The 64,719-nt window shown below is 42.8% G+C and overlaps 1 protein-coding gene across 1 annotated transcript; it reads left to right on the forward strand.

The window, feature by feature from the left end:
• The first annotated feature begins 19,995 nt into the window (after positions 1 to 19,995).
• On the forward strand, positions 19,996 to 59,276 carry REEP5 (receptor accessory protein 5). The gene is made up of 5 exons (XM_047778415.1): positions 19,996 to 20,205; positions 20,877 to 20,970; positions 43,876 to 44,014; positions 51,219 to 51,387; positions 56,630 to 59,276. The coding sequence occupies exons 1-5, from the start codon at positions 20,088 to 20,090 to the stop codon at positions 56,677 to 56,679; spliced, it is 570 nt and encodes a 189-aa protein (XP_047634371.1). The 5' UTR covers positions 19,996 to 20,087; the 3' UTR covers positions 56,680 to 59,276.
• Positions 59,277 to 64,719: the final 5,443 nt, after the last annotated feature.

Below are 64,719 nucleotides of genomic sequence, written 5' to 3' on the forward strand. Positions count from 1 at the left end.
AAGATGAGGCTCGGATCCCTTGCTGCTGTGGCTGTGGTGTGGGCCAGCAGCTACAGCTCTGATTGGACCCCTAGCCTGGGAACCTCCATATGCCATGCGAGCAGCCCAAGAAATAGCAAAAAGACGAAAAAAAAAAAAAAAGAAAAGAAAAGAAAACCCAACGAAAGAAAGGGATGGGCGAGACAGGGAGGAGAGCTCAAAGCCTAACTGTGCAATTCGCAGGCGCTTTGAACCCGAGTGTTCATGTCTACAGCACCTCAGTGTGTCGTCAATAAGCTCTTGTTTTTACTTTTGCATATTTAAGGGGGTTTCTGCCCCTTGCCATAAGTTACACCAGACATGGAGGGAGACAGAAAGAGACATAGCGTGATTCCATTGATTGTTTTCATTTCAGTGTCCAGCCCAGGAAAGAGTCGAGGCAGGAAAAGAGGTGAGCACTGAGTTATGCAAGCAGAATTTACCCCCTGGAGCCACGTTTATGAGTTGAGCTGTTTTTAAACCCAGTGCCAGAGTTCAGAGGAAATGAATCTGACTAGAATCCCTGAGGACACAGGTTGGATCCCTGGCCCTGTTGAGTGGGTGTGTTAAGGATCCAGCATTGCCGTGAGCTGTGGTGTAGGTCACAGTCGTGGCTCAGATCTGGGGTTGCTGTGGCTGTGGCGTAGGCAGGCAGCTACAGCTCCAATTCGACCCCTAGCCTGGGAACCTCCATGTGCCACAGGTTTATTGTGCCACAAACAATAAAAAATAAATAAAATAAATCCAGTGTCAATGGTTAATAGAATGAATTTGCCTCAGATCTGGAAAAAGAGGACAGCCAAAGAAAAGTCTTGTTTTTCCATCTCTGCACAAGAGTACATTTTTCTCATTTTAAAAATCTCACCTCAGATTTCACTTACTTTGTGACACTTCATCAATTGCTATCACACCTTATCCAGTTTCCAACTCTTCAAAATTCTCTTAACACGTGATAAACAAGTTAGCCCACATATGCCTCGGGTGCGGCCCTAAAAAAAAAGCAAAATAAACAAATAAATATTTTTAAAAAAAAGTTTTTCTAAACATCTTTTTTCCCTCTTTTGTTAATTTTGAAGCTATGCAAATGTAAACCTATTTCTATTTTTTTAACTTAATTTTTTATTTTACATTGGTGTATTTCTTTCTTTCTTTTTTTTTTTTTTTTAGGGCTGTACCTTCAGCATATGGAATTTCCCAGGCTAGTGGTTGAATTGGAGCTGCAGCTGAGGCTTACGCCACAGCCACAGCAACGCCAGATCTAAGCCACATCAACAACCTATGCCAGAGCTTGTGGCAATGCCAGATCCTTAGCCCACTGAGCAAGGCCAGGGATGGAACCCACATCCTCACGGATACTAGACAGGTTCTTAACCCACTGAGCCATAATGGGAACTTCTGTATTTCTTTTTTTTTTTTTTTCTTTTTAGGGCCACAACTGCAGCATATGGAGGTTCCCAGGCTATGGGTCAAATCGGAGCTACAGCTGCCGGCTTACACCACAGCCACAGCAACACCAGATTCAAGCCGAGTCTGCAAACTGTGCCATACCTCACAGCAACCCTGGATCTGAGTGAGGCCAGGGATCGAAACTGCAACCTCATGGTTCCCAGTCAGATTCATTTCCACTGCCCCAGGACGAGAACTCCCTATATTTCTAGTTTTTTTTTTTTCTTATATTTCTAGTTTTAACATGCATCTTTATCTATATTTTTCCTACAAAGTAACGTATTCAAAGTTTTTTTCTTTCTCCTGAATAAAACAGATGCTTTAACAACCTCTTAAACACTCACATATTGCTTTTAAACCTTCAGATTTTTAAATAAAGAGTTAATTATACTTACTAATTAATGTGTTAATTTCTGTACTCACTAGCCCCGGCACACCCCAGGCCCTAGCCCCATCCACCAGCAGGCTGAAACCAGCTCTAAGACACCCTTACCCAGCTGCTCTGGGATCCAGCCTCACTCACCTGTGGGTCAGCACCAACTTTGGGACACCCCAGAAGGCACAGCAAGGAACCAGCCCTACTAGTTAACCACCGGGCCAACACCAGATCCGGGAACAATGGCCGGGCAAACACCCACCCACCCCAGAACCTAGCTTTGGTCACCCGTGGACCAGAATAAGTCCTGGCACCACTCAGGATTCCACAGCCAGCTGCCTCATGATTAGGCCCCACTAACCAGCATACAGCAGCCTCCATACAAGGCAGGGCAACCCACCCAAATCAAGGACAAGCCACACCTACCAGACCACCTGCCACCACAGAAGGACTCACGCAGCCCACATAAGGGACACCCCTAGAACATATAGCTCTGGTGGCCAGAGGGGAATGCACTGCTAGGATGCATAGGACATCTCCTACAACAGGCCACTTCTCCAAGCTCAGGAAACATAACCAACCTACCAGATATATAGAAATAAAAACAGAAACTTAGGCAAAATGAGGGGAGAGAGGAATGTGTTATAAACAGTGGAACAGGATAAGCCCCCAAAAGAACTAAGTGAAGTGGAGATAGGCAATCTACCTGATAAAGAATACAAGGTAATGATTACAGAGATAGTCAAAGAACTCAAGAGAACAATGGATGAACATAGTCAGAAGTTTAACAGAGTTAGGAGACATTAAAAAAAGAGCCAGAGGTGAAGAATACAATAGCGGAAATAAAAAATACATTAGAAAGAATCAACAGTAGATTAGATGATACGGAGGAAGAGCACAGTGATACAGTAATGAAAATCATGGAAGCTGAACAGAAAAAAGAAAAAAAAATAACAAGAAATAGGTACAGTTTAGCAGCAACATGGATGGAACTAAGACTCTCACACTAAGTGAAGTCAGAAAGAAAAAGACAAATACAATATGATATCACTTATATCTGAAATCTAATACATGCACAAATAAACCTTTCCACAGAAAAGAAACTCAGGGACTTGGAGAACAGACTTGTGGTTGCCAACTGGGAGGCTGAGGCTAATAGATGCAAACTATTGCATCTGGAGTGGATCAGCAATGAGATCCTGCTGTGTAGCACAGGGAATGATATCTAGTCACTTGTGATGGAACATGATGGAGGATAATGTGAGAAAAGGAATATATATATATATATATAGCTGGGTCATTTTCCTGTACAGTAGAAATTGACAAAACACTGTAAATCAACTATAATGGAAAAAATAAAAATCATATAAACTTTAAAAAAAGATAAATGAAAATAAAAGTCAGACAGTGAAAGCATGTAGTGTTGATGGCTGTCATTATTTTGGGACCTTAGTTTTGTTGTTTTACTAGCTCTGCATCAGTACCTTTCAATAGACTACCAAATACATTGAGCTTATGTGCCACATGTTATATGGATTTAAGGATGCTTAAATTATTATTTTCATTTAAAGAAAGGTGTACATTTTCTTTTTTTGTCTCTTTAGCGCCACACCCTCAGTATATGGAGGCCAGGGGTCAAATCAGAGCTGTAGCTGTCGGCCTACACCACAGCCACAGCAATGTGGGATCTGAGCCATGTCTGTGACCTACACCACAGCTTATGCTAATGCCAGATCCTTAACCCACTGAGTGAAGCCAGGGGTCAAAGCTGTGTCTTCATGGATACTAGTCAGATTCATTTCTGCTGAGCCACAATGGGAACCCATGAAAGCTGTACATTTTAATTGCAGGATAGCTTCTTTTGTTTACAGTGTTTTGTGTTTATGTTTTGCTTCAACATTGTGCCCATGCAGTCATCTAGGATGCTCTTATTTATTACCATAATTGAAGAATAAGGCAAAAGGCAAATTAAGAATTAGGGAGTATTGGGCTTATCAGACACAACTTAGAATAGATTTACAAGGAGATCCTGCTGAGTAGCATTGAGAACTTTGTCTAGATACTCATGTTGCAACAGAACAAAGGTTGGGGGGAAAATGTAACTGTAATGTATACATGTAAGGATAACTTGATCCCCTTGCTGTACAGCGGGAAAATATGAAGAATAAAAATTAAAAAAGAATTAGGGAGTAAAAAATCATGAAAGATTTAACAGGCCCCACTAAAAGTCTTCTTCCTCCACACCCAGTTTAGTAAATTGCAAAATGAGAGGTGCAGAATACAGATGGGTCCTGCACACCAATGAAAGATGAACAATAAAAGAGGTTGACCCATGAATGCTGTTGGAACACACATGGGGAAACCTGTCCCTGCCCCACTGCTGACCTTCCGACAGTGACTCATTCCTACAGATGTCTCAACCCCATCCTCATAACTACATTCCCTCAACTTGAATGAGTTATGGAGGATCCTGGCCCTGGTTTGCCATGACCTCTCTCAGCTAAAAATCTTGGCCATTTGCTATTTCAAACTTTTGCCTTAACTTTAGCTGACTGCATCTTTTCAGACTATTGTTGTGTAAAGTTTTGCAGATCTTAAACTTCCTTTGTACAAGCTTATCTGTCATGTTCTACCACCTTACAAAATTCCAACAACCTTTTCCTGTGATTTACTCATGGGCATTGAACAGTAGTATAAATAGTTGAAACCCAAAGGAGTCCAGTTCTAATAATGCTCATTGTGCATTACTATAAAAATGCATTTGTTGTTAAAAAAAAAGAAATAAGTAAAGTTTAAGGGACCTTTGGTTCAACATCAAACATACTAACATTTGTATTATAGGTATCCTAGAAAAAGAAGAGAGACAGAGAGAGAAAGGGGAATAGAACATATTTGAAGGCATAACTGCTAAAAACCTCCCTAACTTGGGAAAGGAAACAAACATCCAGGTCCAGGAAGCACAGAGAGTGACAAACAGGATCAACCCAAAGAAGAACACACCAAGATAAACTGTAATTAAAATTGCAAAAATTAAAGATAAAGAGAGAATACTAAAAGCAGTAAGAAAAAAATCAAGTTACCTACAAGGGAAATCCCATTAAGCTATTGGCTGGCTTTTAAGCAGAAACTCTGCAGGCCAAAAAGATCAGCACAATATATTCAAAGTGATGAAATGGGAAAACCTATAGCCCAAAATACTCTACTTGGCATGGCTTTTACTAAGATTTGATGGAAAGATTAAAGACAAGCAAAAGTGAAAAGAGTTCAGCACCACTGAACTAGCCTTGTAAAGAATGTTAAAGGGACTTCTCTAAGGGAAAAAGCCACAACTAAAAACCAAAAAAATATGAAAGGAAAAACTCATAGGTAAAAGTAAATATACAGTAAAGGTAGTAACTCAACCATGTATAAAACTAGTGAGAAAGTTAAAGTCAAAAGTAGTAAAATCATCTACATCTGCAGCAATAAGAACTTAATAAAACAAAAAGATGTAAAGTATGTTGTCAGAACCATAAAACATAGGGGGGGGAAAGGAAAAATGCAAGGTTGTTAAAATGTGTGTAAAATTAAGAGATCAGCAACTTTAAATAATCACATATATATAATCTTTATATATATATAGAGAGGTTGCTGTACACACACACACACACACTACAGGCTAATATCACTGATGAACATAAACACAAAAATCCTAAACAAACTATTAGCAAACTGGAGTTCCTGTCGTGGCACAGTGGTTAACAAATCCGACTAGGAACCATGAGGTTGCGGGTTTGATCCCTGGCCTTGCCCAGTGGGTTAAGGATCCAGCGTTGCTGTGAGCTGTGGTGTAGGTCGCAGACACCGCTTGGATCCCATGTTGCTGTGGCTCTGGCATAGGCCAGAGGCTACAGCTCCGATTAGACCCCTAGCCTGGGAACCTCCCTATGCCATGGGAAGCAGCCTTAGAAAAGGCAAAAAAAAAAAAAAAAGGCAAAATATAAGCAAACTGAACCAACCAATGCATTAAAAGTTCATATACCATGATCAGGTGGGATTTATCCCAGGGATACAAGGCTTATTCAATATCTGCAAATGAATCAATATGATACACAACATTAACAAAGAGAAGACTAAAAATCATATGACCATCTTGATAGATGAAGAAAAAGCTTTTCACAAAATTCAACATATATTTATGATAGAAACTCTCATTAATGTAGGTATACAGGGAACTTACCTCAACATAATAAAGGCCGCATAGGATAAGACCACAGCTAACCTACTCAATGGTGAAAAGCTGAAAGCATTTCCTCTAAGAGGAGGAACAAGATAGGAATGCCTATTCTTGGAGATCCCATCGTGGCTCAGTTGTTAACGAACCTGAATAATATTCATGAGGACATGGGTTTGATCCATCCCTGGCCTCACTCAGTGGGTGAAGGATCTGGCGTTGCTGTGAGCTGTGGTGTGGGTTGCAGATGTGTCTTGGATCCTGCGTTGCTGTGGCTGTCGTGTAGGCCGGCAGCTATAGCTCTGATTCGACCCCTAGCCTGGGAATCTCCATATGCCGCGGGTGCAGCCCAAAAAGACAACAGTGATGACAACAACAAAAAACAAATATAACTTTTCTTTGATTATAAGTTCTGTCATGTGCTTGAGAGAATGACTTGACCATGTAGCCTTTTGCTTATTAGCCAGATGGTCTCTCTATAATGGACGCTGATATAGATTTATAACTAGATAGTATCGAAGGATTTGGCATCGAAGGATTTGGGAGTACAGGCTCTAGTTTTTTGGTCACCCTTATTTCCAATAACTCCTTACCTATTGGCCAACATAACAAAAACTCTCTGCTGAAAGTTTCAGCAGAGAACTTGTGGCACAGTGGATTAAGAATCCAGCATTTTCACTGCAGTGCCTCAAGTAGCTGCTTTGATGGGGGTTTGCCTGGGAATTTCCACAAGCTGTGGGTGTAGCAAAAACAAACAAACAGAACCCCACAGACCTCTCTGCTGAAACTGAGCATGTGTTAGTATGAAAAATTATGATGTATGTGTACAGCCTCCAAAAAGCACAGGCTGTTTTATGTATCATCTTAACCAGCTTTGTATAATTTACTGACAGTCACAGTGTTGAGACTTTTGATGATCATTCTTATGCAAACAGTTTGAGCTTGGAAACATTAATCATTACAACGGTGACATCTAATTTTGTACAATCGTTGTTAAATTTATGTTTACCCCAGTGTACCATGTCTTCAGCCTGTGTATACTTGGTATGTTCATAACTTCATACAGTGGCCTATGAAGTGGATTAAAGAAGGAATTTCTGGGTTTTGGGGAATGTGATTAATTTACAGAAAATGTCTTTAACATGTAAGAGAACGTTTATGCTTAAATTGCTTCATACCAGTTTCACAATTTTTATTTCATGTTAAACAATGCCATAATTTAGATTAGATGCAAATATCCTAACCACAAAAGACTTGAGTGCAAAACTAAGTGGAGGATAGGCACTTATCTTGAAAAATTAAAACAGAAAAAACAACATTGGCTCAATTTCAGAGTAATCTTTTTAAAATAAGTTTTTGTAGTTCCCTCAAATTACTTTTTCTAATGTGTATTAATTCAGAGGACAATAAAGAAAAAAATCAGGGAGTTCCCGTCGTGGTGCAGAGGTTAACGAATCTGAGGTTGCGGTTAACGAATCATGAGGTTGTGGTTCAATCCCTGCCCTTGCTCAGTGTGTTAAGGATCCGGTGTTGCCGTCAGCTGTGGTGTAGGTTGCAGACGCAGCTCAGATCCTGTGTTGCTGTGGCTCTGGCGTAGGCCGGAGGCTACAGCTCCGATTAGACCCCTAGCCTGGGAACCTCCATATGCCACGGGAGCGGCCCAAGAAACGGCAAAAAGACAAAAAAAAAAAAAAGAAAGAAAAAAAAAAGAAAAAGAAAAAGAAAAAAAATCAACTTAGGGTGAAGACCTGCCTCAGTTTATGGAGTAAGATTTCTTTACATTTGCCTTAGATTACATCCACACTGACAGAGGAAAAGTGCAGAGTTAAGCAATAATCTTTAGATTTTACCAGTAAATATTATTTGAATAATAACTGGGTGTAGACAGCCCCACACTATGACCTTTTAACAGAGAACAATTGGACGTGGGTAGAGTTTTCAGGATGGCTTAGTACGAGACCAAAGAATGGTCAGAGCTGTTTTGCCAAGAATAAAATAGATTCCAGAATATACTCCTCCACCCCTCAAGTCACTTTCCATTAGTATTAGACCTAGCTATTTAGATTTAATATGCTACAGGTTGTACACTCATTTTCAGAAGGGTATGAATCATCAGTACTTAAGATTCATTCATTTAACAGTTATTTACTGAACACTGAATATCTTTGCTAAGCACTGATTATACACCAGGAACCAAGATAGATGAGGTCCAAGCTTTGCAGACCTCACAATATTGGATGTCTATCAGGGAGAATTGAAAGGAAACTTACTTTTTCTTTCTTTCTTTCTTTCTTTCTTTCTTTCTTTCTTTCTTTCTTTCTTTCTTTCTTTCTTATTCTTTCTCTACTTCATTCATTCCTTCTTCCTTCCTTCTTACTTTTCTCATTTCTTTCCTTTTCTTTCCTTTCTTTCATTCTTACTTTCCTTTCTTTTCTCTTTCTCCTTCCTTTCCTTCCTTCCTTTCTTTCCCTCTTCTTTCCTTCCTTCTTTTTCTTTCTTTCTTTTTTTTTTTGTCTCTTTAGGGTGGAGCCCGTGGCACATGGAGGTTCCCAGGTGAGGGGTTGAATCAGAGCTGTAGCCACTGTCCTACACCACAGCCACACAAGACCAGATCCAAGACTCATCTGCAACCTACACCAAAGCTCAGGGCAACGCCGGATCCTTCATCCACTGAGTGAGGCCAAGGATGGAACCTGAGTCCTCATGGATACTAGTTGGATTTGTTTCCGCTGAGCCACAATGGGAACTCCAAAGAGGAACCTTCTTAACCTAATGCTTACATTCTTTCTTAACCCAGTACTTATATTTTTTCATCACTAAAGAGAAAACTATGATCAGTTTTAAAAACTTCTCAAATTGACTATCATATATATTTTGTTCTCTCTTTACCAGTCACCCTCTCCTCTGCCAGCAGCAAATCCTTTTCAACTCCATCAACTTTTCTCCTCACCTTTCCCCAGATCCAGTAGGAGTTGGGGGAGTGGTGACTTCATGGCTGAGTCATCATTAGACCACATTATATAGTAAATTCACAAGTACTACAGTGGAAAAAAACTAAACAATGGGGAAAGGTCCATTGTCTATTCCTCAGCTTCCCATCGCCCAGTACTTCCCTAGTGGGGTCAGTTGTGAAATGATCAGGCCCTTGAGGACTGGGAGGGAGAACTAATCCTTGACCTGACCTGGCAACTGATACAAATAATCTCTTTTTATTCTTTAGGGAGACATTTTAAACTGTATAAACAGACATACTATTGTTTTACCTTAATGCAAAATGTGTTAGCAATTGTTTGCTACACTACTGAACTAACATCTGTTAAAAATGAGATTTTGGCGTCCTGTCCCACATGAATTCTGAGGAAAAGGAAGCCAGAATAGCAGAGTGGCGGTCACTGCAAAAGAGCCTGAGACTGCAGCTTTGGGCAGAACAACCCAAAGCCAAAGTTCTGAGGCCAGCAGAGTTGTTTATTCACTGACTCATCTGCTTTTACTATCTATTTATGCAGTGGCTGTGAGGCACTAAGCATTATGCTTAAAGATGAACAAGATGCACTTCCTGCCCAAAGACGTTTGTAACTTTTAGCTTCCTTCTGACTTTTTTTTTAAACCATACAGTTCCCCCATATATATATATATACATACATACACACACACATCCAGGATCCTAGTACTCCTTGTTCTTTGCTCTCTTTATTCTGTCCTCTTGTCAAAAACTCCTCTTAATTAGCTAGGTGGGAAGAACTTGATCACTAATTCATACTACTGTGCAAAAGATTGCAATGGCTTAAGTCATTGTATTCTATATTTCTTAGAGCTGTTTGCATTTTCAGAGAAAGGAATTCCTTAATCTGAAGCAGTGAAATTAATGATAAAGCTCTAGATGTCAGTGAAGCAACAACAGAGACTTTTTCTCCCAAATGCATAAAATTTTTCAAAGTCCACCACATGTGGATAAGACTGGGGCTGACTGTGAGTCCTCAACACTTAGTTCACTTTTAGATGTGAGTCCTACTAAACCAAGCTGGCTACATTGTGTGTGTGTATTAACATAATTAAACTAAAATCTTTTAGATATTAGAGTCCATGTCTCCTTTAGTCCATAATCAAAATTTTCACGACTTTCAAAAGTGGTTTTCTCAGAAGATCCCTTGTGGTGCAGCAGGTTAAGGATCCAGCATTGCCACAGCTGTGGCATAGGTCACAACTACAGCATGGGTTCCATTCCTGTCCAGGGAACTTCCACTTGCTATGGGTATAGTCCCCCAACCAAAACAGTAGTTTTCTCTATTATTCACATAAGCAGACCAAAAGATGCTTGTTGAGTGCCTAAAAAATGCCAGTCACGGGAGCTTCTGCTGTGGCACAGCAATCCAAGAATCCTACTGCATCAGCTCTGGTTGCAGTGGAGGTACAGATTCCATCCCTAGCCCAGTGCAATGGGGTAAAAGATCCAGTGTTGCCACAGTATGTTGCAGCTGAGACTCAGATTCAGTCCCTGGCCCAGGAACTTCCATATGCCACAGGTGTGGCCAAAAAACCCTAAAAACCCAGCAATAGGAGGACAAACTGAAGCTGCCATAACAGGAAGAAATGAAAAACCACAATCATTTTGTTGCCATTTTTGTTATTGCTATAGGCAGTGAGATTGATTTCCTTTCTGCATCCAGGGAAGTAAGCTATAAATGAACTTTTCAAGGTGAATAGAGGAGAACTTCTTTCCACGGCGCAGCCTTCTGCATTCTCAGGCCTCCGTTCCATTGCCTGCAAGGAGGAGGGCCCGCTATGTTCTTCTGAAACTGGCTACACAGGGGAGTTTGCTAAAGCACCTCCACAGCCCTTTCATGCTCTTTCTCCCCTGGGGTTGGATACCTTTCCACTCTCGCCCTCATTTTCCTTAGAAAAATCTGTTTTCAGAAACTGGAGCTCCTGTTGTGGCTCAGTGGAAACAAATCTGACAGGTGTCCATGAGGACGCAGGTTTGAACCCTGGCCTCCCTCAGTGGGTTAAGGATCCGGCATTTCTGTGAGCCATGGTGTAGGTCACAGATTCGGCTCAGTTTTGGTGTTGCTGTGGTTGTGGCTGTTGCTGGTGGCTACAGGTCTGATTCAGCCTCTAGCCTGGGAACCTTCAGATGCCATGGGCCATTCGGAGCTCTGCAGCCAGCAGGGATCAGATCTGAACTGCAGATTCCCATGGCCCTAAAAAGACAAAAAAAAAAGATGTGTTCATAAAGTGTCATTTCAGCCCTGAGGATTTGTATCCATATTGGGAACAAACCTTAAGGCAAAGAAGCAAGACAAGAATGATGAAGTCTGAAGTGATTTCTAGACCTTGACTTAACCAGCTAAAGGGGAAAACTCTGAAATAATATATCCCTATGTCTATATAGAGTGCTGAATTTGTAGCAGTAGTAAAAGGTGTTATGCCATAAAAATACTGGCCCAATGGATGTGGGTGTTTCTTTATGCCTTTGTGGGTATCTCTGTTTCCTATGTATCAGTTTTTGGTTTTGCTTTTTTTTCTTTTTCGGCCCCCCCGAGCCATATGGAGCTCCCCGGCCAGCAGGGATCAGATCCGAACTACAGCTGAGGCAACAATGGATCCTTAACCCACTATTCCCAACTAGGAAGATGCGAAAATTCACAGGGAGAAGCCAGCCATTTACAAGCCAAGGAGAGAGGCCTGGAATGGATCCTCCCCTCACAGCCCTCAAATGGAACCACCCCTGCTCACACCTTGAGCTTGGACATCTGGCTTGCAGAACCATAAGACAATTCATTTCTTTTCTTTTTTGTCTTTTTGCCATTTTTTGGGCTGCTCTAGTGGCATATGGACTTTCCCAGGCTAGGGGTCTAATCGGAGCTGTAGCTACCTGGCCTATGCCAGAGCCACAGCAACATGGAATCAGAGTCGCATCTGGGACCTACACCACAGCTCACGGCAATGCCAGATCGTTAACCCACTGAGCAAGGGCAGAGATCGAACCCGCAACCTCCTGGTTCCTAGTCAGATTCGCTAACCACTGCGCCACGATGGGAACTCCTCATTTCTTTTATTTAAGGCAGACAGTTTGTGGTGCTTTGTTACTGCAGCCCTAGCTAATACAACTGGCTACCAGAAAAACTGGATTTTGAACTTTTTAACCAGTTGTAAGTTTGTATAACTTCCTACTGAGCACAGTAATTATTCATTTGTCTGAAGTCAGGGTCAAGTTTTCAAGAACTTAAAATGATTCACAGTTTGATAGTGTTATTTTTTAATTTTATTATTATTATTATTATTGCTTTTTAGGGCCACACCTGAGGCATACTAGACATTCCCAGTCTAGAGGGTGAATCAGATCTGCAGCTGCTGGCCTGCACCGCAGCCACACCAATACCGGATTCTAGCCTGTATTGGCGATCTTCACTGAGTTTGTGGCAATGCCAGATCTTTTTTTTTTTTTTTTTGGTCTTTTTGCCTTTTCTAGGGTCACTCCCACAGCATATGGAGGGAGGTTCCCAGGCTAGGGGTCCAATTGGAGCTGTAGCCACCGGCCTATGTCAGAGCCACAGCAACTCGGGATCCGAGCCGCATCTGCAACCCACACCACAGCTCACAGCAATGCCGGATCCTTAACCCACTGAGCAAGGGCAGGGATCTGAACCAGCAACCTCATGGTTCCTAGCTTGGATTTGTTAACCACTGAGCCATGACGGGAACTCCGCAATGCCAGATCTTAACCCACTGAACGAGGCCAGAAATCAAATCCACATCTTCATGGATGCTAGTCAGGTTCTTAACCCACTGAGCCACAACAGGAACTCTAAGTGTTATTTTTTTAAGTGAAGGGGGAAAATCCTTTTAAGTATTCAAATCAGCCTAGATTTTAATCACTATTTTTCCTATAATGTCAATATTGTACTATATAAAACTACACATGAGGTATCTGGAAACATACTACTCATTTGCAAATCTTTGTACAAATATTACTCCCTTCCCAGTTTTCTCCAGAATTAGGTTCCAATTTTTTTCTTTCCTCAATCATTTTAGCACTGTCAAGATGAGGCAGCACTTGTAAGGCATATGTGGAGCACAGCCCCTGGATCCAGCTTGTATGGGTGAAATCCCAGCTCTACCATTTAGCTGTGTGATTGGGGGCAAATTACATAAGCTCTCTGTGCCTCTGTTTCCTTTCATTTGCAAAATAGGAGGTGACAAGAGAACCAGTTTCACAGGTATCACAATGACTGAATGAGTTGCTATTTGTAATATTTTTGGAAGAATGCCTGAGGTAAAATAAGCATTCCTTAAATAATTTAGGAAAGAAGGAATTCCTTCATGGCTCAGCAGGTTAAAGACCCAGCATTGTCACTGCTGCAGCTTGAGTCACTGCTGTGGTTCGTGTTCTATTCCTGGCCTGAGAATTTCTACAAACCTCAGGTGTGGCCAAAAAAGAAAAAAATTACAAAATAAAATTTTTAAAAAAAGAAAGAAAGAAGAAGGAGGAGTTCCCGTCGTGGTGCAGTGGTTAACGAATCCAACTAGGAATCATGAGGTTGCTGGTTCGATCCCTGGCCTAGCTCAGTGGGTTAAGGATCCGGCGTTGCCGTGAGCTGTGGGTTGCAGACGCGGCTCGGATCCCATGTTGCTGTGGCTCTGGCGTAGGCCGGTGGCTACAGCTCTGATTGGACCCCTAGCCTGGGAACCTCCATATGCCGCAGAAGCGGCCTTAGAAATGGCAAAAAGACAAAAAAAAAAAAAAAAGAAAAAGAAATGAGAAAAGAGATGCAGAAGATAAGAGCTCTGCCTTAGGTCTCAGACTACTCACCCTGCTGCATTATGAATATATCCTAGGTGCCAGATCCCGTGGGAGTTGGGAACCAGACAGACCAGGTCTCTGTCTGGCAGACCATGGAGCAGACCAGTCTGAAGCAGGTTGACTTTGGCAGTTCCTAAGAAGGAAGTCAAACCGACTTGGGATGATGCAAAAGCGATTACTCTCCTCTTTCCTGAGTTAGAGAAGAAAATACTGCTAGAGACCCATGATCAGGTCACTTTTGTTTTCCACAGATGTTTCTTCAGGTTAAGATCATAAAAAACTGTTTGTTTAATGGTTTTTGTTTGTTTGTTTGTTTTGTTGTCTTTTTAGGGCTGCACCCACGACATATTGGAAGTTCCCTGGCTAGGGGTTGAATTGGAGCTGCAGCTACCAGCCTATTCGGCCTATCTGAATCTCGTCTGCCACTTACACCACAGCTCACAGCAACGCCGGATCCTTAACACACTGAGTGAGGCCAGGGACCGAACCCACATCCTCATGGATCCTAGTTGGGTTCATTACTGCTCAGCCACAATGGGAACTCCCAGGTTAAGATGATTTCTTAATGACTTGAAGTCACAAAAATATTTTTGTTCTAACATTCGTATATGTTAGGAAGAAGGTGCAGTGTTTTAATTTGCCAGATAATCTCTTCATTACCCTCCCTCCACCCCACATATGGAAGAGGGACTCTGGGTTTTGTTGGAGCCTGGCACCCATAAAGTAGCCGGCCTTGTTAGTCAGGAGAACTTCTGGCCCTGGGAATACAGCCCTGTGGGCACATATGCCCTTCCCTCTGCTGGAGGAGGCAGGTGGAGACATGCCATCAAAATAGAAAGAGGGAAGGACAAAGTAAACAAAACCTGAGGCACAGACCTGCCAGACAACAGAAGGAAAATGCAGAGGTTTACTATAACTTAAGAAATTATTAAAAGCAATAAAATGTGAAAATTACCAAGCTTCATTGGATACATTTGTGTTCCATTTGGTCTGCCTCATTTGTCTTATTGTTAAACATTTTCTTCTGAAAACATGGACTAAGCATTTTACTATGTGTCCACATTTATCAAAAAGGAAGTGGAATTTTAGATAATAATTGTTCACAATTGAGAATAAAGCAGCTGGAGTTCCCGTCGTGGCTCAGTGGTTAATGAAACCAACTAGGAACCATGAGATTGCAGGTTCGATCCCTGGCCTTGCTCAGTGGGTTAGGGATCCAGCGGTTGCCATGAGCTGTGGTGTAGGTTGCAGACCTGGCTCGGATCCCGCATTGCTGTGGCTATGGTGTAGGACAGGTGGCTACAGCTCCAATTGGACCCCTAGCCTGGGAACCTCCATATGCCACTGGAGGGGGCCAAGAAATGGCAAAAAGACAAAAAAAAAAAAAAAGAGAATAAAGCAACCAGGGAATATCCTCTTTTTTTTTTTTTTTTCTTTCTAGGGCTGCACCCATGACATATGGAAGTTCTCAGGCTAGGGGTCAAATCGAAGTTACACCTGCTGGCCTAGGCCATAGCCACAGCAATGCAGGATCTGAAGTGCATCTGCGACCTATACCACAGCTCAAGGCAACGATGGATTCTTAACCCACTGAGCAAGGCCAAGGATCAAACCAGCAACCTCATGGATCCTAGTCAGGTTTGTTAACCACTGAGGGAACTCCGGGAATATCCTTTTGTTTAGCGAAATATTTTTATTCATGTGTCATTGCTATGGCACATAAATCTAGAGATTTTCACCAGGTCTAACTATGCTGCCTATTTCCCCCTCCATTTCTCTAACAGAATGATGTCTGCAAAGGAGACACAGAGCAGAAAATCACTGATAGGTTGTTTCTCTATGTTCAGGACCAGTTAGTCCAGTTCTGGACAAACCATGGTATTTGGATTCCATATTTGGATTGTTCTGGGTTCACTGACCCCGGGGTCTGATTCCAACCACAGAGAACAATCCAGATTCATCTCATAGCCTACAAGGTGGTGTGCATTTTTGCTTTTTTTTTTTCCACATAAGAGAAGGACAGGAGAGTCAGACAATTTTGTGCACTTCCCGTTGTGACTAGGCATCAGGTAGCGTGTGAATAAAGAAACTGACCAGCTGTATTGGTTTCCCAAGGCTGATGCAAAAAATTACCACAAACTTTGTAGCTTAAAACAACATAACTTATTGTCCTACAGTTCTGCCAGAAGTCTTTTTTTTTTTTTTTCTTTTTAAATCAGAAGTCTTGACACAAATCTCCCTGGACTAAAATCAATATGTCTTCTGCAAGTCTACATTCTTTTCTGGAGGCTCTGAGGAAGATCTGTTCTTTGGGGCTAATTTTGGGGTTTTGGCAAAAGTTGGACTCTTGTGGTTGTAGGACTGAGGTTGCCGTTTTCTTCCTTGTCTTCAAAGCCAGCAGCTGTGGGTTCAATCCCACTTGTACTTCAAATTTCTCTTCCTTTTTCTTCCGTCTCATCTCTAACCATCTGGCTTCTGCTTCCATTTGAAGGTCTCATGTAATTACATTGGCCCACCCAGATAATCTAGAATAATTCCTCTATTTTAAGGTCTATAACTTTATTATATATATATTTTTTTTGGCTTTTTTTGGGGGGGGGGCTGCATCCATGGCATATGGAGGTTCCCAGGCTAGGGGTCCCTAAGGTCTATAATTTTAATCACATCTGCAAAGTCCCTTTTGCCATGTAAGGGGATATAGTCACATGTTCTAGATATTAGGGCATGGACATTTCGTTAGGGGGGATCATTATTCTGCCTACCACACCAGGCTTACCTGGAGGGTCCAAAACCAGCCTCAAGGTCTCCAGAAAGAATGCATGTGCTTAGATCACTGAATGAACATAGTCCTTTTATCATTGATGGCCCACCCAGGACCTGGCAAAGGTTTTTGTTTGTTTTGGTCTTTTGTCTTTTTAGGGCCCCACCCACAGCAAATGGAGGTTCCTAGGCTAGGGGTCAAATCAGATTGACAGCTCCTGGCCTATACCACAGCCACAGCAACATGGGATCGGAGCCACTTCTGCAACCTACACCACAGCTCACAGCAACGCCAGATCCTTAACCCACTGAGCAAGGCCAGGGATCGAACCTGCAACGTCATGGTTCTTAGTCGGATTTGTTAACCCCTGTGCCACGACGGGAACTCCTCAACATTTTTTTGAATGAGTTTTGGCCCAAGATCCTCTAGCTCTTGGACATGAATCATGCTGTGACAATAAACACTCTTTGACTCAAGAACATGCCTTTTCCTTAAAATACATAGATAGGCGTTCCTGTTGTGCCTCAGTGGCGAGAAATCCAACTAGTGTTCAGGTCTGCACTTTCGGCATATGGAAGTTCCCAGAGCTAGGGGTCAAACCCGAGCTGCAGCTGCCGGCCTACACCACGGCAACAGCAACTCAGGATCCGAGCAGTGCCTGCAACCCACACCACAGCTCACAGCAATGCCAGATCCTTAACCCACTGAGCGAGGCCAGGGATCGAACCCACGTCCCCATGGATGCTAGTCAGACTCATCATCGCTGAAGCACGATGGGAATTCCTCTCAAATTTCCCCATTTTATAAAGACACCACTCATATTGGATGAGAGCCTACACTAATAACTTCGTTTTAACTTGATTACTTTCGTAAAGACTCTACCTCTAAATAAGGTCACGTCGTGAGGTAGTGGGAGTTATCACTCCACATATCTTTTTCGCAGGGGACACAATTCAACCGATATCAGCAGTACATTGAGGGGTAAGAGTCCTGTTTGAATTCTAGCTCTGACATGTATCCATTTTGAGCCCTCATGTACCTCATTTCCTTCCCTTAGGTGAGAATAAAAATCGATCTATCAACCCCATGCTGTTCCGAGGACTTAATGAATCAGGACATGTAACACCTCGAATACTGAGTGATACAAGGCATGTTAGATATTTGTTAATTCAACAAATAGTTACTGAAACACCTATTAACTACCAGGTACTGTTCTAGGTGTTTGAGATAAAGAAGTAAACAAAACAGGCAGGAGTTCCCGTCGTGGCGCAGTGGTTAACGAATCCGACTAGGAACCATGAGGTTGAGGGTTCGGTCCCTGCCCTTGCTCAGTGGGGTTAACGATCCGGCGCTGCCCTGAGCTGTGGTATAGGTTGCAGATGCGGCTCGGATCCCGCGTTGCTGTGGCTCTGGCGTAGGCCGGTGGCTACAGCTCCGATTCAACCCCTAGCCTGGGAACCTCCATATGCCGTGGGAGCGGCCCAAGAAATAGCAACAACAACAACAATAACAATAACAACAACAACAACAACAAAAGACAAAAAAAAAAAAAAACAGGCAAAGATACCCACCTTTCTGGGGCTCATAATTTTGTGGGGAAAGAAAAAAAAATACAAAAAATAGAACACATAGATGGTCAGAGTAGTAAGTGTTAGAAAGAAAAATAAAGCTAGAGAGTACTGGGAGTTGCAATTCTGGATCAGAAAGGGCCTCACAGATGTGTCATTTGAGCAAGGACCTGACAGATGGGAGCAGAGAGTTAAGTATTTATCTGAGCTTTTAGATAGAGAACGGTTTCCCTATCTTCGCACCTCTACGTGGTGGGGGGCAGCGGGGCTATCTTGTGCACTGCAGGATGTTTAGCAGTATCTCTATTCGATGCTAGTAGTGGTGGGTAGCATCTGCTCTCCCAGTTGTGACCAACTGTTTGACAACCAAAGATGTCTCCAGACTTTGTGTGGGGGGGACAAAATCACTGCGAGTCGAGAGCCACTAAGACAGAAGGAAAATGAAAGCCCAGGGGCAGGAGAGGCCTCGGCTTGTTTGAGGCACAGGAAGCAGGCAATAGGAGGTGTAATTCAAAGAGAGAAGAAGGAACCATATACATCATCTATGACCTTGAGGCTATTCTTCAGGCAGATGGGAAGCTACTGGAGGGTTAAGAACAAAACGTCAACACAGTTTGACCTACATTTTTAAATGATCCAATTGGCTGCCACACTGAGAATAGACTGTAGGTAGAAACACAGAAATGAACAGCTCGGTCGGGAGGCTGTCTCAGTATCATTAGTTTTTCTTTTGTTTGGTCACTGATTTGGCTGGATGGTGAGGGCAGTGCTCAGAGAATTGAGCTAAGAAGTTCTGGAGAAGAAAAGAGGAAGGAGAATTAGCTTAAAAGGAAAAGGTTAAGAGTGGGCAAGATAGCTTTTTGAGGAAGTGGAAGGCTGTACTGTAAAGTCAAATTGAATGAGCAGACGGGTTGTGTAGGAAAAAGAGAGAATGGTGGGGGCCAGTTTGTGCCCAGGATCAGCGAATGCTAAAGAACTGGAGCTCTGGTCTGCAAGTTCCTTTAAAGCTTAAATTAAGCAAGGAGGAAAACTCTGCAGCAGGGTGCAGATCACAGGAGAAAGAAAGAATACTTTCAAAAGGAGTTTCCTGAAATGATGGGCAAGCAATAACAAGAACATAAGTTTAGGTGGAGGAAAAGCATGAGCACAACATTCTGAAGGAAGCAAAGTGAAGTTCTGGCCCTAAAACCTGGAATTAACTTCTACAGGGTAAGTTTTCTTGAAAGGCAAGCACACACCAATGTCTCCGCGGGGATTTGGAAATGATAGCAGACATCAAGCAAATGCCAAGCCCGCCATGAAAAGGTTTAAGCTGTTCACTACTAGATGGTGTCGCTCAGAGGAGGGTGTTAAATTTCTTCCAGGGTTTCGAAAAGTGAGAAAAACGCTGCCGAGTTTCGGCAACGAAGGAAAAAACAGGTGTGCCGCCAAAGAGCTTTTTCAGAATGGTCGTGCATTTCAACTTTTCGATTTAAAATGTCTTAGGTTTAGCAGAGCAGTGTAGGTGCATTGAACCAGCCCCACTACTTTGCAGTTGGGAGCAACAAAGCCGCCTCCTTTCGGATTTGCGAAAGGCGCTCACAAGATTCATCACCCCTTTTTTACCCAGTTAACAGAGGCGGAGGGCGGCAGCTCGGCGGGGGAGCGCGTGCCACTCCATCTGCCACCCGGGGTGTGGCACTGGCTGCAGAGCTCCAGGCTGTGGACGGAGGAGGGGGTGGGGCGCTTGTGGTGTGGCGTGGGCGGGGCAGCGAGTGAGGGGCGGTGGGGAGCGGAGCTGAGAGACGCATCGAAGCGCCCGCCTCCGGCCCCGCCCGCCGCTGCCATCCCCGCCCCCGTCATCTCCCCTCTGCGGCCACCCGGTACTAGAAGCAGCCCCGGGCGGCGGTGCGACGGTCCCCGCCATGTCTGCAGCCATGAGGCAGAGGTTCGACCAATTCCTGCACCAGAAAAACTACCTGACTGACATCTTGGCCAAGATCGAGGCCAAGACCGGCGTGAACCGGAGCTACATAGCGCTAGGTAAGTGAGGGGTGGTAGCCTTCTGGGTCCCGCCGCCAACCCGGCCGGGAACAGCTGCTACATCCATGTCACTGTGTCGGGGACAGACTTGGAGTGGGGGCGGCATCCCCGGGGACCAAACTGGGCCCCTGGACAGGCCAGGGACCAGAGAGCCCGCCGGGGCGGCCAGATGGCGAGGCGCCCGGGGGACGGGTACCGGCTGGCGCTGACGTGTCTGCCCCGCGGCGGAGCGCCGAGTGCCAGCGGCCGAGCGCAGGGCTGGCGCGGGGCGGCGGGGGCGCCTGCAGGAGGACGGGCTGGCCTGGTGGCGGACTACCGGGTCCTAGCCAGACCCTATGCGTAGCTCGGCGCCGAGAACGGGTGGCCCCTCGGGAGAGGAGGGGCTGCGGGCGGGCGCTGGAATTCTGGACTCTCCAGACCGTTGCCGGAGCTGGTGCGCAGCATGGCTTGGGGGCCCCTTGCGGGAGGGAGGGCGGGAGGAGGAACACTACGGTGGGGCCTGCGGTGTATCCCAGACGGAAGGCACAGCCCCGCGAAGGCGCAGGCCCAGTCTTCGCTCGGTTTGTTTTCTCTGCTGCCGAGTATCGGCCAAGCCTTGTGGTGTGGGCGGGGGCTGCCCAGCTGGAGCGCTTGTCGTGCCACCAGACCCACTTCTCTCCTCGTGTCTCCAGGTGTCATCGGGCTGGTGGCCTTGTACCTGGTGTTTGGTTATGGAGCCTCTCTCCTCTGCAATCTGATAGGATTTGGCTACCCAGCCTACGTCTCGTAAGTGGCTTCCTGCAACTGTCCCTTTTCCCCTTCTCTCCCCGTCCCCCATCGTGAGCTGCCCTAGCTACTGTACACCCCCATTTCCCTGGGAGAGTGGTCAAAGGACCAGAGAGTAGTAATTGACTGCTTAGGGTTACACATTAGAGACCTTTAACTTGACACCTGATCTCCTGATGACCAGCCAGAATGTATATTTCATCAGATTATACTGGCGGGGTGTGGACCTTCTAACAGATGCAAAAATGAAAGGCTGAACAAAGTCGACCTTTACTGGTGGGGAGATCTCAGCGGGCACAGAGAGCCAGTGTCTTCTTCCTAATAATTCTTTTAATGTGTATTTCACCTTATATACATAGGAAAACCCCATTAATTAGGGTTTCCTTAATTGAGAATTAATATTAACTCAGACACTGGGGAGAATTTTGTCCTCTTGATATGAAAAAGGCTGGCCGCTTATTAACAGGCAAATGGGAAACACTTACCCTAGTATAAAAACAAAAATAAACCGCATACAGTGCATCCCTACTATGTCTCTTTAGTTATATAAATGGCTCATTTATATAATCTAAGTTAAAAATGAATCTTATCAGATTATGCTATGACTTTTCTACTCTCTGAGGTTGTTTTTACTCTACAGTGTGTTTTGCAAATAATCTACAATTTCATTTTTCCATTCATTCAAACAGGACTTTTTTCTCTCCACAAGTGAAATTCATTTTACTCTAAGGCTCTTTCCAAGAAAGCTGGTGGGTTTCACTTTCACTGAATTGGTCTCTACAACCTCCCTTGACCATAATGATAAAGGAAGAAAAAAATGACAGCTAGTAGGCTAAGACACAGATAACACATTTTTACATCTATTGTCTATCATAAGCTAGGCTAGAATTTAATATATGACTAAAAAGGGGAAATATGTTTTAGAAGTTAGTTCTGACTTGAACAGTTAAATTAAAATGTCCTAAGTAGGAGTTTGCAGTGACCTGAGCCTTAACTGCTAGGCCACCAGGGAACACCAAGGATACTACTTGCTTTTGAATTTGGAAATCCTCTCCAGCATTATCTGCTAAAGTATCATTCGCGTGTATGTGGATACTGAGTGATTCTGAAGGCAGACCAGAAAAACTGATTTCACTTTCAGATCAATGAAAAAGGAACAAGAATAGCAGATTTCCATAAAATAACAGGTGGTATAGATAGAACGTTTTTAGGCAACCCTGATTCAAAATGGCTTGCACGTCAATGAGTCTGTGACAACAAAATAAACTACTAGCACATACTTTTCTTCTATATGTGTGTGCTACTTTTAGTAAGGAAGATTCTGAAGTATTTTTCAGGTTTGTGCTTTAGATGGTGTTGATCACATTTAGTAACTACCTAGCTGCTTGAATTATTTTGAACTAGTAAAGACAGTGAATCTTTAAACATACTGAAGATCATAAAAAATGTTTTTTCCACATCAGTACCTTTGGTGCATAATCTTGTGAGAAACGTAATCTGTCTATTGGTACAATTATAGCAGTGCTATGAGCTTTAGGAAAGGGGAAATCTGCTTCTGGGTGGGACATGCAGGTTGGTGTATGTGGAAGTGGTTGTGGCTAAAGGCAGACAGAGCTTGAACAGGCTTCTCCTTGACCTGAAGTGGATTAATTCTAATAGGAACCATTTTTTAAAGTCATATTTTAAAGTAATTTCAAGCAAGGCACTTTCAGTTTCTCATCATTTGTTTGAACTCATTCATTCATTTTCTGCATAGTAAATTGAATATTACTGGCTCTTTTTTTACTTACAAGAAGCTAAAGGTCCCTGTCTATTGCTAGGAATTTTGTGAAATGATAGAGATGGTCTGGTCATGTTTCGGAATAGTTCAGGTAAATGGGTTTTATATATTTTAATTTTTTTTTTTTTAATGGCCACACCTGCAGCATATGAAGTTCCCAAGCCAGGGGTTGAACTGGAATTGCAGCTTTGGCCTACACCACAACCCTGGCAACACTGGATCCCAGCCCCATCTGTGACTACATCACAGCTTGCAGCAACTCCAGATCCCTTTTTTTTTTTTAAGGTCGCACTCGAGGCATATGGAAGTTCCCAGGCTAGGGGTCAAATCCAAGCTGTAGGTACCAGCCTACACCACAGCCACAACAACTCGGGATCTGAGCTGCGTCTGTGACCTACACCGCAGTTCATAGCAATACCAGATACCCGACCCACCAAGCGAGGCCAGGGTTCAAATCTGAATCCTCACAGAGACAACGTCAGGTCCTTAACCTGCTGAGCCACAACAGGAACCCCACATTCTGGAATTTTTCTATTCACCAAGTAGATACGCTTTAGTTTTTTTCTGTCTGAGTATTCTGAGGCAAAGTGACATTTGTCGTATGCCTTAATAGGTGTTGAAAGAGTAATAAATATCTAATAAAGGGAATTGAAAGACATAAAAATTTCAGGAAATAATGAATGAGTATCTCTAGATTAGTATTTATTCACAGGATGCTTCTTTTTGGTAGATTCAACTCTTTTACCTTTAAAATGAATTACAAGGAAAAAAAACTACAATAAATAAGTAAATAAATAAATACAAACATGAATATAGGATTCTATTACCATAAAGGAGTTAAGTGAAGGTTGGTCTTGGTGGGTATTTGGACTTTTCCCTAAAGCAGTGGCTCTCAGCCTTGGCTGCCCATTGGAATTACCCGAGGAGCCTTTAAAAACACTGATGCCTAGGCCTTATCCCCAAAAATTCTGATGTAATTGGTCTGGGGTTTGGCCTGAGTTTTGGAATTTTTGTTGTTGTTGTTATCGTTGATTTACAATGTTCTGTCAGTTTCTGCTGTACAGCAAAGTAACCTGGTTATGTGTATATATATATATCTATATGTATATAGATAGATCCTTTTTTTATCACATTATCCTCCAGCATGTTCCATCCCAAGTGATCACATATAGTTCCTTGGGCTATACAGCAGAATCTCATTGCTTATCCATTCCACATGCAATAGTTTGCATCTACCAACCCCAAATTTTCAAAGGAGTCTTAGGTGCAGTCCATGTTGAGAAGCCCTGGTGTAGAAGGAATGAAAGGGGAGGAAGAATGGCTCTCTGACCCTGGGAATAGTCTGGAGGCCCCCCTGGCCTCTGCCTGATGAAGGAGGGGTTCTAGGAGACATGGGATTGTGGACACAGAAAAAGCAGACAGACCCCAGGTAGTAAACATTCAGGCGATGGCTGTTACATTCGTCTAATCAAGGCTGATCATTGCTTCAACAGATGTGACTGTGTAATTGTCAGACAGTCTTTGAAAATGGTGGTATTAGCAGCACCTGAATCAGTGTTACTTAAGATGTCATCTGTGGTCACTTTAGTTGTTCTCCTTGTCTCTTGGAATTCTCCCCAGCCAGTTATTTTTAAGAATACAGGTTCATCGATTTAGCAAACATCAAATGCCAGCTGTGTGCCAGCACCTTAGGTATGCCCAGGACTAAGGTGGACACAATCTCCATCTTTGCATGAACAATCCACAGTGAACTGCAATAAATAATAAAGTTGTGACAGTGTGGGTGAGCCCCCGCAGAGCACCCACGAGGGGTAGCTGTGGTAGAGATTACCAGGAGGGACTCCTGTAGATATTTATCTGAGGTACCATTTGAGTTAAGATTAGCGGGCTGAGAAGGTGCTAGATGGGAGAAGAGCCAGGCAGAGGGAGCAGCGTGTGCCAGGTCCTGGGGCAGCAGGTGCTTAGGCTGTTGGAGGATCTGGTGTGTTGGAACCTCTGAGAGGGAAGAGAGGTGAGGGAGGACCAGAGAGGTGCAGGTGCCATTAGGCAGCCATCACATCATGTGTGCCTTTTATTCTAGGCAGCCGTAGGGAGTTTGCATGTTTTCTGATTGCCTGTGATGAGTTTTAAATAGGGTTGACATGGCGTGACCTATATTTTAAGGTCATTCTGGCCACTGTGATCTCTGGAAGGAGTTGGTGATCCTGCCAAATGATTGCTGATCCCTTCCTTTCTCACCTTGTAGCTTTTGCTCCTGCTGCTGCTTCTCCTTGGGTTATCATGGGGGACCTACAGGTTGCACTTAATGGTCAGTGTTGAGCTTAGAGGCTGCAGGGGGCAGAAATAGAACTTGAGAAGGCTTGTTGGGCTTTTTTCATGACTCACCACCTTGGGAAATCTGTGGGTGAGGTTCAGGGGCACCAGGTATTGGCGTGCAACAGGTCTTGGTGTGTTGGAGCACACAGACAGCTGGAGGCTGGGCCAGCCCTCAGGGAGGGAGGAACAGTGCCTTATCAGGGACCCCTTCCTAGTGCTTACTCTTATTTTCTGTGTACATAATTTCCCTTTGAGGGCAGGGCCCTTCCTTCATCCCCTCGCTCTATGTTTCCAGACTTTTTGGCCACCCTATATAGGCCATTAGAAATCTAATTCTAGGAGTTCCTGTAGTGGCACATCAGAAAACAAATCCAACTAAGAACTATGAGGTTGCGGGTTTGATCCCTGGCCTCGCTCAGTGGGGTAAAGGATCTGGCGTTGCCCTAAGATGTGGTGCAGGTCACAGATGGATCTGGCATTGCTGTGGTGTAGGCCGGCGGCTGCAGCTCCAATTCCACCCCTAGCCTGGAAACCTCCATATACTGTGGGTACAGCCCTAAAAAAAAAAAAAAATAGACCAAAAAAAAAAAAAGAAAGAAAGAAAGAAAGAAAGAAATCTAATTCTACCCTTCTCATTATCAAGAGCTGTTGACAGAATGACTTTAATCTCCCTACTTCCTTCTATTTCTGATAAGAGAAAGCAGACTAGCGGGTTACATAGGAGCCTTTTATTATTTCGGTGGACCTGCCCTTCGCCTCGTTTTTGGCTGACATACAATTCCCATGCAACCCTTTAAAGTGTACAGTTCAGTGGTGAGTATATTCATAAAGTTTTGCAGTCATCACCGCTTTCTAATTCCAAAACATTTCCATCACCCCAAAAGGAAACCCTGTATTGATTACCAGTCACTCCCCATTTATCTATCCTAAACCCTAGTCCTCAGAAACGTCTGAGCTACTTTCTGTCTCTATGGAGTTGCCTATTCTGGACATTTCATACAAATGAAATCATATACTAGGTGACTCTCGTCTCTGGTGCAGCCCTGCTTTTAATGGCACAGAAGTGAATCCTTTTGAGAAATCTGTGCTGCTTCTTCACACACAAAGTCCAAGCCTGAGACCCATGGTACCCTTCTCCCAGTGGTCCTGGAGGACAGGGGCTGTTCCTGTCCCTGCTTCTTTATTCAAATGGAATTACGAGGGAAAGTATAATGACTCTGCTTCTAGGTTTATTTTTGCCCCACAGAGAAAGGAAAAGAGAAGGGTTGGCTTTTTGTCCAACTCAGCAAACTTTTTATTTAAAATTCTATAGAAACGTCTATTACTTTTCATCTTTATTTCATATTTTTCTTGAGCAGGCTGCCACCTTCCTGGGACTAACAGAGTTGTGCCTTAGAGATCAAACATGGAGTCTGATTAGTTTTCAAAAGATCCAGGGACAGGGAGAGTCAGGAGGTTTTCCAAGGTCACACAGAGGCTAGACTTGGTCTGGAGCCCTCGATTACTGAAGAGGAATGTGAAAGCACATTGAGGCATATCTCAGTACCAAGCTTGAAAAGATTAAATGTATTTAGAGTCCAGCATTTTAACGTCTGTATATGTGTGTCTATATAGAGAGATATAGATATAGAGATAGAGATATATACTTTTCCTTTTTGGTCTTTTTAGGGACACACCTGCAGCATATGGAAGTTCCCAGGCTAGGGGTCGAATTGGAGCTGCAGCTGGAGGCCTGCGCCTCAGCCACAGCAATGCCAGATCTGAGCCAAGTCTGTGACCTACACTATAGCTCACGGCAACACCAGATCCTTAACCCGCTGAACGAGGCCAGGGATGGAACCTGAGTCCTCATGGATACTAATTGGGTTTGTTACTCTGAGCCATGATGGGAACTACTGCATATGTATATTTTTTGGCTATGACTACTGTGTATATTTTTTGGCACCAGAAGTTCCCGGGCCAGGGATCAAACTGTGCCACAGCAGTGACCTGAACTGCTGCAGTGACAATGCTACATCCTTAACCCACTGCACCACAAGGGAACTCCCTAATGTCTATACTTAATCTAGCGTTTGGCAGCACTTTTCAAATCTCAGACCCACTTCAGTGATGTGTCATTTTATCTTCTGTGTGTCCTCACCAGCCCATTTTAAGCTTTTGCTATCAGTACAAAAAGTATTACTACTTTTAGCTCTTTGCAGGGCTGAACACTTAAATATCTCTGTTTAAGTACTTTACACATATAGCTCATTTAATCCTCATGACAACCCTATAATGAATTAAGATTATTCCCACTTTATAGATGAGGAAACAGGGAAAGAGAAGTAGCTTGATTAAGGTCTCACAACCGTAGAGGGTGACACTGCTTTTTAAACATTGGAAGTCTGTCCCCAAAGTTCATATTTTTAACTGTTATATTTCTTCCCATATGGCTCTTTAAGTGTCTCACAGATACATGCCATAACCTTATTCAATAATGAAAATTAACTACTGATATAACTTTTGGCGGCGGTGGTCTGGGGTCACCTGCAGCATGTGGAAGTTCCCAGGCTAGGGGTCGAATCAGAACAACAGTTGCCAGCCTACACCACAGCCACAGCAGCACTGGATCTGAGCTGTGTCTGTGTCCTACACCATAGCTCACAGCAATGCTGGATCCTTAACCCTCTGCGTGACGCCAGGGATTGAACCCGAGTCCTCATGGATACTAGTTGGGTTCATTACTGCTGAGCCACGATGGGAATTCCCAGTAACTTTTTTTTTTTTTGTAGGGCCACATCCACGGCACATGGAGGTTCCCAGGCTAGGGCTCTAATCAGAGCTATAGCTGCCTGCCTACACCACAGCCACAGCAATGCCACATCCGAGCCATGTCTGTGACCTACACCACAACTCACAGCAATGCCAGATCTTTATAACCCACTGAGTGAGGCCAGGGATCGAACCCTCAACCTCATGGTTCCTAGTCGGATTTGTTTCTGCTGTGCCATAACGGGAACTCCACTATTTTTAAATCAATTTGAAACTGTCATTACAAATGCAAGGACCTTCATGCAGTGGGTTTCTCTAATAAGGTACTACCATCCCAAATCATATATCTGCATACATAGTCATGTGCAGTGTTTTGTAAACTTGGGTTAGAATCTATTACTAACAAGTTGTCTTGTTAGCTGTGATGTAGCATTGATTTATGACAGCAGCAATATAAAATGTTGTGTGCAGAGACCTGCTTTTTTTTTTTTTTTTTAACCAGTGCACACCCATCTGAAGATGGGACCCTGAACTGGATCTCCTGAGTGAATGCAGCCTTGCCTTTAGTTCTTTGTAAAGAGGCAGTCAATTTCAAGGGGGGGGAGAAGTTTGAGGATGATCCCTGTGAGGTCAGATCAAGAAAGGGGTTGGCGGGGAGGGGAATGTGAAGGAAACACTGTCGCAATAACTACAAGAGTTGTCATGCAATCATCCACAAGCAGAAGCTACAGCATCTTCTTGGCAAATGATGCACAGCAGATAACGTGAGGGAAAATGGGTTGAAAGGGTTGAAATCTACTTACTGACAGTTTGCAATGGCAGACTCCAGAAGAGGGGTCACTACCCAGAGGAGAGTTTGGGAAAGTTGCCATGGTGTGACTGACAGTCATGAACTACTTTCTGTTTCGCAAAAGCCAGTCATCTGAAGCAGAGCTAGGCTTTCCTAATGGTGCTGGAAGATGTGTATTTGCGGTTCTCTTCAGAGGCTCATTAGTAAGGGGTGTGTCTGTTTCCTGTGTTTCTTAAAGAACTTGTAATTATCTTTTTTTTTTTTCTTTTTTACTCATGAGCCCTTGGGAACAGACACATTTTTCTATTAAGCTGCTTCTGCTCCTGCTACATTAGCTTTTCTCTCTGCAACTGTGTGTTCTCTGCAAAGAGGGCTTCCTGGCAGAGCAGTGCATGCCCACATTTTGCTTTTCTAAGGGCCTGAAGCACATGCAGATATTCTGGCCTACTGGGCACTTGGACCAGAAATATAACTGGCATTCTGTAAATGTGGTCTTAAGCAACATTGCAGTGTTAAACACTTAAACATTTTACCTTTGTCAGATTTTCACTTAGTATTACTGCTACTATTGCTGAACTGTTTTAAGATGAAGGAGTTGTGGAGAAAACTGAAAAGAACTAATCAAATAGTCTTATAAAAACATGTAAATATTTTGTAGGTAATTACAGCAGCATTTACAAATTTTTGGTGGGTTGTTTTGTTTGTTTGTTTGTTTCTCCCCTTTGTCTGAGTCATAGAGAAGAAAGTTTTGAGGAGTAAGTAAGATGAATGATTTAAATGGTTTAATTTCTGGACTCGAAAGCCATTGTGGAGGGAGATCTCATTCCTGATACTCTCTTGTGGAGTGTTGCTCATGAACTTTAGTGAACTTTTTTTTGGTTCTCTTTATGGAGGCCCTAGAGATAGGGTCTATTTGTCCTTCTGAGCTGCCTTCCTCCCCCCCTGATCCCAGAGCTCTCTTTTTTGAGGACTGACTTTGAATGAGGACTCAGTTTGCAACTTAATACCCTCGCATGGTATTTAAACCAATTCTAACTCTTTATGGGACATTTCAAGTGTATTTAGTGCCTGTCATTACTATTAGTATTACTATTATTAACTTTGAGAACAACAAATGAGTGGAGTGGAAGTTTAAAAACAATTTCAAAAACTGCTAATGAAATTACTTTTTGTAGCTGTTGAAATACAAGCAGGGGTTGTAGAAACCTATCCTGACATTATCCTGTCACTCACTCGCTGTCCTGATTCCCGGAAATGGAGTTGTCATCTGTCTCACTCATGTGGCCACTACATATATGTATATATATATATATCCCGCAGCTTCTGACAGTTTGGTCAGGTGATCCAGTGAAGGGATCACTTACATGTCAGAGGTAACTCCAGACTACTGGCCCTCTTTTTTTTTTGTTTTGCTTTTTTCATTTTTGGCTACTCCTCGGCATATGGAGTTCCCCAGACAGGGTGAGCTGCGTTGCAACATACACCGCAGTTGTGGCAACAGTGGACACTTTAACCCACTGTGCCAGGGATTGAACCTGCATCCTGGCGCTGCAGAGATGCCGCTGATCCTGTTGTAGATGTGGCCCTGTTGTGTGTGGGAAAGGTCAGTTTAGGTTCTTTCTGTGTAGGTTGTGAGGGCACTTAAGTGTAAGTTGAAGTTACGATGCCATAGTTGATGTAGATAATATATTTATAGAGCCATCAATTCTCTTGACAGAGGGCTGTCCCCAGTAGGATTTGCCTCTGCTTGTTTTGTTTGTTTGCTTATTGAAGTCTAGTTGATTTATAATGTTGTGTTACGTTTTGGTGTACAGCAAAGTGATTCAGTTATATACATTTTCTTTTTCATATTCTTTTCATTATGATTTATTACAAGATGCTGAATATAGTTCCCTGTGCTATATTTGTTGTTTGCACCTGCTGTTTTATTGCTTGAGGTGTTCATCTTTTTAAACTGTATCAAATTGTCTAATGCAGGAGTTCCTGACGTGGCGCAGTGGTTAACGAATCCGACTGGGAACCATGAGGTTGCGGGTTCGGTCCCTGCCCTTGCTCAGTGGGTTAACGATCCGGCGTTGCCGTGAGCTGTGGTGTAGGTTGCAGACATGGCTTGGATCCCGTGTTGCTGTGGGTCTGGTATAGGCCAGCCGCTATAGCTCTGATTAGACCCCTAGCCTGGGAACCTTCATTGCAGGAGTGGCCCTAGAAATGGCAAAAAGGCAAAAAAAAAAAAAAAAGTCTAATGCATTTTCTTTTGAGTTATAAAATGTTAGCTAGGAGAGGTCTTAGAGATCGAGCTGCTGGGGTGATAGCCACCTTTATCAGATGTGGAAACCAAGGCAGCAAAATTAAGTCCTGTGACTCAGGTCACGAGTCTGTTGAGGCAAAGCCAAGCGTAGCTGTAGAAATGCCTTACTCCCCTTGACTGCCCACTGTCAACATTCTTTGTTCTTTATATTTGATTGTGACTGAGGCTTCCATTTTGCATTAAAAAACAAAACAGTGGATAGTTAGCAAATAAAATCCCTGTTAATTAAACACCAGAATATTTGATGACATGGTGACTGCTTATTTTTGGTAATTCAGTCTCTGTTAAAGATGTTTTATATCGACTCATCTGAAAATGCACTTGGCTGTGAATTTAGCTTATCTTACATTATGCATTTCATTAGGTTGGTCATTTAACCCTATAGGAGAACACTCCATTAAAGAATAAAGGGGCATGGTATATATTTTTTCATTGTTCTCGTACAGTGATCTTAGAATATAGTTTTTACATGTTTAAGAAGTATATTTGTTGCTAAAGATGATTTCTTTTCTTGGATGGGGAGGAAAATTGGGCATGATATAAATAGTAAATAAGCAAATTGGTTTTATTGTATGTTTGTTGCTTTTGTTTGTTTCTTTTGTTGTTTTCTCTCTTGCTCTGTTGGTCCTCTCTTGCTTTGAAAGCACACCTATTTTGCAGTGAAAAACAAGCATACTTTTCCAAATGCCTGTATTTTCTGACCTTCCTATTCCTCTGTGAAAAAGAAAAATCTTTTCCTTATTGGCATGGAAACAACCTGTCCAATGTTCATGTCTTAAAATGTGTGATTTTTTTTTTCCTTCTAATGTGACGTACTCTGTGAGTTGAATAATAGGTGCCATGGCAGCCTCCTAAATAGAGGTAATAGGAAATAGGAAAACCATTTTGAGCTATCACAAATTCCTATTTCACATTCTCTGATAAGCACAGGCAGAAGCAGTCCCGCACAGAGTGGGCACTGCAGGTGGTCACATTATGTGTCTGCTGTATCAGAAAGCGTTATAAACATTGTGGTCTCTTTTCTTCATATTCAAGCTTCAAAGAATCCACCTTGAACTCTGGAATATTTGTTATTAAATGTAACTTCCCATATTAGAAATAAAACAAATCAAATGGACCTGAAGTGGATTCCTTTCTGGTCTTTACCAATAGCACATCTCAAAGGATTTTATTGTTATAGATTTTATATATATATATATTTTTTTCCCTCTCTTTTTAGGGCCACACCTGTGACATATGGAAGTTCCTAGGCTAGACGTCAAATTGGAGTTACAGCTGCCAGTCTACGCCACAGCCACAGCAATGCAGGATCCGAGCCACGTCTGCAACCCACACAGCTCACAGCAACGCCAGATCCTTAACCCGTTGAGCAAGGCCAGGGATGGAACCCACATCCTCGTGGATCCTAGTTGGGTTCATTAACTGCTGAGCCATGAAGGGAACTCCTATTATAGATTTTTTAATGAACTGCTTTTTTTGATGCACTTGCAGCCTGGTAATTTAATCAACTCATTAAAATTAAAATCCAAAAAAAAAAAAATCCTATTGATAGGTATAACTGATTTCTGTAGTGAGGCCGATGCTCTGAAGACACATATTACTTAATTTTATGTCATTTGGCTAGTTTGAACTGTAGTGATTAAGTTCCATGTGAACCATGTACAGTACAGGTTGTAAGTATCCAGGTTTCCTTGGTGTGAGTGACTGCAAGGATCTGGCATTGCCATGAGCTGTGGTGTAGGTCACAGACATAGCTCAGATCTGGCATTGCCGTAGCTGTGGCGTAAGCAGGCAGCTGTAGCTCCAATTCAACCCCGAGCCTGGGAACCTCCACATGCCTCAGGTGCGGACCTAAAAAGACAAAAAAAGAAAGGGTGATTACTTTTTTTTTTTGGCTGTGCCCGTGGTACATAGAAGTTCCTGGGCCAGGGATAGAATCTTCGCTACAGCAGCAACCCAAGCTGCTGCAGTAACAACGCCAGATCCTTACCCTGCTGCCCCACAAGGGAACTCCAAGGGTGAATACTTTAATTAACATACATAGAGGAAAACTGACCTAATTATAGTCATGGTTCTCTACTTCTGTGTCTTTGAACTTTTTAAATGATTGAGGAAAAACCTCCCAAATAGCATTTTATTTTTTCCCACTTACTCTTTTTTGTTACTAAGCTTATGTTTTCTTGTACTTCTATTAGCACCTTAAGACATCATTATTCCAAGAGCAATAAAGTAAAATAAAGTTTCTTTCTTCCAAGATGTAAAAGTGTATGGTATGGCTGGTGGTTTTCTTTTGTTTTGGCACAGTGCTGTACATGTTCCTAAACACTAGGCATAGTATCGAATCTTTTACTTCATTTTTTTCCATTGAGATTTCCAGTTCCCAGAACTCCTGCATAGGACCCCTCCCTCCCCAAGCACAGCTGTGCTGCTTCATTGGGAATGGAACTGTTTTTTCCACTGTTGACTGTAGGTCCTTAAAAAATCACTGTTTTGGAGTTCCTGTTGGGGTGCAGTGGGATTGGCATTGGCTGCAGTGCTGGGATGCAGGTTTGATCCCCAGTCCAGCACACTGGGTTAAGGACGTGGCATTGCTTGGTTCTGATCCCTGGCCCAGGAACTCCATAGGCCATGGGGTGGCCAAAAGACAAAAAAAGAAAAAAAAAATCACTGTTTTTGGCCCCAGGGCTTCGGTTCAGTGTCAGTGCACTGACTGTGCTCGGCACAGGCTTGTGTCCAAATGTCTGTCACTGAGAGTCTGTGTCTCTAGACAGGACCTCCCTGGCCATTTCACTCGTTCTCCACCATTAAGAATTTAGAGGAGAAAAGTAAAGCCAGTTAGGTTTTTGGTTTGTACTGACAGTAAATAACCTTATTTTTCTCATTTCCTTTTTATCTTAAGAAAAATTATAACAAAGTAAAGATTAAGTCATTGCTTAATTATCCTATATGGGAAAAAAGAATGAATATTTGTAGATGTATAACTGATTCACTTTTCTGTACACCTGAAACTTATACACTGTAAGTCAACTATACGCCAATAAAATTTTTCTTAAAAAGAAGATTAAACCAGACAGTTGTGTCCCCTGTTAGAAGTTACCTTTAAAGCGTATCATTTGAAATGCAGGATGTAGTAATAAATACTTGCAAAACTTCTCAGTGAGCTTTTTAGATCTGTCATCTGTCTTATGCTTCTCTTTCATTGTTGACAGATGTGTATAATATGTAAATATAATACACAGTTTATGCTCCATTCTATTGTAGGAAATTGCCATTTTTCAACTTACATGAATGTGTGAAGGTGTTGAAATACCCATTAAGCAGGGAATAGCCTTTGAGTCTGAAAGAGTTAATAGAGTGTCAAAAACATAGTCTTTGAGAAACTATGGAGAAAATACGGCTTTCCTCCTCATATCTGCTTTTCCTATTTTCTAGTTTTAATTTTTTAAAGATACAGCAATAGAATATTACAAGAGTAAGTTTAGGTAAAAGTTGGGTATGTTAGTGGGAGTTCCTGCTGTGACACAGTAGGTTAAGGATCTGGCATGGCTGCAGCTGTGGCATCGGTCACATCCTGGATTCTGTTCCTGGCCCAGGAACTTCCATATGCCACAGGTGTGACCAAAAAAAAAAAAGTTGGGTATATTATTTGACATATTTTTAAATATTTGTTAATTGCTTATAACTCTGAGAGTTATTACATGCTACACTGAATAAACATGGACTTTGTCCTAAAAAGATAAGAATTAAAAATGAAAATATAAATAGGTTGTAAGTCACATATAGGAAAGCATTTTTATCTATTTCGCTTACCAAGAGCGTGAATCTGAATTAAGAGCATGTAAAGGCAGATGTTTTCCCTGCTGGATATGTTTTGCCTAAAGTAATTGTAAAAATAGTATGAAGAGTTATCTCTTTCCTGCCCTCCTAAATGAGCATTAACTAGAAACAATGATATATTTAATTAATAGATGAAACCTCAGCAAGGAAGCAGAGCTGTTTCTGACCATGAATGAGGAATCTCACATAAGTTTGGTTTACAAAGTTTTTGGTGGAGCCAGTCACCTTTTATGCCAGGGTACAGTCAGCTGCCTTTATTAACAGTGGCCTGAGTGATAAGGACCTTGACTTATCTAGCATAGGAAGAAATCTGGAGGTTAAGTCCAGAGCTGGGGGCTTCAGGCTTTTCTCCAGTGACCTGGGAATGTTGGCTTTTCCCCCCATGCCTCTTTCTCCACAGTGCAGCAAGATTGCCACCTCCATTACTGATTTGTTTGTTTGTTTTTTGCCACATCCATGGCATGCAGATGTTCCTGGACCAGGGATCAAACCTGCACCACAGCAGTGACAATGCCAGGTCCTCAACCCACTCAGTCACCAGGGAACTCCTCCCTTAATGATTTTTGAACTAGTTCATCTCTAAGATATCTTCCTTTTGCCTCATACAATTCTATAAACCCATCAACTGTCCTTAGTTTACACAGTTTCTTTCTAATAAAGTCCTTAGGGTGGTTGCAGTTTGGTCTTGTCTGTGGGTCAGAGATTACTTAGGTTTCTCTTTTTCTTTTCTTTTTTTCTTTTTTCTTTTTTTTTCCTGGTAGATTGTTTCCACTGCACCACTTCGGAAACTCCAGGAATGTAGGTTTCCAAATGACGGTTCTTAATTTGGGAGAGGGATGATACTGGTAGCCCAGGACTGTTTGTTCTCAAACTTCATTTTCTTCACAAGTGTTTCATGCTATCCTTTGGCCATTGTTGGTTCCTGGTCTTGTTTTTAGAAAACCGCGCATAGAAAGAAACAGATGAGCCAAAAAGGTGGAGGCAGCTGACACCAGTGGGTATCGGTGGGGCCAGGTGGTCTGGATGAGGTCTGGCTGGTAGGTTACATCCCTCTCACGACCAATCCAATCCCACTGTCAAGACTTTTGGCCAGTCCTCTTTTGCAGCATGGGCCTGAAAAATGTTTTCAGCAGCGTTTGAATTTGTTCCCCCTGACCTGCAAATAGGATTTTTGGATTTCACCTCACACTTCTGTAGCATTTGGGATTTGGTGATAGGTACAATGAAAATCCATGAGTAATTCTCTAATCTCCTTTTAGCCTTATTATCCATGCTATTAATCCTTTACCCACTGTACTTAGCCAGAACAAGTGTTCCTATTGCTCTCTGTTCTTTTTAATCTCTTGCCTCCCTATGATAATAATAAATTATTACTATTATGACTAATATTTATTAATGTAATATTTCAGTGCTTACTGTTTAAATGCTTACCATGTATTAACTGAGTTAATCTTCATAGCAGCACAATGAGGTTTATCATCCCTACTTGATAGATGAGGGTCCTTAAGCCCAGAATAACTTGTCCAAGGTCATGTACCTACTAAGTGGTAGAACTAGGATACAAGTTGCAAGCCAAGAATGGTGAAATAATGTAAAGCCAGATGACCACAGGGAAGAAAAGAAGGGAAAAGCCTGGCTATTTCATAGTTCATTGTAATTAATAATTTGTGGTAGTTTGCTTTAAGTGGAAAATTAGAGTGAGTCAATGTCATGTGCTGGGCAGCGTGGCTTTCTTGGCTCCCTTTGTGTCTTTCTGTGTGTACTGAAGGCCTTTTAATGCTCTGAAACACCAGAGATTGTATCTGATCATTGTTAGAGAAGCTTATTTGTAAGAAAATAATGAGCTCTTTAATTTAATTTCCTCAAGAGAGAAATTAAATGAATGTGTCTGATGTTCACTTTGTGTTCATTTGTAACAAAGCCCTAAAGAGAGACCTAGTCTCATGCGAGGAAGTAATTATTAGCAGGTTTGGAGTTCTCGTGCGGTGCCGGTTAAGGATCCAGCATTGTCACTGCTGAGGCTAGGGTTGCTGCTGTGGCACAGGTTTGATCCCTGGCCCAGAACTTCCATGCCTGGGGTGTGGCCAAAAAAAAAAGAAAGAAAGAAAAAAGAAAGTTTGGTCCACTGTGTGTGTATGTTTTTCTCCCTAAGTAGAAATATTTTCCCCCTGTTGTTATCAAAAATAGTACATGCTAACAGATAGAGAGAACAGATATAGAGAACAAACTAGTGGTTGCCAGTGGGGAGGGGGAAGGGGCACGATAGGGGGAAGGGAGTTAAGAGATACACGCTACTATGTCCAAAAGAAGCTACAAGGGTATACTGTACAGCACAGGGAATATAGGCAATATTTTATAGTAACTATAAATGAAGTATAGAATTGTAAATCACTATATTGCATACCTATAACTTATATGCTGTCATAGCTCAACTATACTTCAATTTTAATTTAAAAAAAATTTTTTTTTGTCTTTTGTCTTTTGTTGTTGTTGTTGTTGTTGCTATTTCTTGGGCTGCTCCTGCGGCATATGGGGGTTCCCAGGCTAGGGGTTGAATCGGAGCTGTAGCCGCCGGCCTACACCAGAGCCACAGCAACGCGGGATCCGAGCTGCGTCTGCAACCTACACCACAACTCACGGCAACGCCGGGTCGTTAACACACTGAGCAAGGGCAGGGACCGAACCCGCAACCTCATGGTTCCTAGTCGGATTCGTTAACCACTGCGCCACGACAGGAACTCCCTATACTTCAATTTTAAAAAACAACACATGTTTATTGCAAAGACTTAAAAAAAGTAAAATCCTGCAACCTCAATGCTCAAGATTAACTTTATACAACTTAAGATATTTCAGATACTGTTCTTGGTCTGTACACACATAGCAATACAGACCTGTCTTTTTTCTTTTAAACACAAAGTTAGTAATCTCTTTTCCACTCAACACTGTATCTGAGACACCTTTTCCTGTGAATATCCTTTTAAAAGGCTTCAGACTATTTCATTGTATGGATGTAGCCAATTGCATTTAAGTAGTCCATTGCTGCCCTTAAAAGTGTCGACACATGCTTCTGTAATCTTAGTTTGAGTTGAAATTCATTTTAGTATTACTTTCCTCTTTGAACTTCATCTTTGTGTGGCTATAAAATGTAGAATTTGAATTAGCTCATCTCTAAGGTATCTTCCAACTCAACATTCCACAGTTTCTAAGTCTGCCCAGTGAATTTTTTTTGTCTTTGTCTTTTTAGGGCACACCCACGGCATATGGAGGTTCCCAGGCTAGGGGTCGAATCAGAGCTGTAGCTGCCGCCCTACACCACAGCCACAGCAACTCCAGATCCAAGCCATGTCTGTGACCTGCACCATAGCTCACAGCAATGCCGGATCCTTAACCCACTGAAAGAGGTCAGGGATCAAACCTGTGTCCTCACAGATGCTAGTCAGATTCGTTTCCGCTGAGCCACGACAGGAACTCCTGCCCAGTGAATTTTTAGAACTGCTAGCTGCTCGTGTAGTGTTGCCCAGCATCTTCCACAGCCCAGCCGTGTCTGCTGCTCACTCAGGCCTCACTCCTATTTTGCCACCTGCTTAAGGGAGGTGAAGCCTTGCCCCTAGAACATGGTATGTGGCTCAGGAGGGAACCAGGAGCCCCAGCACTGAGCCTGGGTGGCCAGGCTTTGGGGCAGTGGTGAGAGTGTGGCAGTCACAGTGGGCAGAGAGCAGTGGAAGACAGTGGTGCCCATCTTTTGGGAATACGTCCCTCCTCATGCCCCCAGGAGCCATTCTGAGCCCAGGGTCACTGCTGACACATGCCACTGGGGGATAAGATAACACTAGAAAGATAGACCAGCTCTGCGGAGAGTGGTAGAACTACTGCGAGCTGCTGCTGGGACAGTTCCAGGGCGCCTCCAGGATTCAGCTTTTTTCTTCTCTTGGCTTCTCATTCATTTGCTGGAAAGGGGTAGCCTACCCTCTGGCTACAGCTTATTGGACATAAATCAGTCATTTTGATTTTCTGTCCTAGAGGTAACATGGCAAGGTGGTGCTGACACTGGAACTTGGAGCCGATGGTTCTGAGACTTGGCTGTGGGTTAGGATCACCTGCATAACTTTCTAAAAGCACAGACCTGTGCTGTACATGCTGGAGAATTTGAATCACTAGGTCTAAAAAGCACCCGGGCATGCGTATTTTGAAGAAGTTCCCGAGGTGGATGTGGATCATCACCCAAGTTTGAGACCCAGTGGACTAGAGCATCATCTCAGTACACCATGATGATCACTTCCAGTGGCCAGTGGTCCCCTCCGACCTCTAAGGAAGCAGGATGCAGCGTGGAAGGGTCCCTTTTGGCCCCGGATGGTCACACTATGGCCTTTCCTCCTGTTTGTGTGTTCTGTGCCCAAGTTAGTCTTTCTAAACCTTGATTTTCTCTAATAGAGGACTCTGGTCCCTTCTGAAAGGAAGATTTTGAATTCCTTTTGTATTTATATAAATGCAATAAATGTTTATTAACTGCCCACTTAGTATTAGACACTTTGCTAAGTGCTGTGCCCCAGGGTAGTCTGTGGCTGTCCCAATGTCCCAACAGCTTGAGAAAGAGAAACAGGCACAGGCTTGGTTGGAGTTAGTCTTGGGTGTAAACCCAATCTCTGCTTTTGGAGCTGGGTGCCCTACACATGTTATTTTTCCTCCCTAAACCTCAGTTTCTTCCCCTAAAAAATGAGCAAGATGTACGCTCTGACATAAACCGTAGCAATATCTTTTTTGATCCACCTCCTACAGTAATGAAAATAAAAGCAAACAAATTGGACCTAATTAAACTTAAAAGCTTCTGCATAGCAAAGGAGACCACTAAAAAAATGAAAAGACGACAAACAGAATGGGAGAAAATCTTTGCAAAGGAAGCAACTGACAAGGTATTAATCTCTAAAATATAAAAAACATCTCACTCAGCTTTATGTCAAAAAATAGTAAGGAGATATAAATAGGTATTTCTCCAAAGAAGAAAGACAGGAGTTCCTGTTGTGGCGCATTGGAAATGAATCTGACTAGAAACCATCAGGTTGCAGGTTCAATTCCTGGCCTCGCTCAGCAGGTTAAGGATCTGGCTTTGCCGTGAGATGTGGCGTAGGTTGAAGATGTGGCTTGGATCCCGCATTGCTGTGGGTAGGCTGGCAGCTGTACTTCCAATTCGACCCCTAGCCTGGGAACCTCCATATGCTGTGGGTGCAGCCCTAAAAAACTAACAAACAAAAAAAACAACCAGACAGACAGATGGCCAAAAAGCACATGAAAAGGTTCTCAGCATCGCTAATTATTAGAGAGATGCAAATCAAAACCATTGGCCTCATATCAGTCAGAATGGTCATCATCAAAAAGTCTACACAGGAAGTACTGGAGCGGGTGTGAAGAAAAAGGAACCCTCCTATACTGTTGGTGGGAATGTAAATTTGTGCAACCCACTATGGAGAATGGTTTGAAGGTTCCTTAAAAAAACTAAATATAGAACTACCATATGACCCAGCAATCCTCCTGGGCATACATCCAGAGAAAACCATAATTCAAAGAGATAAATGCACCCCAGTGGTCACTGCAGCACTATTTACAATAGACAACCTAATGCATCAACAGAGGAAAGGATAAAGAAGATGTGGTACAGATATACAATGGACTATGAATCAGCCTTGTAAAAGAATGAAACAGTGCCATTTGCAGCAACGTGGATGGACCTAGAGATTATCATATCAAGTGAAGTGAGTCAGACAGAGAAAGACAAATATCTTATCACTTATATGGGGAATCTAGTAATAAATGATATGAAAGAAGTTATTTATGAAACAGAAATAAGCCCAAGGATTTCAAAATCAAATTTAGGATTACCAAAGGGAAAACCATGGGGGGAGGGATAAATTGGAAGGATGGGATTAATACATAGGCATTATTATTATTTTAAAAAGGGGGGAGTTCCCATTATGGTGCAGCAGAAACGAATCCAGCTAGCATCCCTGAGGACGCAGGTTCCATCCCTGGCCTTGCTCAGTGGGTCGGGAATCTGGCATTGCCATGCATGGGCTGTGGTGTAGACTGGCACCTCAGTCCCAATCTGACCCCTAGCCTGGGAACTTCCCTATGCTGTGGGTGTGGCCCTAGGAAAACAACAAACAAACAAAGACAAAAATTCCGTAGGTGAAAAAGCCTCAGTCCATAAAAAAAGAACAAAATAATGCCATTTGCAGCAACATGGATGGAACTAGAGATTCTCACATTAAGTGGAGCAAGTCAGAAAGAGAAAGACAAATACCCTATGATGTCACTTATATGTAGAATCTAAAATATGGCACAAATGAACCTGTATACAAAACAGAACAAACTCATAGACATAGAGAACAGACGTGTGGCTGCCGAGGGGGAGGGAGTGGGATGGACTGGGAGTTTGAGGTTAGTAGATACAAACTATTGCATCTGGAGTGGATAAACAATGAGATCCTGCTGTAGAGTACAGGGAAATATATAATCCAATCACTTGTGATAGAACATGATGGAAGATACGGGAAAAAGAGTATGTGTAACTAGGTCACTTTGCTATATAGCAGAAATTGACCGAACATTGTAAATCAACTATAATAAAAAATATATATATATTTTAAAAAGGGCTCAGTCTAACAGGACCACATGCCACGTTGGACTCCAGTCACAAGCCTGGGTGGTTTAACCTGTGCTCCTACCAACTGCCTATAAATCAGAGCTTCCCACGTCCCCTTCCTCATGGTCAGTGAATTGGCTAGCATGGCTCACAGAACTCAGAAAAAGCAACTCACTCACTGGACTACCAATTAATTACTAAAGGATATTAAAGGGAACAAATTGACAGCTAGGTGAAGAGATACGTAGGGCGAGATCCCAAACAAAAGAACTTCATCCTCATGGAGTTTGGGGTCCAGCACAGTGGCACGAGGAAGCCTTGTGGTTCTCCAACATGGAAGCTCTCCGAAAAGTGACAAAAAGCTGTCCTTTGGGGGTTTTATGAAGGCTTCATTACATAGTCATGACTGACTAAATCATTGGCCATTGGCAACTGATTGAACTTCCAGCCTGTCTCCTCCCTGGAGGTCAGGGATGGGACTGAAAGACCAAAGTCACCTCCTTAACCTAACAAAAGAACAATGTATCTCTGTAAACACGCAGAAATTGTCTGGGTTTGGGGAGCTGTGGAGGAGCCATGGATGACCAAATAAGTAGTTTGCTTATAAATCCCGATTTTGCATCCACTCATTTGGATAAAGTATATACATAAATAGCTTTCAGGAAACCCCAGTATTAAGCTCTTTTCTTCTCTCACCTTTTTGAGTCAGATTCCTCACCTGTACCCTGAGTAGGTCAGACTATCTTTTCTGTTCTTTCTCGCTTTAACTAGCTTAGGGTGTTTTGACATGTAGATGTATTTTTTAAAATGAACACTCTACTATTTTAAATTAAAACAGTAATTAACTGCTTCAATAATAGGAGAATTTCTATTTAAAAAAATCTCTTCTCCCTTAATAAGACTCTGTGATCTTTTCCTGTCTTCTTTCCTCAGCCTTGATGTGCTACAAAGTTGTATTTAATGTGTGTGTTCAATTTTGAGTTCTTTTCTTCCTGCTTGTTAGTGTTTCAAGTGTGTCAGTATGAAAGGTTTTGAATTCATGTTGCTGCTAAGTTAGGGAACTAATCAATTTTTATTCCCTGAAGAACTGAACTTGAGCTGTTAGGGTAGTTTTTTGTTTTTTGTTTTTTGTTTTTTTTTTCAGTTTTTGAATCTGTGGATCCTAACATCTTAAACATGATGACATAGAATGGAAGTACCAGCATGGTTTTACAAATGCTTATTTCAGTGTATGTTTGTGTGTGGATGTGCGTTTGCTCCATTACATGCATTTACTTAGTCCTGGACTAGTTTAGTTCCCTGACATCATTCATAGTCATCTCATTCAGCTGTAACTTTCCCCCCTGGGTTATTTTTCTTAAAACACTCATGCAGACACACACATATACACCCATAGCTGCTTCTAATTAATGCAGAGGCTTTCTTAGGGAATGACTCAGCATGATTCCTCAGCCTAACTGTCTCTTTGGGGGAAACCCAATTTACCAAGTAGCCAGTGTATTTCAAGAGTTAACATGGCATAGGCTAAACAAGACTCAGATTTCTCAATTATGATAAGTATCCAGACATATATGAGGATTGGATAAAAAAGTTATGGAATTAGGGTTTAGAATGAAGGAATTCCCAGGACTGGAAGATATTTCTCTGATTTAGATGTAAAAGATTACATTTGGTTCTGTTCATTTACAGAATGCTTTTATTTAATCAGTAGTTGGTACTGAGAAAGTCATATATATATATATTTTAATTTATTTTGTTTTTTTAGGGCTGCACCCATGGCATATGGAGGTTCCCAGGCTGGGGGTCAAATCGGAGCTGTAGCTTCCATCTACACAGCTGATGGCAATGCTGGATACTTAACTCCCTGAGGGAGGCCAGGGAATCAAACCTGTGTCCTCATGGTTGCTAATGAGATTCGTTAACAACTGAGCCACCGCAGGAACTCCGAGAAAGTCATATTATTAACCGACCAGGGAAGCAAAGATCACAGCCTGAGGATCCCATAATGACAATCGGAACCAAACAGACACCATGATGTTTGTTTTCATCTGTTATGAAGTATGTTACAAACTTTCGACTGTGCCTAAACTATGGTCAATAGCATTTTTTTCTTTTAAATGGAAATGCCTCCTAACCAATGAAGTACTCCAGTTATTAAAAGTATGCAGGAAGTGAGTTACATGAGCTTATTCTTGATACCTCCAGAGTGGCAAGACACACTTGAAAGTGGGGATTACTCAGGTGCCCAGACACTGGTGGTATCTGCTGGGGCCACGGTGCAGATCCAGGGGACAACTGGTCCTGGTTTCTCTGGTGACCAGAAGACTAGTAACAAATGGTAATAATAGCTTGGCCCACTATCTCCACATTGCTGCCTGTTTTCGTGTTGTACTCTTGCATCTAGTGGTAAGTGGGGAATGTAATACTTGAAAATGTTTCATTGAGATCTTCCTACATGATACACTTGCTCCTGTATTATCTTTCAGAATTAAAGCCATAGAGAGTCCCAACAAAGAAGATGATACCCAGTGGCTGACCTACTGGGTAGTGTATGGTGTGTTCAGCATTGCCGAATTCTTCTCTGACCTCTTCCTGTCATGGTTCCCCTTCTACTACATGCTGAAGGTATGTCAGCTTTTCCTGAACTGATCTGTTATCTTTGCTCCCTAACACCAAAGTAAACTCTGTTTCAGGACCTGTATACAGGAAACAGGGACAAATGCTTGAATGTTGGACATCTGTGGCTCAACCTCAGATTATATAAACAGGAAGACAGGATTCAACAGGTCTAACTTATTTTATTATTTTGGAGACAGCAAAAGCAATTGTGTCTTTAAGATGTGTTTGATAGGATTTCCCATCGTGGCTCAGCGGTAGTGAACCTGACTAGGATGAGGGATCGATCCCTGGCCTTGCTCAGTGGATTAAGCATCTAGCATTGCTGTGAGCTGTGGTATAGGCTGAAGATGCGGCTCAGATCTGGCGCTGCTATGGCCATGGCATAGGCCAGCAGCTGCAGCTCCGATTTGACTTCCATATGCCATGGTTGCAGCCCTAAAAAGCCAAAGGAAAAAAAATGTTTGATAATAATAAAATATGGAAACATTAGGACCTAGCACGCATTGCTGTTAGTTTGCCCGCATCCTATCTTCATGCAGTGTTGTCTATGTTTGATGCATAAATATTGCAAATTTTATCAAGTTGTCGATTATTCACAGAGCTGCACTAGTCATTATTTCTAAAAAACAAACACCCCCCCCCCATTCCTTATATAGGTTTGGAGAAAGATGTGGAATGGGCTTTCTGAGGAAGTCACTTTTATAATTCTGGCAGGTGCACTAGTCCAGGATCAGCCCTGCCTCACCTTGTGTTTGGCAGGGGGCTAGCTTTGGTTACCGCCAGATGAGGAAGGGGAATAAGAGGTTGAAACTCTTCCTAATGGGACCTGTATCAACTCCAGACAAGCTGTCTTTAGTTGATTCAGGCATCTTCCATAGGAGAGAACCTGTTTCCTCTTAGGTGCATAGGATGTCAGTGGTTCACGAGCCAGACTTCCCAAGCTGCAAAGGGTGGAGAGTCCAGCCCTTAGGAAATCTGGGTTCTCTTCTTTTTTTTTTTTTTTTTTTAACGGCCGCACCTGAGGTATGTGTAGGTTCCCAGGCTAGGGGGTCTAATCGCTGACTGCAAGATCCGAGCCTCGTTGGCAACCTATACCACAGCTCACAGCAACGCTGGATCCTTAACCTAACTGAGCAAGGCCAGGGATTGAACCTGCAACCTCGTGGTTCCTAATCGGATTTGTTTCTGCTGCACCACAATGGGAACTCCAGGGAGATTTTCTCAGTGTGCTCTTCCGATTACCAAGTTTGTTCCATTTTGCTCTTTATGCCATCCATCGTGTTCTTTATTTCCCCTGTTGTAGTTTTTATACCTAGTATTTTCGCTTGGCTCGTTCCTGTGTTTTCTTGCTCATGTTTCATGTTGCTGTATTTCTTTTAGTATAGTAAGCAATCCAGTTCTAAAATGCCTGCTGTTGATGCACTCTGCAGTTGATCGTGCTTTCTTTTGGAACAGTTGTTGTTTTGGCTGCCTGGAGTCCCAGCTGCTTCGTGGGGCACTGGAATGGAGAAGGTCACACCGTGATCCGTGCTGGGCCTAGGGATTCTGGACAGGGGTGCACGAGTGCTCGGGTGGGGAGCCCTAGGCAGCAGAGAGGCCACAGTCAGTCACCCTCACCCCACTAAACAGTTTCTGAGGTCCAGGCATCAGCCTTTGCTCCCCCAGCAGTATTAGAAGCAAATGCTCCTAAGGTGAAGTCGCAGTTCCAGGGGTTGATGGTTAAATGAATCAATAGTCCGTCCATACTGTTCAATGAAATGATCCATTTGTATAGATACAGAAATGTTTGTATAATTCATTACACTGCCTACAGTATGAAACCATTTATTGCAAAAAAAAAAAAGAAACTAAATAGTTTAAGATTTTTAGTGAAAACATGGATTTTCTTTTAATTTTGAACAATGTTATCATAGAATGCTTTGTAAGAAAGCTGAAGAATGTTCCTTTCAAAACAAACGGGAGGCAGAGGGGATTGGTCTGTGGGAAGATTTAAGATTTCAGAGACTGCTGGATTTTTCATGTGTTTTTGTTATCCAGAGATATTTAGCATTTATAAAAATATCTTTATCATCTTTCCTTTGATGGCCATATTTTAAACTTCAAATAATTGTGAAGCCCTTAATAATTTAATAAGATCCACCGAACGGCAGTGACGTCACACTGCAGTCTCTAACGGGAAGACACTGGGCTTTTGCCCTGGGCCACCCTGCTCACCACAGCGACCAGTATCCTGTCAACAGAACCACTCACATCATTCTCTGACTTCACACTGCGAAAACACAAGCAAGCCTGACCTCAGTCTGCCTAATCATGTCTGCTGATGGAGGCCCCTTGAGATAGGATCCAAAATAAACGATACCCATTGTCATTTATATTTGATATTGAAGTGCATTGCAAAAATTGCTTTGCAGCAAATTTTCCTCCCTAATGGTAAAAAGAAAGCATAGCCAGCAGTAGGCAGGGTCCAGCTGCATGGCATCCAGGAGAATGAGAGGGTGAATTTACTACACATCAACAAAGAGATAATATACTTGAGCTGATTAAAAATTGATTACACTGTCAGTAAAAATGTTTTCTTCCTGCCTTAGTGGCATATTCTCAGAGGCTTCAGTGAACTTAATGGGAAGTCTCTGAAATGCAGAGTGTAGAATTCCGTTTTAAGGACTTGGGTGGATCTTACCTATGCGGTGCTGCAGTCACAAGCTGATTGTATGGAAGGATGGAAAAGAAACCTGCAACTACGGCCATGTGTGCTAGTTTATCTTTTGCAGGAGTAATATTGTTGTCATTCCCCTCCCACCCCTGACCTCCCATTTTTCTAAAACAGCCCATAAGAGGGAAGGAAGGTAGGAGGAACCAAGAATAGGCATCAAAGTTGGTTGAGAAGATCATGTACCAGTGTACTGAGCTAGAACAGTGGGTCCTGCATGTTCAGAGCTTTGCTCAGTCTGACCTTTAGCAGGAAGGTTTTAAAATAAACATAAAAGTCCTTTTCTCTCTGATTATGAAAGCAGTGTGTGTTCATTCCTTTATTCACTAGATAGTTACCTCTATGTGCCAGTATCTGTTTTAGGTCAGGGGGATTTTGGTGAATAAAAATCCCTACTGTCCGTACTGTTTGCATTCATGGTTGTGTGTGTGTGTGTGTGTGTGTGTGTGTGTGTGTTGGCGCATGTTTTAGACAGGGAAGAAAATACTGTTTTTTTTGTTGTTTTTTTTTTGCTTTTTATGGCCACACCCATGGCACATGGAGGTTCCCAGGCTAGGGGTCCAGTTGGAGCTACAGCTGCCAGCCTACGCCACAGAAAAAATTATTTCTAGTGCTACCATTGTTACCATTTCAGGGTGGTTTTCCTATTTTTTAATGTGCAAATTGTTCAATGTATATAAACACATATATACATTGTGTTATATATAAGAACAGTTAATAAGAACTATATATATTATTGCCCTAACCATCTATGTATGGTTGATTCCATATTTATGTATATGATTCTAAACCTCACTTTGGAAAATAAACACAACACTGTGAGCATTTTCTCATGTTATTCACTATTCGTTGACATAAATGTCTAATGCATTATAGATAATCATTCATTCATTCCCCAACTGATAGACATCTAGGACATTTCTCTTGCTGTTATAGGTGTAGCGAATCACCTTGTACCTCATTTTTACTCTAGATTTACTTTTAAAACAAGGTTGAATAAATTCTGGCAAGTTCAAATCCTGATCCAGAATCTCACTTGTACTGTTTCACTCATTGTCACAGAGCACAGTATTTCTCTTAACTTCATAGGAGGCAGAAAAAGTAGAAAAATCTTCCCCTTCACATGTTCAATTTTAGCTTTTAGTTGTACATGCGGAGCAGTCTGGGTTTTTTTGGGTTTTTTTTTGTCTTTTGCCTTTTTTAGGGCTACACTTGCGGTACATGGATGTTCCCAGGCTAGGGGTCCAATCGGAGCTACAGCTGCCAGCCTACACTAAAGCCACAGCAATGCCTGATCCGAGCCCTGTCTGCCACCTACACCATAGCTCACGGCAACGCCGGATCCTTAACCCACTGAGCGAGGCTAGCAATCAAATCTGCGTCCTTGTGGACACGAGTCGAGTTCATTAAACACTGAGCCGAGACGGGAACTCCCTGCAGTGGGTTTTAACTTGAGTCCATCACTCTTTTTGTGGCTGCCTCACAAAGGCTTCCCAAGACTTACGTTTCTGATCAAGTGACTGCAGTGTGTCAGGAGGTCAGTGTTAAAATACATTTTTTTCCTGACATTAACTCTCACCTCTGCCCAGGCTAGTCCCAAACTGTGCATATTAAGCATATCCCTCCCTACTTTGGAAATACCTCTTCTAGGGGAGAACTGAATCATGACAGCATTAGAATCACAGATAGAATTATCTGGCCTGTTGTAATTTGTAATTTAAGGCTTTAGTGTGTCAGTGCTGAGAGTTAGTAGTGCTAATAGTTAATAGTGCTGAGAGTTCAGGTGAAATAGCACAGATTCTCTGCCTCAATTGCAGGTTCTAGTGGGCTCATACTTGCTCTTGAGAGTATCATCAGCTGACACTTTGAGGGCAGCATGATTCTTTTTTTTTTTTCTTTCTTTCTTTTTAGGACCGTACTTGCGGTGTATGGAAGTTCCCCAGGTAGGGGTTGAATCAAAGCTATAGCTGCCGGCCTGTACCACAGCCACAACGCAGGATCTGAGCCTCAGCTGCCGCCTACACCACAGCTCAGGGCAACACCAGATCCTTGACCCACTGAGCAAGGCCAGGGCTTGAACCCATATCCTCATGGATCCTAGTCTGTTTCATTAACCATTGAGCCACGAAGGGAATTCCCAAGGGCAGTGTGATTCAAAGGATGGTCAGATCTGTGTAGCTCAGGCTATTTCTGGGCTGTATAGTTACACAGATTAAGAAAAGGGAGTTGGTGGCTGAATATCACCTTGAGAGTTGAACAGTAATTAACCTTATTTTTAATATAAGAAAGTTATTTTATTTGAGAACTGGAAAATGAACAGGATGTAGGTAAAGAGCAGTAATTATTTTACTGTCTCAAGACAATAGCTGGAGGGTACTGGAAAGAACAGAATGAACAGCCTGGAGTACAGCCTAAAAGTCATCACACTGGAGACCTGCAAAAACGTAAGACTCTTGGCTCTGGTCCTGTGTGCTTGTCATGCTTAAGTCATCAACAAAAGGTAAATGAAGCAGCTTTTCTGGACTGCTGCAGGGTTGATATCTGCATAGGCAGATAATATTTCAGAGATTTTTCAATAGTCGTAAGACCTATAGGACTTGATAATCTTATAGAGATCTTGTATATTTTCTTCAAGTACACTAATTTACGACTTTCCTAAAGTCCTACAGGAGAGAAAATTGACTCTTAGGCTGTTTTATTTCCCTCAAGCCACAAAATAGTCACCAACTCTCCTGATCTTCATCCAGTGAGTCATTTCCACTTCACCTTGAGGCCTGTGGTTACACTATGGGCATCTGTCTCTCCATCAATGATCCATCCCTGACAAATCACCTATCTTCCGTAGGAATACCAGCTGGGAGACTATTTCTCACCATTTTAAACAGCAAAAATGAAACTGTATTACATGCCAATTAAAAACCCCATGCCGATTTCCCAAGTATTAATAAACACATCACAGTTCCCCTTAATATAAGTAGCAAATATATTGGATGTTAGTCACTGCAGTTGGTGGGAAACCATTGTCTAGATGCAGTGTTACATGGCACTCCCCTTGGACACTGCATCCTCTTCTAAATCTCCACAAGGAATTCTGTCCAGAATGTAACTTTTCCTTTTCCTAAACATCCATTTAAATTGCTTTACTGAGTTTGGGCTGCGTATGTATTAATGTTACCTCTAGAAGCAACTGATGGCAAACACGAATGTTTGGATGTTAAAAACCACAGGTCTTCCTCAGGGAACTGTTAACTAGAGAGATGCCCTGCAGGGTCTCTCTGTTACGAACCTGGCTCTAAGCAAAGGAAATGGAAGCTCAAACCAGTGAAAGATGTAGTCACGCTTAGTTCCGCATTGGGGGTTAATGAAAGTGTATAGTTCAGAAAACCAAGGTTTCTCTGGCAACATCTTCACAAGGCCAGCTGGCCAAGACCAGTGCATGCTCCAGCGTCACTAGGGAAACTGACAGTAAACATGGAACTTCTCATACAATCTAGAAGCTGAAGGTATCTCAAGGAACTGGCTGCATTTAAGTGCTTGGACCTGCGGCAGAAGGTCTTCCTTCCCACTGTGTGTCTGCGAGGGCTCACTGGAGTTTTGGGTGGCTGCACACACAGGTGTAGTAAGGCTATGAGATGGCCAGTCTGAACCTTTGCCCTTCCTCTTCCAACTACCTTGCTTTCCATTTGCGTCCCAAACTCTCAACATCCCATTTTCAGTAAGTGAGTTTCTGTCACAGGATGCATCAATGTACAAACGTACGGAAGTAAGCCTGTTGAGAACAAGCTGCATTGATGTTTACATGGACAGGGTGTACACACACAGATAAATAACTTTTTTTTCCAATGATTCCATGAGGTATTTATATTTATTGAATTTTTTAAATTATAGTTGATTTAAATACTAATTTTAGTTGATTAAGAGCTATCATAAATAAAAACCTCTTGCAGCGCTAAACTAAAAAGTGGTCCAGGAGTTCCCGTCGTGGCACAGCGGGAACAAATCCGACTAGGAACCATGAGGTTGCGGGTTCGATCCCTGGCCTCGCTCAGTGGGTTAAGGATCTGGCATTGCCGTGAGCTGTGGTGTAGGTCGAAGATGCGGTTCAGATCCTTCTTTGCTGTGGCTTTGGAGTAGGCCGGCAGCTGTAGCTCCAATTAGACCCCTAGCCTGGGAACCTCCATATGCCATGGGTGTGGCCCCAAAAAAGATGAAAGGCAATAAATAAATAAAGAAAATAAAAATAAAAACAAAAGTGGTCCAAGTTACGAAGGAAGTTAAGCTGCTGGACTTGCTGTGTTTTACCTTTGTCGGTCTCAGCTTTTCCTTTCCTTACGAGGTCATTATTTGCCATGTTTTTTTGCCACCTAAGAAAAGCATGTGGGAAACACTGGAAGTGCTCCTGGAGCAAGGAACAAAGGCAGTGCCACCCCAGAGCAGTGGTGGCAGTGTGTGTTGTCAGATGCCACCACCCTCTGTCACATCTGCTTCTCCTCTTGACAGTGCGGCTTCCTGCTGTGGTGCATGGCTCCCAGCCCCGCCAACGGAGCAGACCTGCTCTACCAGCGCATCATCCGGCCCTTCTTCCTGAAGCACGAATCTCAGGTAGACAATGTGGTGAGTGACTTGAAGGACAAAGCCAAAGAGACGGCGGATGCCATCACTAAGGAAGGTAAGGCTCCGGGACAGCCTGGTTCAGCATGTGAGAAGACAAGGGATACACTGGGCCCAGATCGCAAGCCTCCTTACTTGTCGCCCTGTCAGCTTTCCTCAGCCCCACACCAAGGCGTCTCTGGGGTTTCCTTACCCAGATTTTGCCTGATGCCTTGACTTTTCCCAACATTCTCCTGCTACACCTACATTTATGCATCATTCCATCAGCACATGAGGAAAAATGACTTTCCTGTGGTGAGTAGCGATTTTAGAGAATCATGCATTTATATCAGGTGCAATTGCTTTACTTCTCTTCAGGTTGAGATGCTTCGCATGCTGCCGAAATTGCTTTTGTTAGTGGTCCAAGAGAATACCCTCTCTCTGAGCTCTCTCGATTCATTCATTCAGCTGATCTTTATTTATTGAGGTGCTTAACATGTGACAGTCATGTTCACAGCACTGGACATGACAGGAAACCAGGCGGACCATATGACTTGAACTTTACAGTGTTTTTGAGAGAGAGACAAATGCAATTAAAAAACAAGTTATGGTATAGTTAGCAGATGATACAGAGACAAATAAAACAGAGAGTGCCAGGGGCTGAAGGGAAGGTTACAATTTTAAATAGAGTGATTAAAGGACTCCTCACACGGTAGCTATACTGAGTCAGCTTTGAAAGTGTTAAGGGGGAGTTCCTGTCGTGTGTGGCTCAGTGGTTAACAAATCCGACTGGGAACCTTGAGGTTGCGGGTTCAATCCCTGCCCTTGCTCAGTGGGTTAAGGACCCGGCATTGCTGTGAGCCGTGGTGTAGGTCACAGACGCTGCTCGGATCCTGTGTTGCTGTGGCTCTGGCGTAGGCCGGCGGCTGTAGCTCCAATTCAACCCCTAGCCTCGGAACCTCCATATGCCGTGGGAGCAACCCTAGAAAAGGCAAAAAGACCAAAAACAAACAGAAAATGTTAAGGGAAGGAACTTGGCAAAGAACGTTCCAGGGAGAGGAAACAGCAGGTGCAAAATCCAGGGATGGGAAGCTGTGTGATTGGAAGGGAGTGATCTAGAGAAGGAGCTGAAGGAGACAAGGGCAGAGAGGTTGGGGGCTGGAGCTGGAAGAAGGCAGATCAGGCCATGCCCTATAGGTTGTTGTAAAGGCTTTGATTTTTACTCTGTGTGAGATGGACTGCCCTTGGAGAATTGTTTTTTGGCCATGCCCTGAGTGTAGGGAAGTTCTCAGGCCACGGATCGAACTCAAGCCACAGCAGTGTCAGTGCAGGATCCTTAACCACGAGGCCACTGAGGAACTTCCCATTGGAGAATTTTGATCAGAGGTCCAACATAACTTGTCTGGTGTTTGCACAAGATCACACTGGCCACTGTAGAGGCCAAGAATAGACTGAAGGGGACAGAGAGGAAATCAGGAGACCAATTAGGAGGTTATCACAGTGACGTGGCTGGAGATGCTGGTGGTGGCGTGACTTGTGGTGGGTAGCAGTACGAGGTAAGAAGTCATTAGATTCTTGATATTTTTAAGTTAGTACCAATAGGATTTGCTTATGGGTTAGGCATGGAGTATAAGGAAGGAGGCCAAGCTTTCAGCCTGAACAGATGGAAAGGAAAGAGTTGGCACTCAGCTGGGGAAGCATAACAAGTTTAGAGGGGAAAAAAAGGCATTCGGTTCTGGACATAACTTTGTGTTGACTGGGTACATGGAGAAGTCTGCACAGCCAGCTGGGTAAAAATGTTGGGAGTTCAGGAGGCGGGTCTGAACTAAGGATATACATTTGGGGGTCAGCATACATAGACAGGATCATAAGCACGACACTGGGTGAGATCCCTGAGAGTGGATGTAGGGAGAGAAGAGGAAGTCCGATGACTGAGCCCTGTGGCCACCAATGTTTAGAGACCGAGGAAATGAGAAGCAGCCCAAAAAGCAGACTGGTAAGGAGTGGCCAGTTGAGGGGACAAGAAAACCCGAGACTGTGGTGTCCTTGAGGCCAAGTGAAGAAAGTGTTTCAAAGAGGAGGGGTGATCCGTTTTATCACACAATGCAGACAGATCAAGTAAGACAAAGGCTGAAAACTGACCGTGGATTTAGCAGTGAGGACGGCACTAGCAAACTTGACAAAACAGTTCACGGAGTGGTGGGAATGAAATCCTGATCAGAATGGATGTGAGAGATGGGAGGAAGAGCCCGAGAAAACAGAGGTTTGTCTTTTGAGACATTTCCTGCAGCGAGAAGTGGAAGATTGGGGCTGTAACTAGAGGAAGGTAATGGGGTCCTGAGGATATTTTATTCTTTTTTGGAGGGTATAAGAAACAAAGTAGCTTTGAAACTAACACGGATGATCCAGTAGAGAACAACAAAAGCAAAACATCTGAGCGAGAAGGCGAATTGCTGGAACTCTGTCCATACATAGACCAGAGCAAATAGGATCTAGAGAACAAATACAGGGATTGGTCACAGGAGCAGGAACAGTTGAGAATTACAGAAGGGAAATCAGAGTTTATGGATGAGGAGGTTGGGTGGTAAACTTAGAAGGTCAACCAGGAGAGGATGGGGAACGAGGTGATGAAAAGAGGAGGTGGTAATGAAATAGTTATTTAGGACCAGGGTTGGCAAGCTTTTTCTGTAAAGCTTCGGATCATACTTTGGTTTTTACGGGTCATCAGATCTCTGTTGCAACTACTCAGCTCTGCTTGCAGCGTGAAAGCAGCCAAAGGTACCATGATCATCAGTGGGTGTGACTCCAATTTGCTGGCTCCTCCGAGAGAGTGGATTGGATCAGTGTCCTGTGATTGCCAGGGAGTATTAAAGGCTTGCTTGAGGTTTGTGCTCATGAACTTACCTTGAGCCCAGATCATGTTTGAGGGGTTTTTCCCAGCCTTATTTCCAGCTACATGGGTGCAGTTTTGAAATAGATAGAGAGTTGTGTCCAGGTTGATTTCGTTAAGTAGGAACTCTGAAGTGAGAGTAGAACTAAGTAGTGGCTAATGTTTGATGATGGAATTTAAACTGGGTGAGGAGGGAAGTGGCAAACAGCTAAAACGGTCACAGGGTCGATGGATGATACAGCCAGGTGGTCGGGGGAGAACTCGGAGGCAGGATGAGAGAGGGGGTGAGCTGCCAAGACAGGTGATGGTGGAGCGGAACGCTGACACTGCGACTAGGGAGAGGCTGCCCATACTGGTCATGACAAGGATGCTCCTGGGTGGGCTGGAGCGGTGAGGATGGAATGTAAAGGTTCTTTGAGGGGAGGAACTAGGAGGCTAACACATTGGAAGAACATTGCAGTCACTGATAATCAAAGTACAACTGGTGCTCGAGAGTGATATTTAATTTGGACAAAGGTCAAAGAGGAACAAGGAGGACCAGTTGGAACGATAATCTGACAACATGAGATTCGGAACAGGGCCAAGAAGAACGAGACCGCGCTCTCCAGACCTGCAGACCCAGTAGGACCAGGGTCACGGACGGAAAAAACAGCGGGCACTTGAGAAGCCGTGTCATCAGGGGAAAGCCAGATCTCTGTAAAAACAACAAGATCAGGGAAACAGACGGAGAAATGGATGATAGAGATTTTGCTGATGATGGGTCTTAAGTTCCAGGGCACTTAAGAGTTTTAGGAAGTAGAGAAAGTGGGCCCAGAATTAGGGATTTTCAAACAAGAGCTCTACCGGAATGAGGAAGTGGGAGATGAGAGGGGACCTGGCCCCTGGCGAGGGAGCTCCCCCAGACAGTCCCCAGTGGCACGGCTGTCCCAGTCGCGATGTGTGGCGTGTCCTCTCTTTCCTCCCTCACCGACCGCTCTGCTCCAACTCCTGCTCTGGGCACACGCCCCAGTCTCCTTCAGGACCTTGTCTATAGTCTTAGTTTGTCCTGAGGTGTAGCCCTCACAGCCGCCTGCTCCGAGATCGCCTTTTCCTCTTTAGACTCCCTAACTCTTCCTCCCTGCTCTTGGCCTGACCAGCGTCTTCCAGTGATGTCACTTCTGTCTAGTTCAGCCACATCTCTCACCCTGAGATCTCAGTCCTCTAAAATCCAGTTATACTTTAATATGATACATTCTTGAGCACAGTTGTGAGGGCGTTCCTATTATGGCACAAATCCGACTAGTATCCACGAGGACACAGGTTCGATCTCTGGCCTTGCTCAGTGGGTCAGGGATCCCGTGTTGCTGTGAGCCGAGGTGTAGATGGTACACATGGCTCAGATTCTGGTCTGTGGCTGTGGTGTAGGCCAGCTGCTGTATCTCTAATTCAGCCCCTAGCCTGGGAACTTCCATATGCCATGGGTGCGGCCCTAAAAAGCAAACAAAACAAAATAAAACAGACCATGGTTTCCAAGAATGAAAGTAAAATGAATTTAGATGCTGACACATTTTGGATTCATATCGAAGTTTCTGGATTCTCCAAAATGGACATTTTTACAAAGGGCTAGTTAAGAGAGAGGCTGCAGTGGTTTTTTTGGTAAACTGTGTTCAGTAGTTTTCACTGAGTGGAGGAGGAGCAGCTGTTGGGCAGCTGGTGAAAAAGGAGGGGCCCCTGGGCTCCATCAGGAACAGCTGCAGTGTGTGGAAACTCAGGAGGCCCTGGAGGCCCCCAGAAACCCCACCCCCCACCCCATCACACAGAGCACACTCATTCTTACAGCACATTCCAAGCCACTTGGTAACTAGAAGGGTACAGCTTAGTTTCCCCCCGTGGTAGGAATATTTTCTTGATGAATGCAGCATCTTACCAGGAACTTGAAGCCTTACAGCACACCCTTCCCATCATACAAGGAAATGGTGGCACAATGAGAGAAAGTAAATATGCATATAAATATTCCATCATTTCTTGATTCAGGGAATGATGCTTTTCTTTGATTTTTGTCACCATGGAATAGCAAGCTGACCCTATTGTCATCAGATGGGGACAAAATGACATTGCACAGGCGACTCCAGACACAAACCAGAGTTCCTGGATTGTACAGAGGAACACTATATGCCCAAGGAATCTCTGCGTCTTGCGACACTTAAAGGAGGACAGAGGTCAGATGGCTTAGGTGACAGGTCACTACCAGGGGGCTGGGCCAGGTAACCTTCAGGATTTATGCTAACGGGGTCTCTTGTCCATTTCCTGGAAACTCTCCTGACCCTGCCCACAGACCTCACTGTGTTCTCACCAGAACCTGAGTCCCATCCAAGTTGTTATCTGGTAGCTCCACGAGGCACAGAGCCAGCCCTGCAAGCAGCTTTGATAAAATTTTCTTTCCTCTTCACAGCCAAGAAAGCCGCCGTGAATTTATTGGGTGAGGAGAAGAAGAGCACCTAAACCACTGACTGGATGAAAGCTTCCTGCCCTCCCTGTACCTTCCTATTAGAGCTCGATGTTATATTAGGAACTGTGGTAAAATAATTTGAATAATGTTGCCTTGGAAACATTTTTGATATATATAAAAAAAGGAATATGTTGTAAGATTTTTTGCTTACTTTTACTGTCTATATACATAGGGACAGTGTCCAAGTTTTTGGAAAGTAGATTTTGCCTCTGGGTAGGAAAAGACTTATGTTACCATGTAGGAAATATGAACTTCAAATTAAATTATAATATCCCATGGGCCTTGTACTTGAGTAGGCTTTCTGCATGCATTTTCTCTGTACTTATATTTTAGGACACTCTTTCGGTTCTACTTCATGTAATGTGCAGTTTTGTATTAAATGTTTTAATGTATCTGTGCGTACACACACATGTGGGGAATGTTCCTGCGTGCAGATGCGTGCAGATGCCCACGGGGAGTGCCTGCCAAAGGCTGAAGACTCCCTTGTGCTGGTGTGATCTGCCCAGTAGCACTCCAGAAATTGAACACCAGTGAGTCATGTTTCAAATGAACAGTTATCATGTTTCAAATGAACAGTTAATTGATAAATGAGGCAGAACGGAGGTTGGCCTGGTTGCGTTCCTAACACCATAGCAGCTGAATACCAGAACAGCTTTGTAAAGCAGTCGTTTGAGTGGCAGATGGGGAAATGTACACACACATTACCGCTCCCAATTCGGTAGAACTAGTACCATTGTCTTGTAGCTTTTTAAAAACTGGCTGATAAGCTTGATATTCGTCTGCTTTTAAGATGCTATAGTGGAAACCATCCCCTGTTTCACCTTCATAGCCAAGCAACATGTTGGTTTAGTCTTCTTTCTTTCCCAGGCTCTTTTTAAACAGTTTAAGGAACATCCAGAGACTTCCCCACCTCTTGTTATATGTACATTCTTGTTTATATTGTTAGCAACTAGAGGCTAAGGATGTCACCAGGCTCGAAGAGCCATTCTGGGAGAGGAAAGGAAGGACGACACGCCCCATCATCTGGCTGGCAGTGGCTAAGCCAAACTGCCTTCACCTTCTTTCCCTGGCCTGTAAGGTCCAGCACCAGAGGCTTCCCTAGTTTACAAGTCAGAATCATTTGTAGTCCATTTCCATGCCTGCATCTCCATGCTTTGTTTTGATAATCTGCATATAATGTCACTAGCCTGATTGGCCAAATAGCTTATAGGGATCTTGACAACTTGTCTGTACTGGAGAATTGGAGCTTTATATCAGCCATACTACTAGGATCCTTCTGAATTGGACTATACTGACTAAAACAAGAGTATAACAAATAACATAATTAAATATCCAGGCCTGTATATTACTTTTTAAAGCAAATAAAGATGATTTGTTGTCTTGCAGATAACAATTAGGTAAAATCGTAATGATGTTTTATGATGTAAAAAATATCACACCTATGAAAAATCAGGGACAGTATCACCCAAATATTATAATAATATGGATGAGGACATTTATTTTTTTCAGTGGGGGAGTGTGATGATGATAAGGCAGCTTATTAAACTTTATTTTAAAAAATCAAAACTTTATTTTGTCTTTTTGAGGGTCGCACTCACGGCGTATGGAGGTTCCCAGGCTAGGGGTCTAATCGGAGCTGTAGCTGCTGACCTACACCACAGCCACAGCAACGCAGGATCCAAGTCGAGTCTCCAACCTACCACAGCTCGCGGCAATACCTGATTCTCAACCCACTGAGCGAGGCCAGGGATCTAACCCAAAACCTCATGGTTCCTAGTCAGATTTGTTTCTGCTGCACCATGACAGGAACTCCATAAAAAATAAAAATCAAAACTTTAGAAAGCAAACAGAATTAGTTGTTATTAGAAGAATATCAAGCCTTAGATTAAAGGGGGAAGAAAAAAGGACCTCTAGGAATAGTTAAATCCCTTTCCCCATAAAAAATTCGTTTCTTGATGTGAAAAAGTATAAAAATTAGCAACTTCTGGCATGGAGAATATATAGTCAGATTGATAGTATACAAAATATGTAACTTTTTGTATACAAAATATCGGGCAAGATGGGGAAGCAAAAATTTACTGTTACTCTTAACTACTTACAGCCTAATAATCAGTTTAAAAACTACTATAGAAAGAAAATTATGAATGCAGTTTTTTTTTTTTTTCTAAATCACCATAGCTTTCTCTTACAGTGCATTCTCTAGGAAATTTTACCTTTTTTTGGCAGTCATAATGTACATAATATTAATGACAGAAGTTATGAGTTGAATAATTCTATCTCAGTTTAGATTTCCCAAATAATATATTGCCATGGCTAGAGTATTTGAAAAACTAATTGAGCCTGTGTCTAGCTATAAGACAAGCAATTATTTGTACACAAGTACTGTACTGGGGATATGTAAAGTTAAAGAATGCCTACAATAATTCTTCTCCTGCTTAAAAGCTTCTGATTGACAGGCACTGCTGCTCCAGGGAGTCTTCTGTCTACAGCCTGAAGGAAATGAGCATAGCCTTTAAAAGTTACCCCCTCTTGAAGATGTGATATATATTAAATGGAAATGGATGAAAATAAAATTCCGTTATCTCACTGAGCTGTTATATTTCATTTTATTTTATGGGGCTTAAAAAAATCGAGAATAATTTAAGGAAAATATTAAGTAAATACAGATAAATGAACCTTAAACACTGCTGTTTATCGACCCCCATTCCGTACTTGGTCTGTAATTTTCCCCTGATGGTAACCACCTGTCAGAGGAAAAAATTTCACTAAAGAAAACATAGCAACCAAAAGGTTTCTACCAATAATTAGCAGAGATGTAGAGGAAACCTAAGTTACTCTTGACCTTTGAATAACACGAGTTTGAACTGCATAGATCCACTTACATGCGGATTTTTTTCAATAAATACATACTACAGTACTGCATGATCTGTGGTTGATTGAATCTCAGATGCAGAACTGCAGCTCCAGAGAGCCAGTTACAAAGCCACCCCTGGATATTTGACTGGGAGGGGTCAGCTGTCCAGCTACAGCAGAAAGCAGGAGGTGGAGATGCTCTTCTGCATGGGAAGGAAGGGCAGTGGCTGATGGGGACCATGGGCTTGAGGTGGGGTCAGCTGTACTGCTTTCTACTGGCATGATGCATTACACACAGTCTCACATAGCTATTAGTTGGTGTTATTAGTGCATGTATGTATATTTTGATGTAGTCAACACCTCTTATGTGTGCCTCCAAATCATTCTGTACTTTAAGAAGAGACCACGAAAGGAAGAACTTGGGGTTTTATTAAAAATGCCTATTTCTGGAGGGTATACTTTTTTGGTCTGCTTTATCTGCTACAGCTGCTTATACAGGTCTGTATGTCTGTGTTTCAAGTAACACAGTTCACATTCTTAGCCATCACATAGTACAGTTCTGTATAATCCAGTGGGAGAAAGTAGGTACATTTGAAAATGACCACGATTATAGGTTTTTCTGGCTCCTTTCTACAATATTGCTTATGAAATCTCTTTGTAACTCACACCTCAGAGAATTAAGAGCAATAACGAGGTTCTTTGGTCAAATCAGTGGTTCTCAAACTTTAGTGTGCATCAGGATTTATTTGGTGGGGGGAGAGGAGCAGGAACTGGTAAAACAGATTGCTGGTCCCATCCCCAAAGTCTGATTTAGGAAGTCTGGGACAGGGCTGAAAAATGTGCACTGCAACAAGTTCCCAGGTGCTGCTGATGCTTCAGAAACCACACTTTGACATAAACCTGCTCGGTTAGGTTAATGCTATCTTTACGCTTATCATACAGACAGGTTTTCAGGCTTGCCCGCACATTACAATCACCTGAGTAGCTTTCAAAAAACTACTGGTATCTGGAGTTCCCGCTGGGGCACAATGAGATCAGCTGCATCTCTAGAGCGCTGGGATGCAGGTTCTATCCCTAGCCCGGCACCATGGACTAAGGATCCAGCATTGCCACAACTGCAGCAGAGGTAGCAACTGTGGCTCTGATCCCTGATCTGGGAACTCCATATGCCGCAGGGCAGGCAAAAAAGAAAAAGAAAAAAATACTGATATCTGCCTCCACTACCAGAAATTCTGACACTAATCTACTATATACCCAGAAGCCAGTATTTTAAAACTCTTCAGGTGATCCTAATAGGTAGCCAGGGTTGAGAACCACTGTTAGAGACTGTGAATAAGGTCAAGAGTCTCAAGGTCTGGAGAGCTTGTCTTAGTTAATTAGTTCACCAGGCATGAGCTTCCTACTGGAACATACCGCAAATTGAGTAGCTTATATACAACAGAAACAAACTCACAGATTTCAAAATAAAACTTACTGTTACCAAAGGAGAAACTGGCGGTGGGGTGGGGGCAGGATAAATTAGGAGGATGGGATTAACATATATATACTACCTTATATAAAATAGATCACTAAAAAGGACCTGCTGTATAACACAGGGAAATCTACTAGCATATTCGATAATAACCAAAACGGGAAAAAAGAGTGGACATATGCATATGTATAATGGATTCACTTTGCTGTCCACCTGAAATGAATACAATATTGTAAGTCACTATACTCCAATAAATTTTTTAAGAGATAATAAAAGTAAATGAAAAAAATTAATTTAGTACCTTAAAACAGCACAAATGTAGCTTACAGTTCTGAAGATCAGACAGCCAAAACAGGGTGGCAAGACTGCATTACTTCTGGAGACTGTAGAGGAGAATGCATTTCTTTGCTCCTTGCAGCTTCTCCGGGCTGCGGCATGCCTCCATTAGGGACTGCCGACCTCTACTTCCCTTTTATAAGGACGCCTGTGATTACACAGGACCCACCTGGATCACCTAGGATACTCTCTCCAGCTCAAGATCCTTCATCTCATCTGCAAAGCCTTTGGCCATGTAAAGTAACATAGTCACAGGTAGTTTTTTTTCTTTTTGCCGGGGGTGGTGGGTGGGGGAAGTGAGTCGCACATTGTGCTCATCCCACCTAAGTCTCTCTTTGGGTACAGAAATTTCATTCTAGTTACTTCTAATGTCAGAATGACTGCAAAGAGCATTTTAATGTTGGGAGAGAAGTTAAAAAAAAAGGGTTGAGTGAAGAACTACCCTATTCCCATCCAAGTAACGACTGGAAATTTATCCTGTGGAGGTAGTAAGGGATCTGTGGAGTGGGGGACAGAGTTTGGATAGAGTTAAGGGAGAGAAGTTGCATTAAAAACAGGATGGAGGAGTTCCCGTCGTGGCGCAGTGGTTAACGAATCCGACTAGGAACCATGAGGTTGCGGGTTTGGTCCCTGCGCTTGATCAGTGGGTTAACGATCTGGCGTTGCCGTGAGCTGTGGTGTAGGTTGCAGACGCGGCTCGGATCCCGCGTTGCTGTGGCTCTGGCGTAGGCTGGCGGCTACAGCTCTAATTTGACCCCTAGCCTGGGAACCTCCATATGCCATGGGAGCGGCCCAAGAAATAGCAAAAAAAGACAAAAAACAAAAACAAAAAAACAGGATGGAGTGACTAAATGCTGAGACCCATTTCCCCCATCCTGCCTTCTCCCACTAGGCTCTCCTGGGAGCTTGTCTGACTTTTCAGAGCAGCCTAAGAGAAAACTCCTCTAATCTTAGAAAATTTGCCCCACATGCCTCAGCCAGATAGCCCTTTAGTGCATCTCACAGTCTGCAAGCCTTTCTTATGTGCTCAGAACTTCCAGGCAACTTTTTGGGTTTTTTACTCTTAGGGAAAAAAAAAAAAAAAAAAGTCAGTCTAAGGAAAGCCACTTAACACAAGGACATAAATAAAAATAAAATTTTTTTAAAAAAGGGACTTAGCAATAAAAGGATAGAAACCATACCTTCTGAGAAAGAAGAAGTTATATCCATGAACTAGAATGCTAGACAAAAGAAACACTCAGGTAACACAAGAGATTACTGAAGCTAAAAATACAAGAAAAATGGAACGTTCAATAGAAGTGTTGGAAGATAAAGTGGAGAAATTCCAGGAAATAGAAAATAAAGGCAAAAAATGGAAATAAGAAAAAAAGAAAGTTTTAGGACTCATCCAGCAGGTTCAATATTCAAATAAGGAATTCCAAGATCAGAAAAGGGAGAAAAATCATCACTGAAATTTTAAAGAAAATTTCCCAGAACTGAAAAAGACAAGTTTCCATATTGAAAAAGCCCATTAGGTACTCAGCACAACAGACAAATGAAGACTCACACATGAAATATTGTGATATTTCTGAATATTAAGATGTTTCAATAAGAAAAGTACGAGTCACAATAGATCATGAACTAGAATGGCTATAATAATGGTCGTCAGAAGACCATGAAACAATGCCCTTCAACTTCTGAAATAAAACGATTTCCAGGAGTTCCCATCACGGCGCAGTGGTTAATGAATCTGACTAGGAACCATGAGGTTTTGGGTTCGATCCCTGGCCTTGCTCAGTGGGTTAAGGATCCAGCGTTGCCATGATCTGGATGTAGGTCGCAGACTCGGCTCAGATCCTGCATTGCTGTGGCTCTGGTGTAGGCTGGCAACTACAGCTCTGATGAGACCCCTCGCCTGGGAAGCTCCATATGCCACAGGAAGTGGCCCTAGAAAAGGCAAAAAGACAAAATAAATAAATAAATAAAAATGAAATGATTTCCAGTTGTAATTCTATCCCCATCCAATCAATGTGAGGTAGGATGATGAGTTTCAGATATGCAAGGTCTAAGAATATTTACCTTCCTTCCATTTTCCCCAGAAAATATCCTGAAGAATGGACTACACAAAACAAGAAAGTAACCCAAGAAATAATGCCTAGTATGCAGTAATACAGGATATCCAAACAGTAAAGCAGTGAAGTGAGTCACACTCCAAATGATGGTGAAGAAAAAACCCTGAGGGAAGATGTGCACTGAGCTGAAAAGAGTAACTGGGTTATTAGAGCCAAGTGAAAGGCTCCAGAGACTTCTTGATGAAAGGAATATACTTGTTGTGAACAAAATTTTTTTTGCATTTTTATTTTTTTAAATTACTCAGTGAATTTTATTACATTTATAGTTGTACAACAGTCATCACGACCAAATTTCACAGGATTTCCATCCCAAACCCTCAGTGCATCCCCCTACCCCCAAACCTGTCTCATTTGGAAACCCTAAGTTTTTCAAAGTCTGAGTCAGTATCTGTTCTGTGAAGAAGTCCACTGTGGCTTTTAGATTTCACATGTAAGTGACAGCATGTGATGTGGGTGTCTCATTGTCTGACTTTACTTAGCATGATAATTTCTAGGTCCATCCATGTTGCTGCAATTGCCATTCTTTCCTTCCTTTTAATGGCTGAGTAAATGAACAAAATTTTTGAAAGGACATTTTTTTTTTTTGGTGTTTTTTTGGCCAGGGCATGCAGCAGCTTGATATGGGATCTCAGTTCCCAGACCAGGGCTTGAACCTGGGCTGCAGAGGTGAAAGTGCTGAACCCTAACCATTGGACCACTGGGGAACTCCCTGAAAGGACATTTTGACAACTGATGATTTGTGGCTGAGTTAGTGCCAAATATTCAGAAAATTAAGCAAATAAAAATAATTAGCCCCAAGGAAAACAAAAATAATCACATCATACTTGAGTGTTCCCAGGGATCAGCTGGGGACCTTGTAAACTGCATTCAAATTCTGGGCTGGGACAAGAGACGTATTTTCACAAGCTCCCAGAGAAGACCAGTGCTGCTGGACCCTTGACCACACTTTTGAGCAGCAAAGGTACTACATGGTTCAACTATGAATGGAATATAGGATAATAATATACACTCTGAATTGTGACTAAAATTAGAAAATACAGTTGGTAGGATGGAAGAAGGGAAGCATGCATGCCTGTCAGAGTTAGTAAAAGGAGGAAAATGAAATCATTTTCTCCTTCAGATTGGAAGTTAATGCCTAAAACCGAAACTATTAAAACTAGCTGGCAGAGTTCTGGTCCTGGCACAGGGGAAACGAAATCTAACTAGGAACCATGAGGTTTTGGGTTCGATCCCTGGCCTCACTCAGTGGCTTAGGGATCTGG

The sequence above is a fragment of the Phacochoerus africanus genome, chromosome 4, assembly GCF_016906955.1.
Source record: "Phacochoerus africanus isolate WHEZ1 chromosome 4, ROS_Pafr_v1, whole genome shotgun sequence".
Lineage (NCBI taxonomy): Eukaryota > Metazoa > Chordata > Mammalia > Artiodactyla > Suidae > Phacochoerus > Phacochoerus africanus.

Bases quoted from the DNA above. Each gene is read 5' to 3' on its own strand.
- REEP5 (XM_047778415.1), top strand. From the start codon at position 20,088: ATGTCTGCAGCCATGAGGCAGAGGTTCGACCAATTCCTGCACCAGAAA. The intron at 20,206-20,876 runs GTAAGTGAGGGG...TCGTGTCTCCAG, and splicing joins CCGGAGCTACATAGCGCTAG to GTGTCATCGGGCTGGTGGCC. The intron at 51,388-56,629 runs GTAAGGCTCCGG...TCCTCTTCACAG, and splicing joins GGATGCCATCACTAAGGAAG to CCAAGAAAGCCGCCGTGAAT.